The 72089-nt window shown below is 37.1% G+C and overlaps 1 protein-coding gene across 1 annotated transcript; it reads right to left on the reverse strand.

Annotated features, from left to right (window-relative positions):
* Positions 1 to 6716: 6716 nt before the first annotated feature.
* On the reverse strand, positions 6717 to 37321 carry LOC124101556 (uncharacterized). The gene is made up of 6 exons (XM_046457572.1): positions 37244 to 37321; positions 32676 to 32746; positions 28418 to 28514; positions 24793 to 24894; positions 15729 to 15887; positions 6717 to 6854 (listed from the first exon to the last, which is right to left on the reverse strand). Exons 1-6 carry the CDS (start codon positions 37319 to 37321, stop codon positions 6717 to 6719), a joined length of 645 nt encoding a protein of 214 aa, XP_046313528.1.
* Positions 37322 to 72089: the final 34768 nt, after the last annotated feature.

Consider the following 72089-nt stretch of genomic DNA (forward strand, 5'->3'; position numbering starts at 1 on the left):
TTTTGGTTTACTAGGTATCTACTACGAGGTGAGTTCATTTCTCTTCCTGGGGTTCTGTGTCTTTTTATTCCTTTCTTAAACTTCAGTGTATATTATAAGGTTGTAAAACTTAAACTATATTATTATTTTCCGTTGTGATGGTTAGTTTTTCATTGTACTTTGTGGTGCCTGAGTTCTAATGCACTGTAGGTGGAACATCTGTTCAGGTGCCAGTTTACACTGAGATAGTCTCAACTACATTAAGATCCAGTTTTAGGCTTTTGCATCCTGTATATTAGAAATTCAGTTTATGTGCTTTTATTTTATTGCTTGGGTTTATTTTGGGGACTGCTTTGTTTGTTTAGGGTTTTAAGGTATTAGGAATTTTGTAAACAACAAGGACTAAACCCACCATCTACTTACAGTATCTTTGTTGATCCTGATATGTATGAGTTTATTAGGTTTGGGGTTAGTTCAACTTGATACTGTCGAAATGCACAATCTCAGTGAAGAAAATTTATTTGGTCAGTGTGATAACTGTAAATTACCCTAAATTATTCATTAAATGTGATTATTTTTAAACTACTTTTAACAAAGTTGAGAACGTAACATCATTCATTACCAGTCACGTTTAAGCTATTGTGGTTTAGCATAGTCTGAGAAGTTCATGAGTAAAATGATTATAGCATGATAAATATTTCAAAGAGGCCTGAAGGTCCTTTGTATTAGAATTAATCAATTGTTATTGGTGTTGACTGGGATTGTTTTTACATATTCCAAGTTATCTTAGCTACCCTAACATTAAGATGGTGAGAGTTAACAGTTTATTTCATAAGCTTTTGAGTTTTTACTTTTACCTCCTGTAGAAAGACAAGGGCACACATTTGATAGTTACACCAGTCAGCATTTTAATCATGGTCTAGCATGAACATCACCCAAGATTGTTAGCATTCTAATGAGTGTATCAGGTGGCTTACTGAGTGGTGGAAGAGAGGTGGTGTGGGTTGCGATAGCTTTGAGAACATGGGTTAATTTTTGTTTTATCATTCTTTACAGGCAATGTACTTGCCTTCTCTGTATCTTCTGTATCTTGATTCTTTGTACCTTTGGTTTATCACTGATCTTAGTCATCCATTGCATTATAAATGGGTAACCAGTAACTGAAATTGACTTGCTGTTGTCTTGAATTGAGCTGGTTATATATTTGACCTTAGCACCCCTTTAAGATCTCAAGAGAATTTGTGTGGTTATAGCAGCCTCTCATAGATGGACTTAGGTAAAGAATGTGGGACTTGGTGGACTATAATTTAGAGCAGATCCTAACTACTAAATGTTGGTGAGTTTTTACCAGTAAGTCCTGTAAAGGCTGAAAATTGGGATGATGGATGTAACAAGGGAATGGGAAAAGGATTTTAACAAAATTACTGTGCTATTTAAAAATGGTGAATTCTTCAGAGGAATTAGGTGTTCTTGTTACAACAGTCCAAATCTGTTAAAAGTCTTCATTTAAATAAGACAGATAGGCACTAATTCTTTAGTGATAATAGAGGTTATAGGTTTCTGTTTGGGGAAACAACTCCCTTGATGTTGGGAAGAGAATCTACTTCAAGGTTAATTTGTATATATCTTATTTTGTATCAGATAGCTGTATTCCTTTTGCATTCTAGAATTTGAGATCAAGATTATTCTGACCTTTTCAAAATTTATCTTAGAAAAACAAGTGTTGGGATAGAACTTGGTAGGTTGGTTACTGCCAGTACCTAAATGTGACATTTAACATGTCATGGAAACTGCTTTGAATAAATAAACTTGAGACAAGGAATAATGTGTTTGCTTTTTTTTAAATGGATGGCCTTGGATTCCACACCTTCATGTTTTTATAAAATACCAGTAGGAGACTAATGAAGTGGAACCTTACTAAAAAAATTTTTTGGAAGATGACTGATTTTATTACAGTGTAGTTAAGAGGTTGATTAAGGCAGTAAATTAAACTTTGAAATGCTCATAAATTTGTTGTAAATTGCCTCTACATTCATTGATAATATAAAGCATGCTACTACTAATCGATTAGTTTTATGTATTAAGACCTATTGGCATGTCTTTTTTCTTAGAACCTGGTTGACTTGATTTTAAATTACGTGATGTTTTCTGTACCATTTAGCATTTTCAAGACATACTCTTCCCAAGCAAATTCCACTGGAACCAGTGTTTCCATTTCTAGAAGTATAGAGTCTTTATTTGAAGTTTATAGTGGGGTTTCATGGGGTTTTAATTTGCACTAAATTTTCGTTTATGAAAGATTACTTATGTTCAAATTATAATGTAGTAGTGCTTTTTGTCTTACGATTAAACTCTTACAGCACTCATGCATTTTTCGCATTGTCTTTTTTTAAACAAGCTTTCTCTTGGATGAATATCTTGAAATACGTAGGTCTTAGTTTTAGTTGACAGGACAACTACCATAATATTGAAACATAAGAATTTTAAAAGAGATCCTTTTAAGATTTAATTTATGTTGCAAGTTGAAGAGTCACTGAATTTGATATAAGAAAAAGAGCAATTCCTCTTGTCTCCAGAACGTGCATGAGGTGTGATATTGAGAACAGGAGGATTTTGTATGGGGATGTTTAGTCTTTGGCTTTTGCTGGGTTTGCTGTCAAATGTAGTGAGACGACTCAAAGTGTTAGTATGCATTTACTGTTTTCATTTGTTTACAAACCCTTTGGGAAATGGTAAATTAAGCTAGAAGTGTAATAGCAAAAATGTTTATGCTCAAAAGTCTTTAACAGTATTGTTTTGATTATTCCATTTCATTTTGTGTGTTAACAGTGTTTAACAGAATGTGGGTCACCTAGTGTTTGCCTGCCAAGAGAGGTCATCATTATATGTGGGGTCATGGTGCAGTGCCAAGCAGGTCTTCTGCTCCCCAACAAATGACCTCTTTGTGTTTGTAACCAGCTTGTGGTTTGCCTTTTTGTTCTACAAAAAACATCAGAGGCCAGAATTAAACAATGGGTTTCATAAATTCTAGTTTCTGCCATAATTCTACAATGAGATTTCTCTGAGAGACTTTTGATTCTATAATGGGGTAATACAGACTTTCCAAAAAAGTTCCAAATATCTTTTCAGATCTGTTAAAATGTATGGGACTTTCTATTTAGAAGATTTTTAAAATTTTTAAATAAATATAAAATAATTAATGATTGGTTCAGAAATCCACCGTTTGTTTCCAACTGTAAAATTTTATCTTCCTCAAGCATGGATATTAAATGATTGGCATGTTAAAATGCTTTGAGGTTGGTAATTATTAAACCTTATTACAGAGTTTAACATACTTTGAAGCCCCATCCCATAGTGAAGCAGAATTTTTAGGGTTTTGTAGCCCAAATATCCGTATTATTAAGATCTCTAGGTGATTCTGATGTTGAGATAAAAACTCAAAGCTTCCACATTTGTTGCTATTACTATATTACTGTATTTAAGTGAATATGGAAATCAAGAATATGAAAAGGTACTAGATATTAGATGCCTACATGAGATGGGTAGACAATATGAAGAGTAGTATGATATGGCCAGGCTTGTGGGGGTGGGGTATGTTAACTACGATGGGAATGAGTGCTTTTTCTCAAAGCTTGCTGGGCACTCAGATGACTCCCTTTTTTGATTCTGTAGCTTTCCTGACTTAAAAATCTTCAGAAGCTTTGAGAAATCCCATGCTTTTGGTGGCTTGTTTGGAAATGACAAGAGGAGTCAAGGTAGGCTAAAATGGTTCTAGGTTACAGGATAGCTGTGTTGACATTTATAGAGAAAATATGGTAAAACAAGTAGGTTTTGTAAAGAAAGGTGGATGAATATATGGTTGAGTTTGGGAAGTGTGTGCCTGGTATCCAAATGGGAATATCCAGTAGAGATTTGGAAAATAGTTTGATATTCAGAAGAGAGGTTAGAACTGAAGAAGGCAATATGGGAGTGAAGGAAAGCCTCCTGGAGAGGGATGCTGCAGGCCCTGTGAATGAATAGCATGATTGAATTCCAACGTCTATCTATGCACCCCTATCAGCAAGCAATGTTTATTTGTTGACCCACTTTCATCTCACTAAACCAGGGATGCAGGCAAGTTAAAACTTGTGCTTTGATTTTCTCATGTTTAAAATGAAAATGAACCTATTTCAGTGTGGTTGAGAGGATTAAAAAATATCTATACTTAACAGTTATTAGCACATCATAAATGTTAAAAATATCTGTTTTTCACTGCCTTTACCTATTGACGTGAATTCATTTTCTAGTAAGATCCAAATTCAACCCTTTATAACCTGTGAAACCTTCCTGAAGTGACTCAAGCCTGTGTAGATCATATTCCTCAGATGATGATTCTTCCTCTGCCATGCAACCTGCCACAATGCTGCTGTTTTAACGTGTATTTTTGTTGCACTTGCCTTTTAACTGGGATATAAGCTTTCCTTAGGATTAGGGCCATGTCTTATATTTCTGTGTACAGATATTATTCTGTTTTTCAAACATTAGTTATTTTTATATATGTGGTAACTTAGAATAAATCCTAATTGTTAAGACTTGTGCAGAGTAGGGGCTCAACAATATTTGCACAAGTGAATGAAAAATCGGACGGTCTTAGTATGTTTCTTTCATCTCTAGCACAAATAATAGAGGAAGACTGGTAAATGACTGCTTTTCTTATTTCCAGGCAGCTCATAAATCTAAACTCTTTAAAATTTAAGATTGCATATGAAAACAAATATTATGGGACCTCTTGCCTGGAACTAGGATGATAACTTTAAAATATGCTGCAAGTTGAAAAAGAACTTTAAAAAAGCTTACTATTAATTTAGGTGTGGCTTCCTAATATATAAAATGATGGGACAGATAAGGTTATCTTTGAAGTTCATGATTGTCTAGCAGTAATTATGGTAGTACTCAATCAGCATACAAATTATTATTTTGTACATGATTGTAAATTAGAGAAATGTTAAAAGAAAAATAATGGCAACAGGGTGGCTGGGGGCTCAGTGGTAGAGTGCCTGGCATGTGTAAGTCCCTGGGTTCAGCCCCCTAGTACCAAAACAAAAATAATGCAAGTGAAATACATTAATTTCTTCATCCATACTACTATTCAAATCTTATCTTTTCCCTAAAAGAACCTACCAAACTGACAATAAGCAAAGCAGTACTGTTGTATCTGACCCACAAGTAAGAGGTTAGACAGCATATTCTTGAGTTAAACATGAATTTTGTGGCTATATACCATAGTATTTAACAAAATTGCAGCTTTCTAGTTTTGTGACCTTGAATATGTCATTAACTTGGCTGTTTTCTCATGTACAAAGTAAAGATGGTAATATGAACTCATACCATTTATATGTTAGCCTTAGTGTCTTTATAAAACTCAGGATAACCCTCTCCCAAAACACTTAGAACATTGTTATCAGAGTCGATATCCAACCACTTCCCTTTTCCTGTGAAAACTACAGAAACTGCATACAAAGTTTCTAACATTTCAAATCTCTTAAAAATATTTTGTGAATGGAAAATAATATGTAGGAGGAATAAGAAGCTTGGTGGCTATTTAAAATACTGATGTTTGATCATTGCCACAGTTAAAATGATTTATCTTGCAGTCAGGATCTCCTGTTCCTCATGAATCACTAAATGATTTTTAAAACTGGCTTCAGACCTCATATTCCCACTTAGGAAATAGAACTCATCACACCTTATTTGTAATTGTAAAGTTATATATTAAAGCATGGTGATGTAAGGTTACTGAATGGGGGTATATTTTAAAAAACAACAAAGACTAGATTGGTAAGATAGATGGACAGGACTGAGAGAAAATGATACAGTTCACTAGTTTTTGAACCTTACACAAAGAAATGTTTCATCTAAAACAAAGGCTTGGATTTTCATTTCAAATATGTAGAAGAGGTGAACATTTCTGGGCAGTCCTCATGTTTCTAGGGGTATTTTAAGGTCAAGATAATTTCTCTTCAGGTTGAGGGGGACAATTATAAGTATTAACGGTATTAATCAGTCATTTTCCTCTTAGTAGTTAACATGTGAGCGATCACATACCAACAACTATTCAATAAGTATCAATACCATTTTACAGGTGAGGGAAAAAGGGGTACAGGTTAACTTGTCCAAAGCCACATAGATGGTATGTGGCAGAGCTAAGAGTTGAACTTTGGCAGTGTGATTCTCTTTGTTTGTTTTTGCGGGGGTGGGGGTCATCAGGGAATGGGAGGTTGGTACTGGATATTGAACCCAGGAGTACAGAGCTCTACCTCTGAGCTGTATTCTCAGACCTTTTTCTTCTTTTCAGACAGGGTCTTGCTAAGATGTCCAGACTGGGTTCAGATTTGTGATCCTGCCTTAGCCTCTTGAGTAGCTGGGGTTACTGGCCTTCAACTTGAGATTCTCCTGATTCAGTCTCAAATGGCTTGGATTACAAGTGTGCACCACTATGCCCAGCTGAAAATTTAATTAAGCCCCAATGTTCTTAATCTTTACAAAGGAAGAGATGCTAGAGAAGAAGTAGAATGGTGGCAAAGAGCAAACAGTATTACAGAAATGAAAGAAGTACAGAGACAGTCAAGGAGCACCACAGGGACAAGGAAATACTACTACTTTCCTCCAATTCAACTAGAGAAAGATTTTCCTAATTGTTGTAGGACTCTGATTACATATAACAATTTATTGGTACCTGTTGGGGGTGGGGAGAAGTGTCAAGTTGGTATTACATTTGTACTTAAAAGAATGATGATAATTGAAAGGAAAATTGCCATGCTGGTAACTATAATCTTTTTGAAGTATTTCCACCATAGCCTCCTATGAATTTCTCTTGTGTTTTGGAATTCTTTGGCCTGAAATAAAAATAAACACAAATTTAATGTTTTATTTTCATTTCTACATTAATGGGCTCACTCTAATACTTAATGAAAGCTATCTGAAAGAACAGGTTTAGTTTGGTTTTAACCAATTCCAAGAGAGTTATAACAGGACCCTGCAGCTTTTATAAAGTGATGTATCAAGATTCTAGGTGCTTGTATTTAACTGTTATTTTCATTAACTTTATTGACTGTGATTTTGCAGAAGTTCCTAATTCTTTGAGCTTCAGTTTCTTCATCTTCACTTCCTTCATGATTTTAAAGGCCACCATTCCTTACAATCTATTTAAAATTGCTACTCCAGTTCCATTCTAGACATCCTATTTCAATTTTTTACATTCTAGACAATAAGTAAAATTTACGTAGCATTACATAAGGACAAGTACTGTGCAGAAAACAAGTTCCATGGACGCAAGATTTTTAAAAGTCTGTTTGACTCACTGATATATTCCCAGCATGGGACAGTGCAGACATACAGCAGAAGTTCAATGAATAATTGTTAAATGAATGAATTAATCTATAAGATGGGAATGAGACAACCTACCATGCAGAATCACAGACTGAGGATTCACTGAGAAACTGACCACAGTACATCCAGATTGCCATGAATGAGAATCATGCCATTACTACAAGGATTGTTGTTTCTCAAGTAATCAAAGAAGGATTTTTGTTAAGTTTGTTTTGTTTTTTTCTACCAGGGATTGAACCCAGGGTTGCTTAACCACTAAGCCATCTCCCAGGGTCTTACTAAGTTGCTAAATTTGGTCTCAAACTCATGATTCTCCTGCCTCAGCCTTCCAAGCCCCTGGGATTACAGGTGTGCAACACAGCGCCCCCAGCTGCATTTAACTCTTAAATGTTCTCAAATAGTAATTATATTAATAAATCACTTGCTGCTTACATAAATTTTTGCTGTCAGATGAATAAATTATTTGAAACATGTTTCAATTAACTATTATCAGGTTAGTTTTTACTGTCAGTATATATGGTGACTTGCCAAGAGCAAAGTCAATGTAATGATTACAGTGTACCACTCAAATAGCCTCACAATTCTAATGTAAGACAAGTTATGGGATCTTGGGTTTATATACCCAAAATACTATTGGTTATACCTAAGGATGTGGCATATGGAAGCCGGTCTCTGGATGTACTTTTCAGGACGTTAGAATTTACTGAATGCTTTGGAAACAGGTACTACATGTCATTTATTTACATATATTTTTTTACCAATAACCTGCATTACTTACAATAATCTTGTCAGTATTGTTATTTTACAGTCAAAGAAGATGAGGCTCAGAAAAGTTAAGTTATATAGTAAGTGGTGGAGCCAGGATACAAATTTAGAATTACATGACTATACTGCTTGCTTTGAATTTATTTTGTGTGTGTGTGTGTGTTACACACACTGGGACTGACCCTAGGCATGTTCTACCTCTGAGCTACATTACCAGCCCTTTTAGTTTTCATCTTGAGGCAGGGTCTCACTAAGTTGCTGAGTCTGGCCTTCAACTTGAGATTCTCCTACTTCAGTCTCTCAAATAGCTTGGATTACAAGTGTGCACCACTATGCCCAGCTGAAAATTTAGTTAAGGTATAAATGGATTTTATATTCTTAAATAATCTGCTTTCCCTTTTTTTAATGAATATATATAATGCATGTGTATAGTTTGAGAAGTCAGAATTTGACTAATGATAGTTTATTATTCTACCCCCATCCATTCCTAAATCTGTTTCTCAGAAGTAACTACTTTGGGTTTTTATTTTGTTGCTGAATCCCTATTACTTAATATAGTAGTTCTCAACTGAGATGGTGCTCAGTTTTTGCCCTCCAGGAGATATTTGGCAATGTCTGCAGTCATTTTTTATTTCAGATTAGAGGGAGTGTGAACAGCATCTAGTGGAGAGAAGCGAGAATGCTGCTGAGAAAAAGTCCTACAATACACAGGACAATACCCCACCCAAATTGTTCTGAGGTTGAAAAATCCTGTCCTAGAAAGGTATCTGATATATAGTGGGGCTCTAAGTATTTGTTGAATGTATCTCATTTAACTGTTTATTTTCTCCCAGAGTTTTTTTTTTCTGTGCATTTCTAGAAGGTATACACACACACATATTTTTTCATTGTTTCCGATGAAGAAAAACATTTAGCTCTCTTAAAAATGTTTTGATTAGTGTATTCTAATTATATGTTAATGGTGGGGTTCATTGTGATATATATGTATATAATTTACTCCAATTCATTCTCTAGTACTTCCCCTTTCCGTCCCTGCCTCCCTATTCACCATATTTATATTTGGCACTGGGGATTGAACCAGTAATTATACCACTGAGTTATATTCCCTGTCCTTTTTATTTTTAAATTTTAAGACAGGGTCTCACTAAGTTTCCAAGGCTGGCTTAGAACTTGTGATCCTCCTGCCTCAGCCTCCTAAGTAGCTGGGATTACAGGCATGTGCCATTGTGCCTAGTTACATGTATAACTTTTTCACTCATACATTATAATTATATGTAGAAGTCAGATTCATGTGATATATTTATACATGCATATAGTATGATTTAGTAAATTTTGTCCCCCAATTCTTCCCATTTCTCTCCCTTCTTTCCCCCTTGATCCTCTACCACCCCTCTATTGATCTTCCTTCTATTATGTGAGATCTTCCTTTAAAAAAAAAATTCTTTATTCTCTCTAGATTCCTCACATGAGGGAAAACATTTGACTGTTGACTTTTTGAGTCTGCCTTACTATTTTTTTAAAATCTTCTTAGTTGTAGATGGACAGAATATCTTTATTTATTTATTATGTGGTGCTCGGGATCAAACCCAGTGCCTTTCGCATGCGAGGCAAGTGCTCTACCACTGAGCTACAATCCCAGCCCTGAGTCTGCCTTATTTTACTTAGCATCATTTTCTCCAGTTCCATCCATTTACCTGCGAATAATATAATTTCATTCTTTATGGCTGAGTAGAGCTCCACTGTGTGTGTGTGTGTGTATATATATATATACACACACACACACACACATATACAGTACCATTTTCTTTATCGTGTCATCTGTTGATGGACACTTAGGTTTCAAACACCTAGGCTGTTTGAATTGTGCTGCTATAAATATTGGAATTCATGTGTCACTATAGTGTGCTGATTTCTGTTCTTTTGAATAAATACCAAGGAGTGGACTATGTGGGTCATATAGTGGTTCTACTCCTAGTTTTTTTTTTTCCTCATTCTTTTTTTCCCTTTTTATTTGTGCATCATAGTTATACATAATAGTGAGATTTATTGTTACATATTTGTACATACACTCAATATTATCAGTATAATTTGGTCAATTTCATTCCTCAGTACTTCCCCATTTCTAGTCTTTGAGGAAACTTCATACTGATTTTCATAGTGGTTGTACTAACTTATAATCCAAACAACAGTGTACAAGTATCATTTCTACCCAAATCCTCACCAGCATTTATTATTACTTATATTCTTAATGATTACCATTATAACTGGGGTGAGATGAAATCTCAGTGTAGTTTTAAGAAAAGAAAATGAAGACATCAGAGTAATACAAGAAAAATTGTGGGTGGGACTGGAGTACTGGGAATTGAACTCTGGGGACTTGAACACTAAGCCATATCCCTAGCCCATCTTTGTATTTTATTTAGAGAGAGGATCTCACTGAGTTGCTTAGTGCCTTGTTCTTGCTGAGGCTGGCTTTGAACTCATGATCCTCCTGCCTCTGCCTCCAAAGCTACTGGGATTAGAGGTATGGGCCTCCACACTTGGCTTTTTTTTCCCTTTGGCTACCAGGAAGTGAACTCAGGCACTCTACCACTGAGCTACATCCCCAGCCCTATTTTGTATTGTATTTAGAGACAGAGTCAGTCTCTCAGTTGCTTAACACCTTGCCATTGCTGAGGCTGTCTTTGAATGTGAGATCCTACTGCCTCAGCATCATGAGCTGCTGAGATTACAGGTGTGCACCACGGCGCCCAGCTTTATTTTTTGGTGGGGAGGTGGTACTGGGGGGTTGAACCAAGGGCCTCACACATGCTAGGCAAGTGCTGTGCCGATGAGCTACATCCCAGCCCTCAGCATAGTTTTGATTTGCTTTTCTGCAAAGAATTTAACTATTATAATACCCCCAAAACTCTTTTCACAAATATACTTTTTTTTTCCCTTCCCTATTCTTTCTTTCTGTTAAATCAAAACTCTGTAAATATTTGTTAGGCTATAGATTACAAATGACTTCAATGTAAAACTTTTTGGTTTCTTTGGAGTTAAAAAATACAACTATTGTTGATTAGTTATTAATACTTTGGTTTCTCTGAAGCTAATTATATTCCTATTATAGTTAATAATATATCCATAATTAAAATATTGTTTATTAGTTTTTAACATATTCACCATTAATTCATTCCCAAATGCTCCAAAGGAGTGAAATATATCCCTTGTCTGCTCATTCCTGTGTTGGATCCTTTTGCTTTATCTTGAGGAAGTCCCTAACATAAGGCCTTCTGACCTTATGTAATCTGGTTTTGCTGGGCTCCAGATTTCTTATATAGTTTTAATCTTGGAATATTGCTTTTCCAGTATCCTAGGATAATCCTTCTCTGTGTTGAGTCTTTGTTTTTTCAATCTTACATATTTTGCTTTCTTATACCTCTTATTGGTGGAAAATATCTTCCAAAAACTTCCTTAAACTGGTGAGTGGGAGGTATGTTTCTGAGAATTTACATACCTACAAATGTCTTTAATCTACCTTTATTCTGAATTGGTAGTTTGGGTATAGAAATTTAGCTTGAAAAAGAATTTCCAGTAGAATTTTAAAAGCAATTTTCCATTTTTCTTTAGCTTTCAGTATTGCTACTGAGAAATCTGATGCCATTCTAACTGCTGTCTTTGTTTTTGCTTTGCCCCATCTCTGAAAGCCATTAGAATCACTTTTTTCCTTTTTAATACTATATAATTTCAAGATTACATGTCTAGCTATGATCTTGACTTTTGTTCACAGAATCTAGACATTCATATTACTTAGTTCTAGAAATTTTTCTTGTATTACTCTGATGTCTTCATTTTCTTAAAATTTCTGTTATTCATGTTATATTTCTTAGATTGATTCTCTGACTTCATCATCTTTCTCTTTAAGATCTACTTTCTAAGAGAATATCTCAACTTTATATTACAGTAATTGTATATTGAATTTTGAATTTTTAGTACTATTTTAATTTCCAAAAACTTTTTTTTTTTTTTTTTTTGGTACTAGGGATTGAACTTTGGGGCACTCAACCACTGAGCCACATCACTAGGCCTATTTTGAGAGTCTCGGTAAGTTGCTTAGTGCCTCACTGTTGCTGAGGCTGTCTTTGAACTTGAGATCCTCCTGCCTCAGCCTCTTGAGCTGCTGGGATTAGAAGCATGCACCACTGTGCCTGGCTTCAAAACTCTTTTTTATGAGTATTTTTATATAGCTTTATGTTGGCATTTCAGGAATATACTGTCTTCTATTATTTCTTTCAAAATGTTAGAGAATTTTTTAAATGATGCTTCCTTTTGTTCCTGTATTATCTATTTTGTCTAATTCTCCCCCACCCATTTCTTTTGGTCTATTATTATTATTGAGACTTTCCACAAATAACTCATGACTTGTTGATTTACCAAACACTGACTGGGAGCTCCTTGTGAATAAGGTCTGACATTGGTGGACTTCACTGTAGAAATATGGTATGGACCTGACCATTTAATTGGGGATATCCATTGATCTTTTTTCTTGGCTTAGTCTCCTGCATGAATGAAACAGAGCAGGGGAGAGGTTCATGAATAGTCATTGGATTCTTAGTCCATCTGATTTTAGTATGCTGATCACTCTGTTCTCAAGGGCACCTGATGTCTGAGTTCAGAACTTCTTTGGTCTGTTGTCTTTTTTTTTTAGTTGTAGATGGACATAATACTTTATTTTATTTATGTAATTTTATGTGGTGCTGAGGATCGAACCCAGTGCCTCACATGTGCTAAGGCAAGTGCTCTACCACTGAGCTATAGCCCCAGTGAAAGCATCCAGATACAAAAGATCACATATGATTCAATTTGTATGAAAAATCCTCAATTGGTGAATCTATACAGACTGAAAGCAGATTACTGACTGCCAGAGCTGGGAGTTTCTAAGGGATGTGGATGTTCCTTATTTTGGGATGATGAAAATATTTTGGAGCTAGGTAGAGGTGATGGGTGTATAACACTGTAAATGTACTAATTGTCACTCAATTGTGTACTCCAAAATGTTAATTTTAAGTTTTGTGAATTTTAACTCCATTCAAAAAAGATTCTGCCCTGTAGTAAGATTAGATTATATAGCCTTCCTCTTCAAACCTAGTGGCCTCAAAGATTAAGAGAAAATAAACAACAATAGACCAATAGACACAAGAGAGACCCGCCCCCCCCCCCCCCAAAGAGGGAGACTGCATATAGCATTTTTGTACATAGTTTTTCTTCGGGTGGGGGGCGTTTACATTTTGGTACTGGGGATTGAACTCAAGGGTGCTATACCACTAAGCTGTACCCCCCACCCCCCGCCAGCTCTTTTCATTTTTTCAGACAAGGTCTAAATTGCCCAGGCTGGCCTTGAACTTGCAATCCTCCTGACTCAGCCTCCCAGATTGCTAGAAATACAAATGTATACCACTGTGCCCAATTCCAAACTAGTTTTCAAAATATTTTCTAATAGAGAAGTTCAAAGGTATACAAAAGTTGATAGAATGATGTAATGAGAAATATAATGTTGTACCTGAAAGATGTAATAAGACATTGTACTGATCACAAACTATTGTTCTTAGGCACCCATGCTTGATCATGCAATCTTAATTAAGTAACCAAATCTCTGAGAAATCTTGTTTTGCCTCCCCAAGATCAAACCCTAAACTCAGAAAAAAAGGAAACACTTTAGATTTAAATAAATTCTAAAAATAAATATGTATTTACATGCAAAAATAAAGAATGATGTAATGAACATCTATATACCCTATATAGTCAACATTCAGTTTTAGCAATTATCAATTGATGACCAGTTTTATTAAATTTATACTTTGCTTCTCAGTTATTCTGAATAAATTAAGTCATTGTTATACCCACATGCCAGACATATAATTTCTTTTTTTTTTAATTTTTTTATTGTTGGTTGTTCAAAATATTACATAGTTCTTGATATATCATATTTCATACTTTGATTCAAGTGGGTTATGAACTCCCATTTTTACCCCGTATACAAATTGCAGAATCACATCAGTTACACATCCATTGATTTACATATTGCCATACTAGTGTCTGTTGTATTCTGCTGCCTTTCCTATCCTCTACTATCCTCACTCCCCTCCCCTCCCCTCCTCTCTTCTCTCTCTACCCCCTCTACTGTCATTCATTTCTCCCCCTTGTATTATTTTCCCCTTTCCCCTCACTTCCTCTTGTATGAAATTTTGTATAACCCTGAGGGTCTCCTTCCATTTCCATGCAATTTCCCTTCTCTCTCCCTTTCCCTCCCACCTCTCATCCCAGTTTACTGTTAATCTTCTTCTCATGCTCTTCAGCCCTACTCTGTTCTTAGTTACTCTCCTTATATCAAAGAAGACATTTGGCATTTGTTTTTTAGGGATTGGCTAGCTTCACTTAGCATAATCTGCTCTAATGCCATCCATTTCCCTGCAAATTCTATGATTTTGTCATTTTTTAATGCAGAGTAATGCTCCATTGTGTATAAATGCCACATTTTTTTTATCCATTCGTCTATTGAAGGGCATCTAGGTTGGTTCCACAGTCTTGCTATTGTGAATTGTGCTGCTATGAACATCGATGTAGCAGTGTCCCTGTAGCATGCTCTTTTTAGGTCTTTAGGGAATAGACCTAGAAGGGAAATAGCTGGGTCAAATGGTGGTTCCATTCCCAGCTTTCCAAGAAATCTCCATATTGCTTTCCAAATTGGCTGCAACAATTTGCAGTCCCACCAGCAATGTACAAGTGTACCCTTTTCCCCACATCCTCGCCAGCACTTGTTGTTTGACTTCATAATGGCTGCCAATCTTACTGGAGTGAGATGGTATCTTAGGGTGGTTTTGATTTGCATTTCTCTGACTGCTAGAGATGGTGAGCATTTTTTCATGTACTTGTTGATTGATTGTATCCAGACATATAATTTTAATAATAAACATTTTAGTTCAAATCTCTAATAAATAATGTCTTTCTAAAAAACATAGCCACAATACCATTATCATGCCTAAAAATTAATAATTCCTGAATGTTATCTACTATCCAGAATTCCAATATCTAATTATTTTAAAAAATTATAATTTTTCATTTTTACAGTTTATTTGAATTGAAATCTAAATAAGAATCACATTTAATTGATAAATTAAGTCCATTTGTTTATAAGTTCTCCCTCTTTTTTTCCCTTGCAATTTGTTTGTTGACTATTCTGTTTCATAATGTAAAAAATCCTTCTTTTATAGATATAACCACCTCCTAATTAATTTGGTTTTTATTTTTAAATTGTTTTATAATTAATCTTTTAATGTTTTAGTTGCATTCTAAGAATTTTTTTCTACATTTTTTATTTGTACATTGTAGTTGTACATAATGATGGGATTTGTTGTTACGTATTTGTACATGCACACAATATAATTATATGAGTTGGCCAATAACACTCCTACCACTTACTCCCTCCCTTCACATCTTCCCACTCCCTGGCCAAGAATTTTTTGTATAAAACCACAGATTTGTGACAGGATTATTTCATAGCAATTTGTCTTAAAGGCAGTAATCTTATGACCTGGAGCACTGTTTGAACATCAACACAGATGTGAATCACTTACAGTTGTTTGGGGATCATCTGTTCTATTGAAGGAGATACTCAATCTTTCGTCTCTTTCCAAAATTATATCAATACTTTGCATCATAACATTTTTTACATCAGTGACTTGACTCTTGATAGTGGGAATTGTGCTGTCATCTTGATTTTCATTGTATATCATCTATATAGAAGTGAAATATAACACAAATTTTATTTATTTTTTAAATTTATTTTTTTAGTTGTCAATGGATCTTTATTTATTTGGATGTGGTGCTGAGAATTGAACTCAGTGTCTCATACATGCTAGGCAAGTGCTCTACCACTGAGCCACAACCCTAGCCTACAAATTTTATTTTTAAAAATAAAATCCATTATATTATACAAATTGAAACAAAAGTGTCAAAGGCATATCTCACTGTGTAAGGAATCAACTAAACTCAAATTTTCTTTTAGTCTCAGAAAAAAAAAAGTTCAGGAAGTACATTAATGTATTCAATCAGCAGAGGGTTTATTTAATTATTTATTTTCAAAAAATGGACTTTAATACAGAGTGGTATATTTGTTACAGCTGATAACCCTACATTGACACATTACCACCCAGAGTTCTAGTTTATATTAGGTTAATTCTTGGTATTGTACTTCATGTGGGTTTAAACAAATGTATAATGGCAGGTATCCACTATTACAGAATCATACAGAATAGTTTCACTGCCTATAAGATCCTTGTACCTTTTTCTTCATATAGCTCTGACTACCACTGATGTTTCTATTATCTCCAGAGTTTGCTTTTTCAAGAATGTCATATAAAAGTTTTTGTTTTTCAAATAGGGTCTTGATATGTTATCTAGGCTATTCCCAAACTCATGAGCTCAAACAATCCTCTTGGTTTGGTCTCCTGAGAAACTGGGGCAATAAGTGTGTATTACTGTACCCAGCTAAAAAACTGATCCCTCTCCTCCCCTGCACACCCCCCCATCTACTTACCTACCTACCTACCTTCCATCCTTACCCCCTCCCCTCCTTCATTTCCTTTTTCTTTCTTTCCAGTGCTGGGGATTGAATCTAGGACCCCAAGCATGCTAGGCCACCACTTGACCACTGAGCTACATATAATTTGAGTAACAGAGCTCATATTATTTGAACACAGTCTGTAGCCTTTTCAGATTGGTTTCTTTCACTTACTAATACATATTTAAGTTTCCTCCAAGTCTTTTCGTGGCTGTATAGCTCATTTATTTTTAGCAACAATAATATTCCACTGTTTGGATGCATCACTATTTTTTTAAATATTTATTTTTAGTTGTAGTTGAACACAATATCTTTATTTATTTTTATTTATTTTTGTTTGTATGTGGTACTGAGGATCGAACCCGGGCCGCATGCATGCCAGGCGAGCGCGCTACCGCTTGAGCCACATCCCCAGCCCCATATTTTTATTTATTTTTGTGTGGCGCTGAGGATCAAACCCAACCCAGGGCCTCATGTGCTAGGCAAATGCTCTACCACTGAGCCACAACCCCAGCCCTGGATGCATCACTGTTTATCCATTCACCTACCAAAACTTGGTTGCTTCCAAGTTTTGATAATTATAAAGCTGTTGTAAGTATCCATATGTAGGTTTTTGTGTGGACATGTTTTCAACTCATTTGGGCAAATATCAAGGAATATGTTTAGGTTTTTTTGTTTTGTTTTTGGTACTGGGGATTGAACCCAGAGGGCACTTAACCATATCCCCAGCCCTATTTTATTTTTTGAGGCAGGGTTTCACTAAGTTGTTTAGGACCTTGTTAAATTGGTGAAGCTATTTGTATCTAAAGGTAAAAGACCGACCCAGGACAGCTTTAATTAAAGAAGGACAAAGTTGAAAGGCTAACATTACCTGACTTTAAATTTTACTATAAATCTACAACAATCAAAACAGTATGGCATTGGTGGGAATTGAGTTGTGATCCTCTTGCCTCAGCCTCAAAATTCACTGGATACAGGTGTGTGCTACCGCACTGGGATGTATGTTTAGTTTTTTAAGAAACTAATGTATTCCAAATTAGCTGTACCATTTTTCCACTCCCACCAGTAATGGACAAGAGTTACTGTTGTTCCACATCCTAGTCAGCATTTGGTATTGACAGTGTTTTGGATTTTGGCAATTTTAATAGTCGTGTTATGGTATTTCATTGTTGTTTCAATTTACAGTTCCTCAATGATATATGGTATTGAGTATCTTTTCTTATGCCTTTTACAATCTTTTATCTTTTTTGGTGAATACCTGTTGAGATCTTTTTTTCTTTCTCTTTTTTCCTCCCTCTTTTTCTTTCTTCTATGGATTAAACCCAGGAATGTTCTATATCCTTAGTCCTTTTAAAAATTTTTAAATTTTGTATTAGTCTAAGTTGCCCAGGATGTCCTTGGACTTGCAATCCTCATCTTTTGAATCAGCTGGAATTAAAGGTATATACCACTATACCTGGCTTACCCATTTCTTAGTTGGGTTGTTATTGTTGAGTTTTAACAGTTTTTCATATATTTTAGATACCAGTGCTTTATCAGATTTGTCTTTTGCAAATATTTTTTTCTAGTCTAGCTTGTCCTCTCATTCCCTTGAGAGTATATATCAAAGATTCTTTTAATTTTTTAAGTTTTTTAAATGTAGTCCAGCTTATAATTTTTTTAAAATTAATTTTGCCTTGGTGTTTTATTAAGTTATTGTTATACCCAAGGCCATCTAGGTTTTCTCCTATGGTATCCTCTAGGAGTTTCATAGTTCTGTATTTTATGTTTAGGTCTGTGATCCATTTTGAGTGAAGGGCATAAGATCTATCTTGACTCATTATTTGGAATGTGGATGTCTAGTAGTTCCAACACCATTTGTTGAGATAGTAGTTTTTCTCCACTGTATTGCCCTTGCTCTTTTATCAAAGTTCCACTGACCGTATTTATATGGGTCTATTTTGGGGCATTCTATTTGGTCCCATTGTTCTATTTGTCTGTTCTATCACCAATGCCATACCGTTTTGATTGTTGTAGATTTATAGTAAATTTTGAAGTCAGGTAATGTTAGCCTTTCAAATTTGTCCTTCTTTAATTAAAGCTGTTCTGGGTCAGTCTTTTGCCTTTAGATACAAATTTTAGAACCAATTTCTCAACACCCACACAATATCTTTCTGGGATTGGGATTGTGATTGCACTACATTTATAGATCAAGTGGGAAGAACTTGATTGATTTTGAGTCACACTATCCATGAACATGGTATATCCTTCCATTTATTTAGTTTTTCATTGATTTCTTTCATTGGTATTGTTATGGTTTTGCTATGGGGTAACCCCAAAAAACTCATGTGTGAGACAATGTAATAAAGTTTAGAGGTGAAATGATTGGGTTAGAATAGTTTTTTTACCTAATAGGTGCATCAATCCCCTAATAAGAATTAACTGGGTGGTAATTGTAGGCAGGTAGCATGTGGCCAGAGGAGGTGGGTCATTGGGAGCATGCCTTTGGGATACATATTTTATCCCTGGATACTGAAGCTGGCTGGCGTGCTCTCTCCCTCTCTCTCCCCTCCCCCCTCTTTCTCTCTTTCATTCCTGATTTCATGTTTTGAGCTGCGATCTGCCACAGTTTTCTGACATCATGTTCTGCCTCACCCTGTGTCCACAGCAATAGAGTTGGCCATCTATGGACTAATACCTCTGAAATTGTGACACACCCCCCCCCAAATAAACTTTCTTTCCTCTAATTGTTCTTATAAAATCTTTTGGTCACAGCAGTAAAACAGTTGACTAAAACAAGTATTTTGTAGTTTTTCTTCAATAGATCTTACACTTTTATTTCTAGATTTATATCTAAGCATTACATTTTGGAGGGTTGATAATGTAAGTAGCATTATGTTTTTAACTTTAAATTCCACTTATTCATTGCTGGTACACAGAAGACAACTGCCTTTTTTATTCTGTAACATTGTTATAATTGCTTATTAGTTCCAGGAGTTTTTTGACCAATTCTCTTGGATTTCCTACATTGACAATCATGTCATCTACAAAGACAGTTTCATTTATTTCTTTCAAACAGTATACCTTTTATTTCCTTTTATTCATCTTGTTTCATTAGCTAGGATTTTTGGTATTAAGCCTTGGGTTTGATTCCCAACACCACAAACAAACAAACAAACAAACAGATTTAGATTCAAGAAGTACCAGAGTTCAAAACTTCACCCACTGTATGAATAAACCCAGTTTTCTTTATTTCAAAAGTATGTATAAACTTACATTATATACATTACAGACACACACAAAAAATATTCTGGAATATTATGTACCAAATTGTTAAGAGGTTTTAATTCAGATTATAGAGATTTGTATTTCTTTAACATACTTTTATGTTATCTAACATTATTAATAGCTACTACTTTTGCAAAAGAAAATGATATTCAAACTCCCTCCTCAGGGCTGAAACTATAGCTTAGTGGTAGAGCACTTGCTTAGCATGTCCAAGGGCCAGGTTTGATCCCTGGCACGGCAAAAATAAAAATAAATCAACATAAACAAAACAAAATCAAACCCTGTTCTAGGAAAATGATCTTATCCACTTTAAACACACCTTTGATCTTCTTGGTCAGTGAGCCATGTGTCTTTCGATTGCTGTTTTATGAGGGGCTTACCATTTAGATGTAAAAAAGGGAGGGTTCTGAATTGAATTATGTATCACCCCAAACTACACTGAAGTTCTAACTGTGGATACTGATGAATTTGACATTATTTGGAAATAGTATCTTTGTATATACAAGCAAATCAAGACAAATAGCTAATACTTGGTTTTCTTTTAGTTCCTTTTCTCTTCTTTTTTAATAGTTTATTGTAATATAAGAGAAATATCTAAACTCTGTTAAAATAAAGTATTCATCATCTATTCAATGACACTTGGTACATCTATACACATTTTCCCAATTTAAAAACTACATTTTTGGGCCTGTGTACATTTTATTAATTATAAGAAATTTAATGTTTCATAAAAATTTCTATAATTTAAAGCTTGCCAACTTTTTTTACAAATGTAAAATAGAAATTTATTTGATTTAGATGTGTTAATTGCTTAAAATATGTTTAATTTTTTAACATTTTCACATGGTAGCTAGTTTTTAGGCAGCCATGCTAATAATATATTTTGCTTCTGTTTAATATGCAGAATTCCTCAAAATAAAATACATGAATTTCATTATGAAAGCATATAACCTTGGTTATTTAGACTAGCATTCTGTTGAACATACTGCATGATGATCCCCAATAAGTCACATCCCTATATAATCCCTTATTCTTGAATGTGACTTGCTTCTAACCAATAGGAATAAAGGTCACCCCTGTGATTATGTCACGTATATGAAACTTGTTAGACTGGAGTGAGAGCTTCCTCTGCTGGCCTTGAAGAAGCAAGCAGCCATGTTGAGAAAGCAGCCATGGGAATAAACTGCCATCAGTCTCTAGGACATGAAAGTATCCTCTAGCCACCAGCTGGCAGAAATCTCTATCATTATAGGGCCATAGATCTTGACAACCTGAGCAAGCTTGGAAGCCAGTTCTTCCCCAGAGCTTCCAGATAAGAACACAGACTGACACATTGACTGTAGTATTGTGAGACCCTCATCAGAGAACTCAGTTAAGTCTACCTGGATTCCTTATCCATGGAAATCTGAGATAATAAATGGCTGTTGTGTTAGTCTGCTAAGTTTGTTATATACAAATAGGGAACTAATAGAAGTACACTTAAAATATTTTTATTCACATATCAAGGTGGAGGAAATAGTTTAATGAATCCCTAGGTACTCATCACCTAGCTTCAGAAATTATGCATAGTCAATCTTGTTTCATCTATACTGCTACCCCTTACCCAAATATATTATTTTACAGCCAATCTCAGACTTTCTACCATTTTAATCTGGAAATGCTTCAATTTAAATTTCTGAAAGATATGGCTTCATTTTTTTTCTTAAAAACAGAACCACAAATAGCACTATCATTTCTAAAAATGTTTCTTAATATCATTAAATATCTAGCTTGTATATGAATGTTTTATTGGTCCTGGGGATTGAACCTTGCATGTGGTAGGCAAGTGCTCTACCACTGAGCTCTACCCCCGGCTCATATGTAAATGTATAAAAAACAAGTCATTTTTTATAGTCCTTTTGTTGAATAAGGCACAAAACGTACATTTGATTGAAATTTCTCTTAAGTCTCTTTTAGGGGCTGGGGATGTGGCTGAAGTGGTAGCGCGCTTGCCTGGCATGTGTGCGGCCCGGGTTCGATCCTCAGCACCACATACAAAACAAAGATGTTGTGTCCGCCGAAAACTAAAAAATAAATATTAAAAAATTCTCTCTCTCTCTCTCTCTCTCTCTTAAAAAAAGTCTCTATTAATCCATGGATTTTCCTTTCTTTTCCCCTTGAAATTGCTTGCCATGGTCTTTCTTGGTAAGAGAATATCAGTCCTGCTATATACTAATCATTGTGTGACATCAGAAAATACATCACTATCTCTTATTTTAAGGCTAGAAAACAGTGGGTGGATTTGGCATGTGGAGTCTTTTTCATCCATTATGAAGTTCCTCAGAAGCTTTTCACTGATTTTTGGTTGGTTATTAATATTGTCTAGGTCTATCATTTTATTAGGAATTGCAAAATAATATTTTATCACTTCACCATTTACTCGCTGGGATACTTGCATAAAGAAAAACACTTCTCTGCATCAACTGTTTTATTTTTTTTTAATTTTATTTTAGTTGTAGATAGACACAATACCATTTATTTATTTAATGTTGAGGATCAAACTCAATGCCTGACACATGCTAGTCAAGCAGTCTACAACTGAGCCACAACCCAAGCCCTCAACTGTTTTTTTTTTTTTTTTTTTTTTTTTAAGAACAGTTCATACAGGCAAGAATAAGTCCTTGACCCTTTCCTTTATGTTTTTGGAGTAATGGGGTATATTTAGAGTATTTTCCAAAATGCTAGTGAGGGATTTTCCCCCTTTGATAGTATCTAGGAACTGATGAAATTTAACATATTCAATGTGTTACAATCCACTGAATTTAGGTTTTTCCTTCCTTCCTTCCTCCCTCCCTCCCTCCCTCCCTCCTTCCCTTCCATTCTTCCTTTCTTCTTTGATGGTACTGGGAATTGAACCTGGGGTACTGTACCATCAAGCTACATCCCAATCCTTTTTATTTTCTATTTAGAGACAGGGTCTTGCTACCTTGCCCAGGCTGGCCTCGAACTTGCAAATCTCCTGCCTCATCATAGGACCCATTAACAGGGATTAGAGGCATGCACCACAATGCCCAGCTCATTTAATATTGCTTTTGATGCTTGAAGTATTTCATCATTAGCAGTAAGTAGCCTTTTCAAGTTAGTTCCTATCTTTTGACCTGAGCGTCTTTGTGGTAGGTATGACAAAATGTTTCTGGCTTAAATTTTCTGCCCCATATCTGTAATTGAACCTGATTTCTTTTAGTGGAAAATGGTATTTACAGACTAGAACATAAACACTTGGGTGGCTCATGAACATTGAGTTAGTCTTTGCTTTTAGCCTTTTTCAGTGTATAGCTAAGGAACTTAAAAAGAAAAAACAATTTTTTTTTAAACTTGAGATTAGGTTTTACTTAACTTCTTTGATTTTACATTTGTAAATCTTCCTTCTGAGATTCTTGATTCTTAACTCAGATTTTCAAAGTAATATATCTATATCTATATAAACTAAATTCATAATAGCAATGCCAATATTATTACTAACAATGTGACTATTGAAAATAAATAAGTAAATTTGCTTATGTATTTTAAATATTTTTTAAGTTGTCAATGGATCTTATATTTTATTTATTTATATGTGGTGCTGAGGATCAAACATAGAGCCTCACACATGCCAGACAAGCACTCTACCACTGAGTCATAACCCCAGCCCCAGTAAATTTATTTTTAGGTTTTTTTTTCCATTAAGGTATAATTCCATTAGGAATATACAAATTACTGTGTTTTAGAGTCATTTGAAATAAATTTTTACTATCTTTTAAGCCTTTAATCGACATACAGGTATTTTTCATTTTGCTTTAAGTTTTAAAAATTATTTAAAAATTAACAAATGTTTACAATAATATATATACATATATATATATATATATACTCATACACATATATACATGAAATTTACCATTTTAACAATTTTTAAGTGTATAGTTATGTAGCATTAGTACATTTATTATTATATTATTATTATTACTGGGGATTGAACTCAGGGGCATTTGACCACTGAGCCACATCCCTAGCCCTATTTTGTATTTTATTTAGAGACAGAGTCTCACTGAATTGCTTAGCACCTTGCTTTTGCTGAGTCTGGCTTTGTAACTCACAATCCTCCTGCCTCAGCCTCCAAAGCCACTGGGATTACAGGAGTGCACCACAGTGCACGGCTACATTTACATTATTATGCAACTATCATCACCATCCATCTGCTGAACTTTTCATCTTCTCAAAATTAATTTCTATACACATCAGACATTGACTGCTGTTCCCACTCTTTCCATCCCCGCACACCATTCTACCTTCTCTCAAGAATTTGACTACTCTCAGTACAATAAGTGGAAGTATAGAGTATTTGTCCTTTTGTGACTTCTTATCAGTAAGGGTTATTTTTTATATTTTAACTTAATAGTTTTTCATAATTATACAAACATTTACCTGACACCAAAGTCAGATTTAAAATACAAGTTTCATAGGCCTGGATTTACTTTTGTCACTTTAATCCTTTATTTTTCCCCGTTGCCACATGGGTAACCACTTAAGTGTGTTTGGAACATCTTTCCCCTTCCCTTTTATTTTTAAACAGTAAGTAAGGAAATATATATATTTTTTTATTCCCTCTTTCACATATAAGCATGGTAAATACATAATAGTGTATAAATACATACTTTTTCTCGCTTTATTAACTTTACCATAATATCATTCATTATCATTATATATAATTCTTATTCTTCTTTACTGATCTTAAAACTCATTTGTTAGCTATAATAGTAATAATATTTAGGAGTACAATTTGAAGTACATACCATATAGTTTCCTAGTACTTGTTGAAAATCTGCAGCAACTGCATTTGAAGGAGAAAAATAGTCTTGTGACATCAAAGGATTTCTTAGTAAAGTTTCACTAACCTGGGGAAATTAATGGAAATATGTAACTATAGATAATTTTAACTAGAGAATTAAGAGAGCAAACATTCATTTGAAGAAAAGCCTAGCAGAAACTAGAAACTAAGAGACCCAAACATTTCTGGCTTTTTTGTGGCAGGGCATCCTTTTCTACTTTAAGATGCAGTATTTATGAAAACTTAGTTTACCCCAGGCTTATCCTGTGCTGTACCGACTAGAAATTCATTCAATACAACTGCAGAGGTTGCCTTCCTTCTTCAGCAGATTTGAGGACTGGAGGGAAAGAGCAGACATTTAGTTGTGGCAGATAAAGAAAGCTGGGGGCCCATGATACTTCCTAAATAGCACTGTAACTTTCCCCTTTTACCCCTACCTTCAAAATCTACTCAACAGTAACAATGATAACTATACTGTGACTTTCTATTAAACCCTAGTTCCCGGACATTTCAAAAATCTAAAAAAAAAAAAAAAGTCAAAAAATGTATTTAATGTTGCTTTTCTCAGAGGCAGTGGTAAATATTATGTGGTTAGCAATTTGTGTCACCTGGTTTTGGAAAGGTGGTAGAGTGGAATGTTTTGTCATTATGGAGAGATAAGTAAAAAAAAATACGCTATATTCATTTACATGGATAACAGTGTTCAGCAGCTGGAATTTAGCAATTATGTAGGCATAATTGAAGAATAAATTACAATATTTAGCCCTTATAATCTTTTACTTTACAATATGGTTACAGTTTGAGCTGGGTCAATACAAGTTAGTACATTGAACAGATAAAATAAACGCATGATACATGAACCCGACTAGAGAATAACTATTAGTAACTATAGGAAAGCTGAGTTTTCTGTTAATATCTTTAAAAACAATTTTTTTTTTTAGTTTTTTAGATGTAGATAGACACAATATCTTTTTTTTTCTTTCTTTTTTTTTGGGGGGGGGGTACTAGGTATTGAACCCAGGGGATTAAACCCTTTGTGCATATGTTTTGTGCAAATGAGGTAAGCACTCTACACCAACTGAGCTATATCCTCACAATACCTTTATTTTACTTATTTAATTTTTATATGGTGCTGAGGATTGAACCCAGTGCCTCACATGTGCTAGGCAAGCACTCCACCACTGAACCACAACCCCATCCCCATCAGTGTCTTTTATTAAAATACTTGTTCTAGCTAGGCACAGTGATGCACACCTGTAATCCCAGCAGTTTGGGAGACTGAGGCAGAAGGATCTCAAATTCAAAGCCAGTCTCAGCAATGGTAAGGCACTAAGCAACTCAGCAAGTCTTTGTCTCTAAAGAAAATACAAAATAGGGCTGGGGATGTGGCTCAGTGGTTAAGTACCCCTGAGTTCAATCCCTGGTTCCGCCCCGAATCTATAAATAAAAATATATAAATATATATTTTGAATTATATATTTGTAAATAAAATTAAAGTCTATTATTATTTATTATTATTATTATTTACTTATTTAGCAGATCAAACCCAGGATCTTGCACATGCCAGGCAAGTGCTCCAGCTCTAGCATTTGGCAACATCCCCAGCCCATATCATTTACGTTTTTTTTTTTTTTTTTTAAATATTTTTTAGTTCACAATGGACCTCTATTTTATTTATTTTTATGTGGTGCTGAGAATCAAACCCAGTGCCTTACACATGCTAGGCAAGTGCTCTTCTACTGAGATATAACCCCAGCCCAGTATCATTTACTTTTTTTTTTTTTTAGAGAGAGAGAGAGAGAGAGAGAGAGAATTTTAAATTTATTATTTTTTTTCGGCAGACACAACATCTGTTTGTATGTGGTGCTGAGGATCGAGCCCAGGCTGCGCGCATGGCAGGCGAGCGCGCTACCACTTGAGCCACATCCCCAGCCCCAATTTACTTTTAAACATAAGAAACAAACATAAAAATTACTCTGATGATGGTTGAGTTCTAGTCTGTCTCTAGATTACCTTTCCTGAAATCTCCTTCTTTTGATTGGGGATCAAACTTGGGGTGATAGGAACAACAGGTGATACCTCTTGAAGTTAATTAGTCTTTCAGAAATTTATAAGATCTCCTGTATCTATATAAGCATGTAAAAGAAGTACTCTATCTACCATAATTTATATTTGCTGGAAATTCTCAGTTAAAACTTTCCCTAGAGATAATATATCTGGATTTTAAAATTATATATATTTAAAATTTATATATGTTTTACATAAATATATTTAAATATATTTGTAATATATATTTACAAACATGTTTACCTTAAATATGTTATATATAATATGTACATTAATATGTTTATATATTTTAAAATATATACACATATTTTTATTATATTTATGTTGTATATTATATATTTATTATAAATGTATATTAGTGGCATTACATATAACATAAAATATGTATTTATAAATAAATATATCTATATTTCATATATACCTTTATTTCCTATCTATATCTATATATACATGTCTTCCTGGTACTGGGAATTGAACCCAGAGTCTTTGCACATGCTAGGAAAGCAATCTACTACTGAACTACATCCCAAGGCTTTTTTTTTTTTTTTTTTGAGCAGAGGGACTTGGGAATGGATACGGGGTGTTTTACCACTGAGCTACATCACCAGCCCCTTTTATATTATATTTTCAATTTTGAGACAGGGTCTTGCTAAGTTGCCCAGGCTGAACTCAAACTTGTAATACTCCTGCCTCAGCTTCCCAAGTAGCTGAGATTACAGTATGCACCACTATGTTCAGCTTAAAATAATATTCCTTTTTATTTAACTATTAATAGTTGATTTATATATGCTCATAGAAATGTCTTTACAATATTGGTCTCAAAATTTTCTTGTCACTTATTTCCCCATGCATATAATTATTTGCAAATAAAATACATTTCCCACATATGTTAAAATATATTTTAAATATTAAGTATATTAAATATCATTTTAATTTATTTCTCTTTCACTTTCACTCTCTCTCCCTATCCCTTCCTCCCTCCATTTCTCTCTCTTTTTTTTTCTATCTCTCTCTCTCTCTCTTCTTCTTTCTTTTTTGGTACTGGGAATTGAACCCAGGGATGCTTTGTCACTGAAATAAATCCCAGCTCTTTTTTTTTTTTTTTTTTTTTGAGACAAGGTTTCACTAAATTGCTTAGGGCTAACAAAGTTGCTGAGGCTGGCCTTGGACCTGTGATCCTCCTGCCTTAGCCTTCCAAATTATTGTGATTACAGCTCTTTCTTAATTTAAGAAATAAAAAAAAATATTAGGCATGGTGGTTATGAGGTTCCAATAGATCTGAGTAGATGTTTTTTTTGCAGACATCGCTTGAGAGTCAGGGGAAGTATGGAAGCAGTACAAAGATTAGGAAGAGATTATAAGGTCTCTGAAGGTCATTAATGACCATGACTCTGCATATTATAGGATATGAATGATATGCTTTTTGTTAGTGTACTATTACTAAATAAAGTATAAAGTATAAATTATAGACTTTATAATTTTAAAAACTTTCAAGTCCTGTGTTAGTATAAAAAGTTACTTACTTTCTTAAGAAATGCAGATGGTGCCACCTTATCCAAGGCATTGTCTGTAGCACATAAGTAAGTGATTCCGTTGATAAAGAGAGTATGGTAGATATAGCTTTGGAAAGAATGCATTCATTTACAAATATTGAAGGAATTAAGTACCCACATAGAAAATTTAGCTTCATTTTCAAGTTGTCATTAGTGGTATAAAAACTATATAGGTTAAATTTTTATAGTCAGAATAATTGGAAGAGCTTTCATCAGTTTGAAATATTAAAGTAAATAATGTTAAACCAAAAGTGTATTTAAAATGTATTTAAAATTGCATTAATAAATTACACTGAAGATGAAATTAATAACCTGATTATAAGTGTGTGTGTGTGTGTGTGTGTGTGTAAAATGGTTTTGATAGAAGTCAAATTGTAACAATCAAGGTTCTTACAGAATAGAAAATGATATGTTCATTGGTTTTTCCTATTCCTGTATTTTTAGGTAGGCATATTTAATTTTGGCACTTGGCTTTCTAATATGATAGATTAGAATTCTAATATAATAGATTAGAATTTAATGATAGATAAGGATATTCTGGAGAATAGGATGAGTTGGGGAGAGGAGAATTATACTCCTATTATGCCGAAGTGTGCTTATCCTGAGCATTCCAACATCTAGACCTTTCTACCTTCTCAGAGTCATATATTAGGAGGCTAGATGACTCTTGTAAAGTGCCTCCATCATTTATTGCACTTAGATATTAGTCTTTTGAACACTCTATCTCCAAATAGTTAATAGGCAACAGACCTTGTCAAATGTTAAATCATGTTCAGAAACATGTAGAAAGGATAATCCTAGAGGCACAAAATTTAAAGTATATGTCATTTCAACATAAATCCTCATATCATATCATGAATACAATATGCTAAAATATTTTAATGATGATATTGATAAATGTAATCTCCGCCTGGAAAATATTTTTATTCCTAAATTTGGAAGAGTCTGTTGGGGAAGAGTTGCTAATTCTACTATCTACATGAAAGTTATATATGTGATTGGAAAGAGATTGACACTAGATGTGAAAAGGAGAGATATTTTAAATTTATGCCTAGTATGTTACTAGTGAGTAACATTTAGGTACTTTTTTTTTCCAGTATTGGGGACTGAACCCAGTGACACTTTGTCAGTGAGCTACATCATCAGTCCTTTTCATTTTTATTTTGATTGTTCTTTTTTTCCCCCCCATACTGGGGATTAAACCCAATGCCGTGCACATGCTAGGCAAGTGTTCTACCACTGAGTTATATCCTCAGCTAGTTTTTATTTTGAGACAGGGTCTTGCTAAGTTGCCCAGGCTAGACTTGAACTCACGATTCTCCTGCCTTATCCTCCCAAATTGCTGGGATCACAAGCATGTGCCACTGCATCTAAATGAAATTATTTTTTAAAATAATTAAAAAATATATTTTTTAGTTGTCAAATCTACCTTTATTTATTTGTTATTTATTTATATGTGGTGCTGAGGATCAAACCCAGTGCCTCAAACATGCTAGGCAAGCACTCTGCCAACTGAGCCACAATCCTAGTCCCCTGAAACGATTTTTAATATTAAAAAATATGAATACCTGGGGCTGGGGTTATAGCTGAGTGGTATAGCGCTTGCCTAGCATGTGTTAGGCACTGGGTTCAATTCTCAGCACCACATATAAATAAATAAAATAAAGGTTTTCTGACAGCTAAAAAATTATTTTTAAAATGTGAATACTTGACATATAGGATATATGGTTAACTGAAAAAAGCAAGGTGGAAAAAAGTGTGTCTAATATACTATCGACTCTCATTCTCAGATACTACCTAATAAGGGAAGTATGAATGCATATAAGTATTTTATAATATGCTCTTATAGAAAAATACAGAAGAGAAAAAGAATGTATTCCCAAAAACTTATTCAAAAGGGTCACCTATATTCAGCAGAGAGAGAGAGTAGTGTGGAAAGGAATGAAAATGAGACTCTTCGAAGGAACCTTGTTATTTAGACTTGACTCTGGAGCCATATAACAGTTTGCATAATTATAAAATGCTATTAAATCAAACTTTTACAAGGAGTAATTATTAAAGATAAAAACAAAATAAAAAATGACTTTGTATATTAATGTTTATTTTATATATATTTAAAATATATTTTTTAAAATATATTTTATTATATTTTAAATATATAATTAAAATAAATATTAATATATAGAGTCATTTTTCATTTTTTTATCTTTAATATATATCTTTATATATAAATATATATATAATAACATTAATATACATAGGCATAAAACATTTAAGGCAAAACATATAACGTTTGAAAACATATATTATATATAACAAATATATTTAAATATATTTATATAAAGCAAGGGATGATGGTGGCTTGGTTACTATTTGGAAAGGAAGGGCAACAGAATTTGCTAATGGATTTGAGTGTAAAAGCGATAAAAGTCAAGGATAACAAGATTGCAGACCCGAGGAACTAGAAAGGTAGGATGTGAAGACTGAAGGGTTAGACATCTGAACTTTGTGGAACAGGCAGTTGGAAAATAAGTCTGGAGTTCAGGAAAGAGGCCCCAGAGTAAGACTCAAATTTGAATATACAGTATGGGTAAGCAAATAACCAATAGGAAGGTATCTGTTTCTAAAATCATTTCACCTAATTATTTCAGTGAAAACACAACTAGATCATCATTTTGCAAACACCAATAAACTAATGGCTCTACGACCTAGTAATGAGTAAGGTTGGTTGCTAACATCTCCAAAGGAGATATAAATAAGATAATTAAGCACCATCTGATAGAAAAAACTCATACAGTCTTGCCAAAGGGATTGGACTCTAGACTCTGGATCAGTTACTTGGAATATGGTGAAATGCATTTTGGGTACTCAATCAGCAAACCTAGAATGTGGGAAATTTTGTAGATTCTTTAACAGTAAACTGTAACAAAATGAAAGGAGTGGAGAGGGAGAGTACAGATTCAAAGGAACTCAAAAGACATATTAAAAATGGGTAGGATTGGGCTTTCATCTGAGGATGCATATTTGGGTGCCGAGGCAATAAACAAACAGGAAAGCAAATATTATAGGAGTTCAGATAGCGGTCCATTTGGGGGAAAGAGAAGAAGCAATAAATGGGACACCAGAGCACAAGATGGGGAGTTTTTGGGGGTTGCTGGCAGGGTTTTATTTTTTTGGCTTAGGTAGCAATTGCTATTGGACAGAATCCCTTATAATACTTCAAAAAGCTATACATTTCATTTATCTTTTTTTTTTAGATGGGGCTTCTCTAAGTTGTCCAGGCTGGTATGGAACTCTTGTTTATTATTGTTTACTCTTGTTTATTATTCCCATTCGTGATTTTATACTTTTACATGTAGAAGTTCTCCTTTTCTTCAGGTTTAATCAAGTCCTCCTGCTTCAGCCTCCTGGTTAGCTAAGACTATAAGCATGTACGATCACACCCAGTTTTTTTTTTTTTTTCCAGACTGTTTTACTTTAAAAAAAAAAAAGGTTAAAGCTTATTCTTTAAAAAAAAATATGAAGGGACTAAACAAAAGCTCTTTTCCCCTACCTGTTCCTTTTCTAGCAAGTGTTTTCATCATTGGTTTAAGATCATCACATGTAATATCCCAAGAAAAGCTTAAGAGTTGTGGCTACTATTCGTGGTGTTATTAAAGTGATTTTAATAGAAGTTTCCTTTTTTTTTAAATTAATGAAATGCTTTGGGTATACCAAAAAGATGGAGAATAAGATAATGGAACACTTTTAGGCCCACTTCTCAGTTAAAATGATACAATTAGTATCTCCTTCAAATCCTTCCTCAATTTCATTCTTTTCCCTTCTCTTTAAAGAGGTAACAATCCCTCCCTCTCTCTCTCGCTTTCTGGTACTGGGGATTGAACCCAAGGGGCACTTTACCACTGAGCTACATCCCCAGTCCATTTTCTTTTTTATTTTGAGATAGGGTATCACTAAGTTGCTGAGTCTGGCCTGGAACTTGTGATTCTCCTCCCTCAGCATCACAAGTCACTGGTATTATAGGTGTGCACCACCACACCTGGCTAGAGGTGACTAGTGTCTTGAAGTTGGTGTTTATTATTCCCATTCATATTTTATACTTTTACATGTAGTTCTCCTTTTCTGCAGATTTAATCAAGTGTATGTGCAACTGTTATTTTTTTTTTCATTCATCATTGGAATCATTAGTTGGTAATTGTTAAATGGACTTCATTAGGACACTCCTTACCTTCCCATTTGAATTATGGTCTTTGTTTCACCTCTAAGAAGCACAAGTCTAAGGACTTTTGCTGCTGCTTCCTAAAAATAAATAGTCAGCATTTACTTTATGAACATTATTGTATTTTCATTATTTTCCTCCTAAATTTTACAAATGTTATGATTAGTTAATTAAGGAAAAACTTTTTCCTAGAAGAACTAATGGGTATTATTCATAAAGTATGGTAAGAGGCAAGAAGTCATAAAATATTCATATGAATTTGGAAGAAAATACTAAACTTAATAAATATACACATAATTTATATATGCACATATAAGTGTGCAAATGTAGGTTTCCCTAGATAATTTTATTTTTACAGTCAAATGTTATATATGGCTTCAAGGCTAGAAAGCACAGAAAGCACTAGCTGATTAAACATCTTTTTAGTGAATACTAGTCCAGTATAATTAAAAGGTTAATGGATTATATATTCAGCTCTTATTCTCTGAATACCCTTAGCAATACCTTCTATCTTTTTCCAAATAAAAATTTATATTTACTACTCATTTATCTTTTTTTTTTATTTTTCTTTTTTTGGGGGGGGGGTACTGGGGATTGAACTCAGTGGAACTCAACCAATAAGCCACATCCCCAGCCCCTTTTTGTATTTTATTTAGAGACAGGGTCTCACTGAATTGCTTAACACCTTGCCATTGCCGAGGCTGGCTTTGATCTCATGATCCTCCTGCCTCAGCCTCCCGAGCTGCTGGGATTACAGTCATGTACCACTGTCATTTATCTTTTTAAAAAACTAAATAACTGCCAAGAACTTTTATTCCTGTTCCATGTAAGGATCATTCATTGGGGAAAAAATGTGCAAGTTACTACACTTATCCAGAATACTTTACATATATAGTCTTTTATTTGGAGTCTCATTAATTTACTTTAGAAGCATAAAAGGAATGTGAACATTATCTAAGAAGTTTTGGATAGCTCTACTCCTATTTTTGCAAAATGATATTTTAAAACTTTATGAAAGGGTAAAGCTTATTGTAGAAAATAAAACTCAAAAACTCTTGATATTGTCTAAAACATCAAGGCTGTATTTTCTAGGAAATGATTTCCTAAGAAACTTGGAACATTAAAGGCATACGTAAACTTCCTTTTATTCTGTTATTAGAATTGGAAAATATTCCTCTATCTTCCCCCAATGTTACATTTGGAGAATATAAACACTGCTATTGTAGCAAAAACCAAAACAAATGACAACATGGGGCAGTAGAAAATGTGACAAGGTGGGTTCAAGGTGTATTTCTGGAATTCACATGCTGCAGACTCAGGGACTTGTCTGGCCTGTTTCTTTGTGGAAAGAATGAAGAGAGCAGGCAGATGATCTTTAGGATCTTGGTCAGCTCTAGAACCCTGTAACTGCAGTTGACTGGATCTTGTGATTAAGTGTAAGTATTGATATTTTTCAAAAAAGTAATATTTTTTTATTTTTTGCAGTTCTGGGAATGGAACACAGGCCCATAAGCATGCTAGGCAAGCATCCTACCATTAAACTACATCCCCAACCCCCCCAAATATAAAGTTTTTGTGACAATCCTTGACATCTTTCTCCCACTTCTCAACCTGATGTGTTCCTTAAAGCTCCTTGCCATCCTTTCCTCTTCCCTGGTCAGCTTTCTGCACTGCAGTAATTCCACACCTCAACTGCAATTGTAGACAACCCTGCTCTCTTCTAAATTCTTACCTTCCTGCCTGCTTCTGAAAGTCTTTAAATACCTCTCTCCCTCCTTAATAAATGTCTTTGAGAATACAACCAAAGTACAATAAATAAATCCAGGAATCAATAAGTGGGATGCCATCAAATTAAAAAAACTTCTGCACAGCAAAGGAAACAATTAAAAGAGTGAAGAGAAAGCTACAAAATGGGGGAAAAAATCTGTACCATCTGTTCCTATGACAGGGGTTTAATATCCAGAATACATAAAGAACTCAAAATATTCAATGCCAAAACCCAGTAACCCAATCAATAAATGGGCAAAAGAATTAAACAGAAATTTCTCAAAAGAAGAAATACAAACAGCCAACAGATACATGAAAAAATGTTCAACATCTCTAGCAATCAGGGAAATGCAAACCAAAAGTACACTAAGATTTCATCTCACTCCAGTCAGAATGGCAATTATTAAGAACGTGAATAGTAATAAATGCTGGCAAGGATGTGGGGAAAGGTATACTCATACATTTTTGGTGGGACTGTAAATTAGTACAACCAATAGGGAAAGCAGTGTGGAGATTCCTCAAAAAATTTGAGATGGAACCACAGTATAACTCAGTTATTGCACTCCTTGGTATTTATACAAAAGAACTAAAATCAGCATATTATAATAATACATCAACTTTAATATTTATAGCAGCACAATTCACAATAGCCAAATTGTGTAATCAGCCCAGATGCCTGTCTCTAGATGAATGGATCAAGAAAATGTGGTACATATATACAATAGAGTTTTTCTCAGCCATAAAGAAGAATGAAAATGGCATTTGCCAGTAAATGGAAGGAAATGCAGAAAATCGTGCTAAGTGAAATAAGCCAGAAAACCAAGAGTTGAATCTTTCCTCTTGTATGTGAAAGCTAGAGCAAAATGAGGGAAATAAGGAGTGAGGGATGATACAAGATATCATAAAGATACAGGGAAGATGAGAGGAGTAGAAGAAGGAGAATGAGAGGGAGGAGGAAAAGAAGGGGAAAGGGAACAAAATATGGAATGAGTTTAACAAAATCATGTTTTATATATATATAATACATATTATATATAATATGTATTATATATATACACATATATATAAATGTATCAAAGGGAATTTCACCTTTATGTATATTTAGAAAATACCAATCAAAAATTATTCAGTCTCTCGCGAGACTGAGACAGGAGAATCATAAGTTCAAAGCCAGCCTCAGCAATGGCGAGGTGCTAAGCAACTCGGTGAGACCCTGTCTCTAAAGAAAATACAAAATAGGGCTAGGGATGTGGCTCAGTGGTTGAGTGCTCCTGAATTCAATCCCCAGTACAAAAAAAAAAAAGTTGTGAATGGAAGATCAATAGAGTAGAGGAAGGAGAATAGGGGGAGGAAGGAGGGAAGGAAAAGAAGGAGAATAGGGATTGAAATCAAATTCCTTGCATGTATTATTTTTGTCAAAATGAACCCAAATACTATGTATAATTATAATGCTCTAATTTTTTTAAAAAAAGCATGTTGAGAATCTATGAATCACAGCATTGTATACTGGGAAGACAGATATGAAGACAGTCCCTGTCTTGAAGTTCAATGGCAGAGGTAGGTAAATAAGAGAAAATTCCGTTCAGCCTAAGTAGTTTGGTAGTTAGGATTGTCAATTAGTCTGGGCTAGAGAAGCCTTCAAGAAGGAGTTAAGAAACATCTCAAAAGCACAGAAGAGCTTATATTGTCTCAAAGTGGAGGAAAGTGGTCTCTCCATAGAGGGAGCAGGAGAGAGGAAAGGAGACTTTGATGAGATTGGAGAACAGCAGGAAGTTCAGGATAGAGAACAGGAACATCCAGAAAAGGGAAGGAGGCAGTCATGGAAAAACTCTTCCATTCAGGGAGGACTCTGACTGCCAAATGAAGGAGTATCAGCTTTATTCTGAATATAATCAAGGAAGCATCAAATGATTTGAAGCATCACGTTTGCTTTTAGGAAGGATCACTTGAGCAGCAATGTGAGTTTTGAGGAGGACCAGGCTCTGAATTCTGAGAGGTTAGTTAGGAGGCGTTTTCAGCAAGCTTGGGTGAGAAGTTATCAGAGCCTGGATGAAGACATGGTTAAAAAAAAAAAAAAAAGATGGATTCAAGATATACTCGGGACAAAGAACTGATACTTGATACTACCGGCCAATCAGGGCCTCATCTCCAGCCCCTACGCATTGGGAACCTGTGCTCTAGCTACACTGGGTTTCTTGGGGATCCCCAAACACCATGCTATTCCCTCTGCAGGGTGTTCTCATCCCTCTGCTCTATACCAGGACAGGACTAATTCTTATAAGGCTTACCAGCTAAGCAGCCTAACCTGTAGCCTAATCATCTTCTCTGTAGCCAGCACACAGACAGCCATCCTGAGTGCTACAGGAACAATCACATCCTACCTCCACTGAAATACCTTTTACACTCTTAAGACATAAAGGTTAAATAAGGATTCCAGGGCCAACCTCATGTTCATTTTTATCTATGCATCCCTCACATTCTTTACTCCGGAATTTGGCAACTACAATATGTTCACTAAATGTGTGCTTAATTGCAGGTCATTTCTCTACAAGGGAAAGAAAATCTTTAAGGTCTACTTAATCGGACAATGGTACAAATAATGGTTAATAATGGTACAATGGTGCCAAACGCGGCACATGCAGTGACAACCACAACCTCTGCGGGGCGCACTTACAGCTCCCGCCCGGGAGTCCTGGCCTCTTGCGCCCCCAGAGTTCTGGGCCCTCCCGCCGCGCCGCGTCCTGAGGAAAGGGCTCCACAGCCGTTAGCCTCCAGGAGCGAACCCGGCGGAAGCGCGGACCTGCAGGTACCTGATAGGAGCCTCCAGTCAAGGCCAGCTCCGCTAGGACGGCTCGGCCATTAGCAATGCAGCTGTAGGTAATCGTCATAATGGGAGGGCCAGTGAAGGATAAGATCCAGCCGGTCGTAACTGCCCGCTAAGGCTTTGGGGCGGGGCTCCCTGAGGAGGCGGTGCCTGCGCAGGCGCATGGGGTGATTGATTGGCAGGGAGGGAGGCTGGACAATCTGTGGACTGAGCTGAGGCGGGTGCGAGACCTTTTCCAGGTTTCTGGAAAAACCTGTTGTGTTGTGGGCGAAGCCTTCGTGGTGGTCTTTAAAATCACTTATTGGGTGCCTGCGCCTGTAGTCCCAGCGACTAGGGAGGCAGAGGCAGGACTATTCCAAATTCGAGGTCAGCCTCGGTAATTTAGTGAGACTCTGTCTCACAAAATAAATAAGACCTGGGATGTGTTCAGTAGTAAAGAGTCCCTGGGGTCAATCCCTTCTAGAAACAAAATAAGAACAAAAATTCCGACAACTAAACAATTAATTTTACTTCAAAAGCCTTACTTTTGATTAATTTGCAGTCTAAGATATGGAAAAGTAAACCATGTTTTTTGTTTGTTTTCGGTACTGGGGATTGAACCCAGAAGCGCTTAACCACTGAGCCACATCCCTTGCCCTTTTTAGTTTTTATTTTGAAACAAGGTTTTGCTAGTTGCTTAGAGCCTTGCTAAATTGCTGAGGCTGGCTTTGAACTTGCGATCCTCCTTCCTCAGCTCCCAAGTAGCTGAGATTACAGGCTTGTGCCACCACACCTGGCTCATTCATTAATTCAAGAAACATTGGTTGAACTCCTGTACTGCACTGACATAGACTACATAGGTTCCCGAGTATGCAAAGATGAAGACCCTGACTTCGAGGAGTTTATATTCTAGTAATCGTTAGAGGAACATGCAGACAAATTCCACTCTCCAGCCATATGTGTGTTCTGTGATAGAAACACAGTATTGCAGGACTGAGGTGGAGGCTGCTAACATTCTTTGAGAGAGCAGCAGAGTCACTGCCCAACGTAGTGGATGAGTGGGTTTTCTCTAGGTGGGGAGGAAAGAGGAAATCTAAGCAGAGCCTTTTGTAAAGGCTCGAAGGAAGGCTGGTGGGTTTTGGGAATGGGTATAAGTCATGATGGAGGCAGAGAAAAGGTGTATGGGAGAGTTGGTAGGAGATGGCGGTCCTAGCAGTGGTAGAATGACCTTTGTTACACTATACCTTGGGTGCCTTGACAAGTTATAAACTTTCAAGTTATCAGCTTAAGATAACATGATTTCATCGGCAAGATATTGTGGTAGAGTAGAAAGAGCATAGCCTTCAAAATAAGATGAACTTGGATTCAAGTGTATGAATTGCCATTTACTCTGTGCCTTTACTGTGACTTAACCTTTCTGAGATCCAGTGTCCTAATCTATAAAATGGGAACAGTTGTCAAGTTTAAGTGAATCGTACAAACACTATTGCATTCCTGATTGTGATGGGTACATTAATGAGAATTACTTTCTTGATCCTAGTAATATAACCTTAAAGGAAAGACAGTGTCCTTCTGGAATGCCTGACAGGAAGTGGACTTGACAAGACAGCTACAAAACTGGTCTGAATGGTAGGTCCTGTTGAATCATGTGTCCTCCTCTATAAAGGAAATTTTGAATCTCATCAGTTTAGGGGTATTGTCTGTTATAGGTAAGGTGACCCAATAAAAACACTGGTCATATTGGAAAATGAAGTATGAGGTAATGCTTTGGTATACTATATTAAAATAATTTGAATAAACTTGGCCACATTGCAGTGACCTTCTGTTGAGAGCCACAGCCAAAGGGGCCCCAGCAAACTTCCAGCTGCCAGCAAACTTCCAGCTGCTGGCTGATGATTGGCTCACAGCGGCCCTAGCAACATCTAGCTGATTGGCTCCTCGGCCCCAGCAACATCTAGCTGATTGGCTCCTCTGCGGTGATGCTCATTGGGCTGTTTCCCTGCCCTTTCAGACCACGGAGCTGCTCATTGGGGGACTTTTTTGGCTCCGCCCACGTGACCCAGCCAATCGGCCTCAAGACCAGGAGGATTGTGGGAGGTGGGGAGAAGCTTGTGTGGGAGAGAGAGGCTTGTGGAAAGCCGGTGGTGGCAGTTGAGGCTCTGAGGGTTTTTCCTGAGAGGCTGTTTTGTTTGTCGTGTGTGGTTCTAAAAATAAAGTTAGTTTCTTTTGACAAGTGGCTCCTGATTGTGCCCAGCCAGACTGCGGCATTTGGTGGCTCGCACGGGGAGCGACTGAGGGTAAGTGAAACTGCTCGCCCCTGAGGGCAGGGCGAGAGGATGGGTAGCCATTTTAAGATTCCTCTTTTATTTTGCTTCACTTTTGTTTTAAGTTGCCTGTCCCTGGAGATGAGTGAGACGGAAGAAAAACCGCTCACATCTGAGGAAAAACTATTTACGTCTGAGGAACAGATAGGGAGAAAGGACGGATGCACATGTCAGGAGGATAGAAAGGCTATAATGACTTTTTGTTGTTCCCTTTTTATTTCATTCTGTCTCGGTTTTGTTTGGCGTCATCTTGTTGGGTTGTATTATAGTAGAAATACGGGATCAGAAATTAGTAAAAAACAAACTGAAAGAGTTTTAAGTAAATTGTTAGAGGAAGGAGGCATCTCAGTAAAATCAAGAACAATCAGGGCATACGTTGATACAATACAAAAATGTAGCCCATGGCTTTTTAAGGAGGAGTTGTTAAATATATCACAATGGAACCATCATGGTGAAGATTTAAAAAGAATAGAAAAGAAAAGCCCAGGGACTCTGCCAGATGGCGCATTGCCATTGTGGACGTTCATATCTTGTTTGCTTAGTCCAAAGCCTTCAGTTCAGACAATGGTAGAGGAAGGAGAAGACATAATGATTCAAGTAAAAGAGAAGGTCTCTCAAGTTAGTCAGACAGAGGAAAAGATTCAAGTAAAAGAGAAGGCCTCTCAAGCTAGTCAGACAGAGAAAGAAAGTGTAAAACAGAAAAAGCCATCAGGGGGAAAGTTACAGCAGGAGACTGCTACTAACACCTTTCTATCACCAGAGGGTGTAAGTGTCCAACCAACAGCACCACCTCTACAGGAGACTGCTACTAACACCTTTCTATCACCAGAGGGCGTAAGTGTCCAACCAACAGCGCCACCTCCATATGCTGGGAGGCCCCCAACCCCCGCAGTTGATAGTTGGGATCCTGAGACAAGATCTCAAATATTAACATGCCCTGTATTTGAGGCAGGAGGGCAGCGATTTTACCAAGTTTTAAATTTCAAAACAGTGAAGCAGCTAAAAGAGGCTGTAACAACCTATGGTCCTCAAGCACCCTTCACTGTAAGCATGGTCGAATCCATTAACAACTTGAACATGATGCCAGCAGATTGGGCTAATATGTGTAAAGCTGTGCTAAATGGAGGACAATGCCTGTTATGGAAGGTTGCCAATGAGGAATTTTGCAAGGAGACGGCTAGGCGAAATGCAGCAGCTGGTTATCCTCAGAGAAATCTAGATATGTTGTTAGGAAAGGGACCTTATGAGGATCAGCAGCAACAAATTGCATATGATCCTGGCGTATACGCACAAATTGCTGCAGATGCAATTAAGGCATGGAAGACTTTACAAGGACATGGAGGTTTACAAGGTCAATTATCTAAGGTAATACAAGGAGCTAATGAACCTTATGCTGAATTTGTAGATAGGCTTATTCAAACAGCTACCAGAGTTTTTGGGAATACAGAACAAGCAATGCCATTACTAAAACACCTGGCTTATGAGCAAGCGAATCGTTGGTGCAGAGATATCATTAGACCATGGAAACATGAAGATTTAAACACATATATTAAATTATGTAGAGACATTAATGAACAAGAGCAAGTCGTGGCAGCTGCAGTAAAACAGGATTTAGATGCCAGAGACATTAATGAACAAGGGCAAATTGTGGCAGCTGCAGTAAAACAGGCTTTAGATGCCAGGCCAAGAACATGCTACAATTGTGAACAAACAGGACATTTTAAAAGGAATTGCCCCATTGGAGGAGGGTTTAACAAAACTAGGTATCAAAGGAGTAGAATACCAGGTATTTGCCCACGATGCCGTAGAGGGAGACATTGGGCTAATGAATGCCGTTCTCAAACCACCATAGAGGGTACTCCATTATCAAAAAACGAACAAGGACCAGGTGTTTATCCACGATATCGTGAAGAAAGGCATCGGGCTCCATTGCCAAAAAATGGACAGGGGGGCCCAATGCTCCGGGGCCCAAAACCACAAATATACGGAGCAGTGGAGGAACCCAGCAACCCCATCAGGGTAGTGCCCAGGACACATTGTCCATCAGATCCCTCATCAGACAAACCAGAGGGAGCACAGGGTTGGACATCTGCGCCTCCGCCAGAGCAGTACTAACTCCAGAGATGGGAGTTCAAATCATTCCCACAGGGGTGAAAGGACCTCTTCCCAAAGGAACAGTAGGCTTATTATTGGGACGCAGCTCTTCTACTCTAAAAGGACTTATGATGAGTCCTGGGGTAATTGATCCCGATTATGAAGGTGAAATAAAAATTATAGCCAGTTCTCCAAAGGGTATATCAGTAATTTCACCAGGAGATAGAATAGCACAGTTACTAATAATACCCAGCCTACATGATAAATTTTCCAGTCGTACTGTAGAAAGAGGTTCCAAGGGATTAGGCTCCACAGGTGTAGATTGGGCTATGCTTTCTTTAAATTTAGATTCTCGCCCCATGCTAAAACTAAATATTCAAGGACATGAATTTAATGGGCTACTGGATACAGGTGCAGACCTTAGCATCATCTCTCGTCAAGAATGGCCAAAACATTGGCCATTACAACAAGCCACTCAAACGCTTCGAGGCCTAGGAGTGGCGACTAATCCCCATAGAAGTGCAATGGTATTAGATTGGAAGGATCCTGAAGGATGTGAAGGAACTATACAGCCATATGTATTGGATCATCTTCCCGTAAATTTATGGGGACGAGATGTCCTAGATCAATTAGGTTTGACATTAACAAATAACATCAACCAAAATGCACCCACTATTATGACTAGACAAGGTTTTAGGAAAGGAAAAAGATTAGAAAAACAAGAACAAGGTATAGCAGCACCAATACAAATAGATCAAGGAAGAGACAGACATGGGTTGGATTTTCAGAAAGGGCCACTGAGACAATAAAAATTACTTGGAAATCAGAAAGACCAGTATGGGTTCCTCAGTGGCCCCTGACTAAAGAAAAGATACAAGCAGCCCATGACCTGGTCAAACAACAATTAGCAGAAGGACATATACAACCTTCTGTATCTCCCCATAATACTCCCATTTTTGTCATCAAAAAGAAATCTGGTAAATGGAGATTATTGCAAGATTTAAGAGCCATTAATAATGAGATGGTTATTATGGGACCTGCTCAATCAGGGATTCCTCAGTTGTCTGCTTTGCCAAAAACCTGGTATGTTTTAGTTATAGATATTAAAGATTGTTTTTTTTCAATTCCAATTCATCCTGAGGATAGTCCACGTTTTGCATTTACTATCCCTGCACTGAATCATGAAGGTCCTGATCAGAGATATGAATGGAAAGTACTCCCTCAAGGGATGGCTAACAGCCCAACTATGTGTCAAATTTATGTTAACAAAGTAATCCAGCCACTTAGAAATCAAAATCCTGAACTACAAATATTTCACTATATGGATGATGTATTATTAGCACACAAAGATAAAAACATATTGCTAGAATGTTATGCCACACTTACAAACTTATTAAAAAATTATAATCTAGAGATAGCAATAGATAAAGTACAATTAAATTTTCCAATTAATTATTTAGGAGTTCTATTATCCTCAACCATGGTCCGTCCACCAAAAATTCAAATACGAGTAGATCAACTCAAATCACTTAATGACTTTCAAAAGTTATTAGGAGACATAAATTGGATAAGGCCTTATTTAGGTATACCAACAGGAGAGTTGGGACCTTTATTTGATATCCTAAAAGGTCCATCAGATCCAAATTCACCCCGAATGTTAACGCCTGAAGCAAGAAAGGCATTAAAAATCATTGAAACATATATGGAAAATATGCATTTGGATAGAATTGATATAAGTTTGCCTTTATTATTTATTGTACTACCAACAAAAAATATTCCTACAGGAGTATTTTGGCAAGAAGGTCCATTATTATGGATACATTTATCTTATTCTCCTAACACTATTCTTACTAGGTATCCTGAGGCTGTAGGACAATTAATACTCAAAGGAATAAAAGCAGCAAAGGGAGTGTTTGGAATTTCTCCCAATAAAATTATTACTCCATATACTATGAATCAAATTGATGAGTTAGCTAATGAGTTAAATACTTGGGCAATAATCATGTGCAAATCTAATGTTTCATTTGATAACCACTTACCATCTAATCCTTTATTGTCTTTTTGGTCATTGCATCCTGTAATTTTTCCAAAAATGACAAGAAAAACACCTATCATGAATGCTCCAAATATATTCACTGATGGGTCAAATAATGGTACAGCAGCAGTAGTTACCCCTGATCAAACTTTTACATTTTTAGTACCCAAGCAATCAGCTCAAAAGGTAGAGCTTAATGCAGTTTTACAAGCTTTTGTGATGTTTAAAGATTCTGTATTTAATTTATTTTCTGATAGTCAGTATGTAGTTAATGCTATAGTATCTCTTGAAGATGCTGGTAGGATTTCCCCTTCTTCTACTGTTTTCTCTTTGCTTTCCACTATACAAAGTCTAATCTGGGACAGAAAAGATCCATTCTTTATAGGACATATCAGGGCACATACAGGATTGCCTGGAGCCCTTAGTTTGGGCAATGATTTAGCAGATAAAACTACACATGACATACATATTTTCTCTACACTAGAAGAAGCTATAAATTTTCATAAAAAGTTCCATGTCAATGCTAATACTTTACAAAAGCGTTTTAAAATAACTAAGGAACAAGCTAGACAAATAATAAAACAATGTCAAAATTGTGTGGCCTTTTTACCACAAGTTAATCTTGGAGTCAATCCTAGAGGATTGATACCTAACCATATTTGGCAGATGGACGTCACACACTTGCCAAAATTTGGAAAATTAAAATATTTGCATGTTACAGTTGATACTTCTTCTGGATTTTTGATGGGCTCCCTTCATGCCGGAGAAAAAACTAAAGATGTTATAGCTCATTGCTTACAAAATTTTGCCACTGTGGATGTTCCAAAACAGTTAAAAACAGATAATGCCCCTGGTTATACTTCTACCTCTTTTAAACAATTTTGCTCAACATTTGGCATTACTCATATAACAGGAATCCCATACAATCCACAGGGACAAGGCATAGTTGAAAGAGCTCATCAAACTATTAAAATGTACTTATTAAAGCAAAAAGAAAGAATTGGGAAGGGGTATATATTCCCCAAAGATAAACTTAAAATAACCTTTTTTACTCTAAACTTTTTAAATTTGGATTCATCAGGACTTAGTGCTGCGGAAAGGCATATGTGTCCAAAAAATGTACATAAGCCCAAGGTACTTTGGAAGGATATTCTAACAGGACAATGGAAAGGTCCTGACCCAGTAATTGTCTGGAGTCGGGGGTCTGTTTGTGTGTTTCCACAGGGAGAACAGCAGCCGATTTGGATTCCAGAAAGATTAACTAAAGCGATTTCTACAGACCAAAAAGAAGATGATTTGGCTCAAATCCATAACAACTGATATCCAAAACTCCAGTTTGGCTATTCTTACATCTGCAACAGAACCAGGATGCTTTTTTCAATATCTATTTTATTATTGCCCTTTGCCATATCATGAAGTTCTATTTTGTTTTTTGAGCTCATACAGACCTAGGTTAATGTTTTGCTGATCAGTTCTATTTTTTTGACTATAGAGTTTTTAAACATTGCAATGGAGATTTCACCTGTAAAAAGTTATAAGGCCTTTACTATAATGTTATGTGTTGTATGTATTATATTATGTGTGCACACTTGTGTTTTGTGTTATATGTTTGAATGTATGTATGTCCATATATCATATAAGATGAGCGCTCATGATAAAATGGATCCAAATATTTTTTTTTCACGTGATTTATATGGTTTAATTTAAATTGGGTAAACAACTGTTGAGGATTGTTTTAATATGTAAACAAAAAAGAAGGTTAACAGATCTGTTTGTTTACTTTCACCTTTCCTTTTCATTATATTTAATAATTCTCTTAAAGATAATGTAAATTGTTAAGAAAATTGTTTTCTTTTAGTGCCTTCTGTAATGTTACATAATTTTTTCTTTAGCCATTATTGCCAGAATTCCTATCTTCATCCCAGTGCCGGTGAAGACAATGTAAATTGTTAAGAAAATTGTTTTCTTTTAGTGCCTTCTGTAATGTTACATAATTTTTTCTTTAGCCATTATTGCCAGAATTCCTATCTTCATCCCAGTGCTGGTGAAGTCAAAGATAAAACCAATCTACAGCTTCTACAATAGCCATCACTGAACTGCTTGCAGAACTTGCCTGGACACATTGTGAGCTCACCTGTATGCATTGTGAACTATCTGTTGGTACAGCAAATTGTGGTAGTGCTGGAGTATTTTTGCTGATGGTGTCACCGGTGGTACAATTTTTCAAAGGAGCCCTCAATTGGCTTAATGTCATGGCATTTTGCATCCTCCTCTACTAGTGATGGTCTAAAATTTGGGGGCCAACAGAGGTGAGGCAAAGAACCTCACCCCCCCACAGGTGCAAAGGCCTATCCACAAGTATGGCTGTATGCTGGACCGGTAGTCAGTGACGGGTATGATCCAATTGCAGTGGTACCAACCTAAGACAGGAGGCTGACGCCTAGAGGTCAGTTCATCCGATGACGGGTAAGGACCATATGTTGAATTGGACTGCCTAACAGGCACGGTCCCTAAGCCACATGCTTGTTGTTTAAACAGAGAGGGGGAGATGTTGAGAGCCACAGCCAGAGGGGCCCCAGCAAACTTCCAGCTGCCAGCAAACTTCCAGCTGCTGGCTGATGATTGGCTCACAGCGGCCCCAGCAACATCTAGCTGATTGGCTCCTCGGCCCCAGCAACATCTAGCTGATTGGCTCCTCTGCGGTGATGCTCATTGGGCTGTTTCCCTGCCCTTTCAGACCACGGAGCTGCTCATTGGGGGACTTTTTTGGCTCCGCCCACGTGACCCAGCCAATCGGCCTCAAGAGCAGGAGGATTGTGGGAGGTGGGGAGAAGCTTGTGTGGGAGAGAGAGGCTTGTGGAAAGCTGGTGGTGGCAGTTGAGGCTCTGAGGGTTTTTCCTGAGAGGCTGTTTTGTTTGGCGTGTGTGGTTCTAAAAATAAAGTTAGTTTCTTTTGATAAGTGGCTCCTGATTGTGCCCAGCCAGACTGCGGCAACCTTCTTTTTAGTGAATAGTAGAATTGAAAGCTATTGGACAAAAAAACCACGAGCTGTAGTTAATAACAAAAGCATCTGATAGTTGGAGAGATATACATGGGATCTTCACTACTTTGGTGTCACCTTATATTATGAAAACAATCCTGTGAAGCATGTATATTGGGTTTACTTGGCAGAACCCACATATGCAGGACCACAGTAATATGAAATTTAATTTATAATACAAATTTTCCTTACTTTTAAGCTCTTTCTCTTCTCCCTGCTTAGCTTTCAGCACAGTGGTCATTCCACACCTTTAATCCTCTCCTCCAATTGCATATTGTTCCATCTTTTTCATTTTCCTACCTTCCTGCCTGCCATACTCCATTTGATACCTGTGACTTCCTCTAGCCAATACCAGCTTCCCAAGGTTGATTCTGGATTTTCTCCTTCCCTACTTTCTCCAGGGTGGCATCTCTGTGGGGAGAAGGATCTTCTGATATCTGACCTTCATCCTTGTAAGGTGGCATCTGCTGCTAATGTTTTCTGTCTCTGGTCATCAAATCACACCCTCCATTTGGAACCTCAAGGCCTCCTTACGTGCTCTCTCAGCCACTTTTGCGGCTCTCTCAGGATAAGGAAAACTTTCCACTGCTCCCTCCTGCCATTCTGAGGCCCTGGTGGTCTCATACTATGCTGCCACCTCTCCTGTCTGCTATGTCACTTGGTTGTCATATGAGGAGCTATTCTTGGACCTTACCTCATAGGGAAGCAAGTCCTTGGGTCCTGCTTACTGTGAGTCTTCTCATCACTGCAACCTTCTCCCCTCGCTTCCTAGAGGGACCTTGGTAGCTAATGGAGTGCTTCCTTCTGACTTTGCCTTCCTCCTGCATGTGGAAATTCTAGAGAGTCATAGTAGGGAACCTTGAACCAACCTAGACCTTCTTCCCAACTGATGCCATGAACATTGGCTTCTGCTGGCTCAGACCTTTTCTTTCCACATACTCTCTTGGGACTTTCAAAAATCTGTTTTTAAAAGCTAAGAATTTTCTTCATCTTCTCTTCCTCCTCTGTTTGTCTCTCTCCCATATCCATTTTCTTTTTTTTTTCTCTATTTCTGTGTAAAAGGGAAAACAGAATAAAAAAAAAACAAAGGAGGACATTTAAAATGTCACAAGTATTTCCACCATTCCCTTGATAATTTGTCAAAATCTTGAGGATGGAACCGAAAGAAAGGTGGGAAGTAGGATTCCTGAGAAGGAGAAGCTGATTTCTTCTTTCTTAGTGTGTTTTTGTGCTTTATTATTACTTTTGCTGACTAACAGAGCATTGCTTTGGATAGTTCAGCTTCTCTGAAGGAAGGTCACTAATTTTTGAATCATGTGACTTCTTAGATCACTAGAGTTTATAAATACTTCATCAACTGCGGACCTTAAAGCACCCTCTTATTCAGGATGATTCTTACAAAGTAGCAAAATATTCCTGTGACTGTTCTTTTTTCTTATTGTCATTCAAAATGGAAATATATATATATATATATATATATATATATATATATTTTTTTTTTTTTTTTTTTTTTTTTTTTTTTGGGGGGTGGGGTGGGGTACTGGGATTGAATTCAGGGGCACTCAACCATGGAGCCACATCCCTGCCCTATTTTGTATTTTATTTAGAGACAGGGTCTAATGAGTCACTTAGTGCCTCACCTTTCCTGAGGCTGGTTTTGAACTGGCGATCCTCCAGCCTCAGCCTCCCGAGCCACTGGGATCACGGCGTGTGCCACTGTGCCTTACTCAAAATGGAAATATGTTTTTACATTTTTTCTTATTTGTGTGATCACTGTAAAAATTTGAGAGTAAAATCTTATCTGTTTATTATCGCATAAAATAACCCCTGCCAGTAATCTATGTTTATGCTTCTTTTTATATATTTTGTTTAATACATATTCTTATGAAACCTATTTTTTAATTTTGTTCCTTAAATTAATAGTATGTTGTTTTCTTTGACCATCATGTATATTTCAGATGTTTTCCTTTTAAGTTTATCATTTGATTTTCCTTTTTTCTTTTGATGTCTATTCTTTTGAAGAAGTTTTTGTTTCTTGCATAGTCAAACATGTCAATCTGTTTTATTATGATGTTGGACTTTAGTTTTCTACTAGGCAAGGCTTCTTTTCTTATCCTCGTTTAAAAACATTTATTTTTCTTCAATTACTTTTGTCTTTGTTTTACTATTTAAATCTTTAACCCATTTGGAATTTGTTTTTGTGACTCTGGTTAGGTAGGAATTTGTGTCTTCATAAATGGACAGTGAATTGTTTCATTTCATATCACTTATGAAGTACTCTATTCTCTTCCTGCTAATTTGAAATGCCACTATTACCATAACTAAATGCCTCCATATGCCTTGTTCATTGCATTTTAAAGTTGACTTATATGTCTGTCTGTGCTGATATCACAGTGATTCAGTGATTGTAACTCAGATTGCTTTAAAACGAACAGATTAGAGAGAAAAAATATACAATAGAGTCTTCCTAGCTAGGAATATGTTTGTCTTTCTATTTATTCTTCATACAGTCTTTCTGTTAAAGCCCTATAAGTCTTTTCATGAGGACTTGACAAGTTTTTGTTATGTTTATTCCGGGTTATTGTGACTGCTCTTATTAATGGAATTTGTTCCCTATTGTTTTTTAAACTGGCTTATTTTGCATGTGGCCCCTGCTCCATTACCTTATACTTTCCTTAAGTCTGGGGCTTCCCATAGAGTGCATAGGACTTTCCTCAATGTGAACATGACACAAGATATTGCTGTTGATTGTTATATTAAGCTTCTCTCCCACTCTCAGCAACCAGAACCTCATGTAAAGATGGTATGTGGCACCAGGATGATTCAAGGTAGTATAGTGGGAAGGGACCAAAGTGACTTTGGAGTTAAGCTGTCCTGGATTTGAACTCTGACATTGTTATGTAAATGTGGCATCTCTAAACTTCGATTTGTTCTTTAGGTGGATCTCTGAATCTAATTCATAAAACAGCTAAAGTGTATAAAGTATAAAACATATTGTGATGGGCCTCCAGTGGGTGTTCCTGAATGGATGGCTGTTGTGATCATTATGAGTTTGTATTGTCATGTAACCAAATATATCTAATTATAAGCACATTTAAGAAAGCCTGGCCTGGCCCTGTGTGAGGTGCCTCTTTATACATGTTATACATTTAGTGAACATATTTGAATTATAACTTAAGGCATATGTTACAGAAATTTCCTAAAAGTATACATTCTGAGAGATGTTATATGTCAGTTTCTTCTCTCTAGCTTGTAAAGTTCCTGTGAGCCGAGACCAAAGATTGATCTTTTTTTCCCCCTAGTACCTCACGCAATTGTAGACACAATTTAGCTGACTGCATTTCATAGAATGAAGTACAATAACTTATTCAATAACTTATTTAACAATTCCCTTCCTATCTCCATTTCTTTTCTTTTCTCTTTTTTGTTAATGCAGAAGGAAAGAATTCTCATCTTTGCTAGGAAGCTTAGCTAAATTTAAGAGAGGTGTGTAGGCATTACACTGTAGTTGATTTTAAATCTGATTGCTAAGTTGGAGCCAGCAGAGGGAGCACAGAGCACAGCTTTGAAGGAGAGCAAACTAGCTGTGCTGAGGAGGAATCAAAAAGGCCACTCAAGACTTTTACAGAGGAAAGAAATGAGATCTGGGAAGAAAGTCATTTGTCATCTTCATTCTCATCTGCTGTGTTCTCTTTTGTAAAATATTCAGGCTCAAACAGGCCTGTTCTAGTCTTTTCTTTTGTTCCTTGCTCTGCAGCTTTCTTCTTCCTTTGTTCAGTTACACAAGAAGGTCCACAAGTACCATCTTGTTCCTTGTGCTTCTCTTGACCCAGCTAGTTACATAACTCATATTCAGGGGATAAATATTGTAAGGTCACAGAAACATATGCAGGAACCCAGGGACCTTGATTCTCCATCCCACTTGGGGTCCTGAAGGGTAAGAGAAACGGCTGAAATTAGTTCTTCTGGCATGAGGAATTAAGGCAAACGATTTGGATGAAATGTGTCATAGGAGTGGGATTTCTGGACAATGGAGGGAATGCCACTTTCTGCTTTATTTCTTTCAAAGGAGATTGTTTTCTAAAGTCTCTTCTTGATTTTCATTCCCATTGAGGGACTTGTGGAAAGACGTGTAGATTGGTGAAGGAAGGCATTTCATAATCTTGAGTGGGGCTTTTAAAAATCTCTTGTGTCCCTCACAAACCTTTCCCCTACACAAGATTTTGATATCATTTTTATTAACTCCTGTATTTGAGGATCTCTTGAATAGAGAACCTCTACTGTGAGTAGGAATGATTGCATCTGTATTGGAGGAGAAAAAAAAAAGTTGTAAACCATTGTTCTATGGGTTGAGATTAATATTCTTGGTTGTTCAAGATTTGCCATTGTCTTCCTATCTGCAACCTTCTCCTCTCCACATTAGCTACCATCATAGCAATCTAGTCTGCTAAATTATCTGAGGTTGTATTATGCTAATTATAGACTGGAAAATTTCATTTATATAATCTTTCCCATATTCTCCTAATTCCACTTCCATCCAGTTTAAGTCTCACTTTCTCCTGTAACCCACACCTACACCTACACTTATTGTTTTTACATTATTGGTTTCAGCCATTAATTGCATTCAGCCAATTCTTAGTTAACAAATTTGTTGAGTTTCAAAAATTTATAAGTTAGTGGTTTGGAATGGAGAGCACATTTCTCTGTAGAAGAATTGTAGCTGAGTAAAGGTACATTTGATTAAAAAAAGATAGAAAACAATCTCCAGTAATTAAAATAAATCAGTAATTCTAGTGAGCAAACAAAACAGGAAATCAATAAGACTAAATTAGCTTACTCTCATTTATCTTGGTGCTGGTGTTTAAGGAAAAGAAGGTTTAATTAAATGAGGATGAAGTGGTGTAAGAAATTTTTGCATATTCTGAATGGGCCTTATGGGGCAATTTCACAGAAAACACTGACTCTCAGTATGTCTTCATTACCTCACAATTCTAGGTTTCTGTTTCTATGATATTGGTGTCTTGCTAACAATGCCTTTGTACTTTGCCATTATTTGGATTTGGGGCAAGGACGCTTGAAAAGGTTTATGGGAGAATGTCAGCAAAAATGGAGGTATAAGGAGGTCTATAAAACTGCCCCTCCATAAGAGCAATGAAAACCTGTCAGAAGATCTCAGAATTAACATTTTTGGAACTCTAGAAATTAACCAAAGGTTTGCAGTAAGCTGGGGATTTTTGATTAAAGAAAAATGGCTAAATATTTATAAGAATATTGAAAACTATGCCATTTGACTTTCTCTATTCCTGCTTACCACTTTTAGCCATGAAATAGCCTTAAAAAACAATAATCCGTATTGCAGAGCAGATTGATAACCACTGCAGAGAGCAGAATGGTTCTGGAACTCTTTCAAAACCTCGTTCTTAAAGAACAGTTTTGGTCTGATCTACTTGATGGTTCCCTGGAAAACCCCACTTACAAGGCTGATTTAAAGCTCATTCTCCTCCACAGAGGGACATTGTCAAAAAGAATTATCGGCAAGTGTTTTAACTTTGTAGATATGTGAGATCTCTGTGATGGTTAAGTGTTGGGTAAACAATAGACTAACTGATTAGGAGGAGCATAAGATGTCTGGAGAGGCTCTAGTAATCCAGAAGGCCATGTACGTGGAAGGGCTGTCAGCATGCTGAGGAAAGAACTAAGAAGGCCCTAAGCTCTCACTTATGGTTTATCTTGAGATTATATGCAAGCAGGAAATGAATGCTAAAGTGGAGTTATAAACTTTTGGTGTTTTAAAGGCATGTACTAACACTTATACAAAATCACTCAGCAAAGTCTGGGAGGCTTACTAGTTATAGGTATTTAAGAAATTCAGTAGCTCATCAATAAACTATCCAAGTGGAGACACGAACATGACAGAAATACAGACTTTACAGAATTATTTCAGAAAAGTCACTAAACAAACAAATAATCAGATAGACAGCAACAAATCATGCATATGGAGTGGGGATCTGAGGGCAAAAGTTACTACCTTCTGTTATTTTAAATGTCCAGTTTTTTTAAGAGAGAGAGAGAGAGAGAGAATTTTTTTTTTGTAGATGGACACAATACAATGCCTTTATTTTTATGTGGTGCTGAGAATCGAACCCGGGTCCTGCCTGTGCTAGGCGAGCGCTTTACCGCTGAGCCACAGTTTCAGCCCCTAAATGTCCAGTTTTTAACAACAAAAAATATGATTCATATATGGAAACAAAATTTTTCATTCAAGCAAAGAAAAGCAATCAATAGAAACTATACCTAAGGATCCAAGATGTTGGCTTCACTAGACAAAGACTTTAAAATCGGCTATTTAAGACATGTCCTGTAAAGGTCGGGTGAGCGTCAGAGGAAGAGACCACCAAGAGACTGTCTCATGCAACAGCAAGGGGTTTATTGGGGGTCCAGCATGCTGGGGCTCAGAGCTCACTTGAATAGAGCAAAGAGCCCTGAGAACAGTTTAAGCAGAGCTTATATACTTTCCTTGGAGAGGGCAGGGAGGGAAGTTCATTGATGGGTCAGGGCAAGTGGGCGGTTTGCGTGCAACCTGGTAAGGGAATACATTCTGCAGTTTGGCAGTTGGGGACAGCACATTCTGGGAACAAGATTAGCAAACAGTTCTCAAGATTATAAACCTTTCATTCCCCACTTCTTCTTCTGGTTACTTTTAATCATAAAAGTGATCATTGGGGGGTGTCACATTCTATGTCTGCTAGTGGGGTATATTGTTATCTGATTACCATAAGTTTGACTTGTCCAATTTGAGCTTGGAGAAAGGAAACTACACGGTTGAGCAAACAGGGTCCTACAGTTAGCAATAATATGAGGATTATTAAAGGACCGGCCAGGGCTGATAAAAGCGTAGTTAACCAGGGGGACTGTGTGAACCAAGACTCATACCACCCTTTTTGGGTTTCTCTCTCTCTTTGACGCTCTTAAAGGCGTCTTCTTAATTTACTCATAGATTCTTTTACAACTCCAGTATGGTCGGCATAAAAACATTTTTCCCTCAATGCAGCACAAAGGCTTTCTTCTCTCATGAAGAGGAGGTCCAACCCTCGCCTGTTCTGTAAAACAACTTCAGAGAGAGAGGTTAAAGATTCCTGCAAAGCTGTGATGGAGGTTTCTAATATCTTTAAGTTTTGGTCTATTGCTGCTTCTAATTGGGTCATTTGTTGTGTCCCATGGACCAGGGCAGTGGTTCTTGTGTCCACCCCTGCAGCAACTCCTATTCCTAATAGGATGGCTAAAGTGAGGGATACAGGTTCCCGGCGGAACCAGGTTGTATGCCCCCTTATTTGATCTTTAAATGAACCTGCGTCATGATAGAGCACTCTGGGAAACATCTGCACCATTACATAATTAATTACATCTGTTGACCATTTTACGAAAACATAAACAATGTTGAAGTATATAGAATTATACTGTTGTAGGGACGGACAAGGCAAGGCACCTAAGATAGTACCGAAGACAGGGAAATAGTCCCATTTGGTTGTAACTGGATTCAGAGGGCATTGCTTCTGCTGTAATCAATTAATCCCCTGAACCCCAAGTTTAGGTAGTTTCAGAATTTTGTACCCAACATGTAAGGGAAGGGGCTCAGAAGTTCACAGTCTGCAGAAGTTTATAAAAAGCAGTTTTTGTTTCTGTTTTTTTCCTCTGTTCTGGGCAAGTTAACTTTTCAAGGACACCTGGGAGGGGGAGAGCTTTTTCTTCCCTTTTTTTTTTCTTCCTGCCAGCTGTTACCATGGAGCCCAGTTGGTAACTTCTTTATCTTAGAAATGTAGCCATCTCTGTGAAGCCCCAGCTCAAGGCCAGAGGCCTTGTTTATATATTTTGTGAAAAACTAGTAAGGGGGTGTCTAGCTTAGGAGTGCTGATTTTTCCAGCCAGTGGACAAGTAGAACAGGGCAACATGAAAAGAGGAAGTTTATCTATACTGAACTCTTTTATAGGGACTCTTTTGCTGAAAGTCCTAAAGTCAGCCATGGTGAAGACTTCTGGAGAAGGTCAGTTAAGACTTTTCTGTGGGCCTGGTACAGAGGGGGAAGATGGGGAAGGTGGGGCTGAGAGCAGCTCCATGGATCTGAGAATGAGGAAGGAGAGATGTAAAAGAATAATGGGAAAGGGGTTTGGGATTTTCCTAGCAACAAAAACTTGAGTAGTAGAACTGGTAGAGCAGAGGGGAAGACGGGAGTGAGTATCCCAAAAAGCCTGTGAGGGACTTTAAATTCTTAGTAACCTGTTTTCAGTGATGACAAAGCAACTTTAAAGACCATTTTCATTACATCTTGGATAGGGGTCTGAGGGCTCTCCTCAGCTGGTTTGAGCTTTGGGTTAGCTGGTAAGAGGACCTGGTGGGACCCAGTGTGGGCACTGACAGGAGAAGAGAGGAGTGAATGGGTGGAGGGGTACCTCAGTACCTGCTACCTCAGCAAGGGGGCAATGGTCTGAGAACCGGCGGAGGTTTGGGTTCCATCAGGTAGGCCCTGTATGTTCACATCCTTATGACTTACAGAAGAAGTCGGTTTTTCCCCCACACAGCCATGACTGTGGCTTTGATAGTCCGCCAGGCAAACATAGTAATCTAGGTTAGCCAACCTGCATCTGGCTCGAGTGTCCCTACATCCATAATGTTTGTTTTCATTATCTATGGTACAGAAGGGATTTAATGGAATTTTAGTGGGATCCTCTTCATCAGGGATATCCCAATAGGAAAGACCTATAGCCAGCTGACAAATGTCTGGGTGGAGAGATGGTCATCAGGTCCCTAAGGGGGCTGTATGTGAGATAGACCATACTTCTTGTCCAGTAGGATTTGTGATTAGCCATTGTTGCTGAACGGGCTGATGAGGGTTAGGACTATTGGTGGTCAAGGGGAGAGTCTATAGCCCTATCCACATGGTGAATACGCAATTTGAAAGGGTTACCAGTTTTTTTCCAGTTTCTAGCCAGAGTCTGGACAGGGCGCAGGCTTGAGATGAGAGGCATGGATCCAGGAAGTGATTCCATCTACCTTTACCGCTGTAGGTGTTATAAGTAGCACCTGGTATGGTCCTTTCCAACGGGGTTCCAGGGATGACACCTGATATCGTCTTACGTAGACGAAGTCTTCCATTTGATATCGGTGTGGAGTCCTTTCGTCCCCAGGTTGGTAGGCAGTGGCCAGCTGTTTCCATAGGTATCGCTGGGTTCTTTCAAGAGCTTTAAGTCTGTCAAGCAAGGGGGTGTGAAAGGAATCATTAGGTCTTAGAGTTGGGGTTAGGTCCCTTACTGGAGGAGAGGCACCATAGAGAATTTCATAGGGGGTGAGGTTACACAAAGAAACAGAGGGAGTATTTCTTGCATGAAACAGTGCATAAGGCAGGAGCATAGTCCAATCTTTTATGCCGGTCTCTAAGCTTAATTTCGTTAAGGTCTCTTTAATGGTTCTATTCATTTTTTCTACCTGTCCTGAGCTCTGGGGTCTATAAGCATAATGTAACTTCTAATTAATCTCCAGGGTCCTGGTTAACCCCTGACTTACCTGGGCCATGAATGCCGTCCATTATCAGACCCTATTACCTTAGGCAGGCCGTATCTTGGAAAAATATCTTTCAGGATCTTTTTGACCACCATTTGCGTCGTTTCTTTTTTTTGTGGGGAAGGCTTCAATCCATCCTGAAAATGTATCTACAAAGATTAGGAGATATTTAAGTCCATACCTTGCTGGCTTAATTTCAGTAAAGTCCATTTCCCAGAATTATTTTGGTCTGGTTCCTCGTAGGTGCTTTCCTGCAGGAAGCTTGGAAGGGTAAGCATTAACCAATTGACAGACCCGATAGGCTTTTGTTACCCATTCAGCTATTTCTTTTCGCTGTGAGTCGGTTAGTGGAAAACTCTGTTCTTGATCTTTCAGGAATGCCTGCAGTTTCTTTGAACCAAGGTGAGTGAATTGATGTACATTTTTAACGTAGTGTAGGGCTTTCTGAAATTGCAGGCTGGGCTCAGTAAAGTCGAGGAGTTCAGTGTCAGTGTCCTTATGTTCCCCCGGTGTGGAAAGTGTTAACATGGTTACTCCGTTTAGGGCTGCCAATTTAGCCTCTTCATTTGCCCTCTTGTTAGATGGGGGTGGTATCTTCACAACGGTTTGTTTTCTGGGCTCAGTGAGCCATCGTTTACCGCCCCTAAGGGCATAGTCCAGGAAGATTACTTCTTGCTGGCAAATTTGGGCCTTTTTGGCAGAAGCTCTATACCCGAGTTGAGCAAGCTTGGATAATAGTGCTTGGGTCCCAGACTCACAGTTTTCCTTGGTGTCGGCTGCCAGTAGCAGGTCATCCACATATTGAAGCAGGGTGACTTCGGGGTGCGTAATTCTGAAGTTGTTGAGATCTCTGTGGAGGGCTTCATCAAAGAGAGTGGGGGAGTTTTTGAACCCCTGTGGGAGTCTGGTCCAGGTTAGTTGATCAGATGTTCCGGTTTCTGGGTTTACCCATTCGAAAGCAAACAGCAACTGACTATCTTTATGCAGAGGCAAGCAAAAGAAAGCATCTTTTAAGTCCAGAACAGTATACCATTTTCGTTCAGGGTTCAGAGTGCTAAGCAGATTGTATGGATTAGGTACCGTGGGGTGAATGTCCTGCACTCTGTTGTTGATCTCTCTTAGGTCTTGAATGGGGCGATAGTCCCCAGTTCCTGGCTTTTTTACTGGTGGCAGGGGAGTGTTCCAGGCCGATTGACAGGGCCTTAAGACCCCTAAGGCCAGATATTTCTGAATATGGGGCCCTATCCCATCTTTAGCTTCTTTGCTCAGAGGATATTGTTTGACATTAATTGGGGAGGCTGAGGTTTTTAACTCCACTGTTATTGGAGGTTGTTTTATGGCTAGGCTTAACCCAGCAGTTTTTGCCCAGGCATCTGGGTAATCTGTTATCCATTTCTGGGGTAGCTTGCCTGTTTGATCAGTCTTGGGGGGTGTGAAGAGTTGATGTTCATCTTCTATTGACATAGTTAAAGCCATGACTATAGGAATTTTTACTGAAGGATTTAGAAATTTCATTTGGGGGCCTTCAGGGTTAAAAGTTATTTTGGCTCGGAGCTTGGTGAGAAGATTTCTGCCCATCAATGGGGCTGCGCATTCTGGGATCACTAGGAAGGAGTGATGGACTTTTCTTTTCCCCAGGTCCACGGTCCTCTTAGTTGTCCAAGCCCGATATTTACTGCTGTTAGCCCCTTGAACTAGAGACCTTTTATTTGATAGAGGGCCCAATGGGGCCTTAAGGACTGAGTATATTGCCCCTGTATACACTTCAAAGTTTACTGGGGTTCCCTCAACTTCAAAAGTTACCCTGAGCTCGGGGAGGGGATCCGAGCCTCGATTTTCTTAGTCATCCTCCAGAGTCAGAATGGCTGGCTGGCATGGCTGTCTCTTTCTAGGGCACTCTTTGGCTCAGTGTCCTTTTTCTTTACAGTAGGCACATTGATCTGAGGCCAGGGGTGGCCTTTGGCATGGGCCCAGGTATTTCTTCCTGTCTCCCTGTTTCTTAATTTCTGGCCTATTTGTTGTTGTGACCAGGACCTTAGTCAATGTTTTAGTCTGTCTTTTGCTTCTCTCATCCTCCCTTTGCTCCCTTTCTTTCTCCCTCCTTTGTTCCTTCTCTTCCTCAGTTTCTCTCTTACAATATACTTTCTCGGCTTCTCTGACTAAATCTCTCAAAGTCATATCTTGTAATCCATCTAAGCATTGTAACTTTCTTTTAATATCCAGGGCAGCTTGCCCAATAAAGGCCATCGTGACAGATGCCTTTTGATCCTCTGCCTGAGGATCGAAAGGAGTATATCTCCTATATGCCTCCATAATTCTCTCTAGAAACATAGAGGGAGATTCATCAGGCCCTTGAATAATCTCTCTTACCTTGGCCAAATTTGTTGGTCGCCTAGCGGCCACTCAGAGACCTGCTAGTAGAGCCCGGCGATAAGTGGACAGATGCTCCCTACCTTCAAAGGTGTTGGGGTCCCAGTTGGGTTGGTTCAAGGGGAAGTTGTGTCGGTCGCCCATCTGGTCCGAGGATATTTTTTTTCTAGCTTCCAGGAGGATTCTCTTTTGTTCCCCTGTCATGAAGAAAGTCCCTAGGAGTTGTTAGCAGTCATCCCAAGTAGGCTGGTGTGAAAACGCCGGCGAGTTCTTTGAGTTCTTTTAGCCGGGCCAGTTTCCTCCAGGGGAGGAGGGGCTGTGTGTGCCATGGGGGAGTCATCTGGAGGGCGCTGGGCTGGCTTAGCTTCCTCCAATGGTGGAGAGGCTGAGTCAGCAGCAGGGGAATCACTTAGAGGGTGTTGGGGGTTGGGGGATGAGGGCAGGGGATAAGGAGGGGGAGGAGAGTCCAGTAGAGTCAAATCTTGAGACTCAGGGAGAACATTGGGTGGTGGAGGAGGAGGAGCAGAGGGTTTGAGAGATAGAATCGTGGGGGAAGGAGTAGGAGCGGGGGCAGGGACAAGGAAAGGCTTCACCCATGGAGGAGGAGATTTGCAGAGGTCCTGCCAAGTTAAGATATACGGCTGTTGATCTGGATGGCTATGTGGCCCTGGCTGAAAGACAATATCTCTGACTTTTTGAATTAGTGGGAAGTAGAAAGATCCTTCTGGGGGCCATTCGACTCCAAAGGTGGGCCATTCTGAGGCACAGAGAGTCTGCCAGGTCTGGCGTTTTACTGAAAAAGAAAGATTCTGAGCCCTTAAGTGGACTTTGGTCCAGTGATCAAGAGTCAGGGACAGAGGCGTTAAAGTGCTCTGTCCCATAATGAAAGATACACAAACAGTGAAAGCAACGACACACGACACAGACAAGACAAAACAATAAAGACAGGCAATGGACGTCCAACACTGAGACCAGGACTGAATAGCCAGCAAAACCCGATGGGCTGGCAATACCGAATCCGAAACAAAATATCACCGAGTCGAGGAGACTATTGTTCCTCAATTTCCCGAGTCCTCTGGGGCATCCCCCAGGGACGTGGCCTGTGGCTCTGTGACACGTCTGTCAGCCACCGTCGGAGAGAGCTCACGCTCTTCACTGACAGCCATTTTGCCAAGCCCTAACCTGAAACCTAAAACCTGAAACCTAAAACCTGAAACCAGAAACCAGAAACCAGAAAGAGGCGCCTTATTTACCCCGAGAGGAGCCCGTTGGGGGTCTTTCGTTCGCCGCTGCCAAATCTTGGTGGAACCTCCATATGTAAAGGTCGGGCGAGCGTCGGAGGAAGAGACCACCAAGAGACTGTCTCATGCAACAGCAAGGGGTTTATTGGGGGTCCAGCATCCTGGGGCTCAGAGCTCACTTGAATAGAGCAAAGAGCCCCGAGAACAGTTTAAGCAGAGCTTATATACTTTCCTTGGAGAGGGCAGGGAGGGAAGTTCATTGACGGGTTTGGGCGAGTGGGCGGTTTACATGCAACCTGGTAAGGGAATACATTCTGCAGTTTGGCAGTTGGGGACAGCACATTCTGGGAACAAGATTAGCAAACAGTTCTCAAGATTATTAACCTTTCAGTCCAAAGAGCTAAATCAAACATTGTCTAAAGAATTAATGTGTGATAGAGAATAAAAGAAATTATGAAAATGTCTATTATGAATATCATAAATAGGAAATTATGAAACAAATAAAAATTTCTGAGTTTAAGATATAAATACTAAAACAGAAAAAAAAACACTAGAAAAGCAGGCAGGGAAGAAGAATCAGGAAACTTGAATACAAACATGTCAATAGTATCCAGTCTGGGGAACAAAAAAGAAAAAAAAAATAAAACAACAAAGGATTGCAGAAGAATGAACAGAACTTCAGAAATCAATGGTATACTCTAAAATGTACCAACAAAAATATAATGAGAGTAACAGAGAAGAAGAAAGAGGGTAGAAATAATGGTTGAAAACTTCACAAAGTTGATGAAAAACTTTAAAATCCCAATGACATTCTTCATAGAACTACAAAAAGCAATCATGAAATTCATTTGGAAAAAATAAGAGATTCAGAATAGACAATTCTTAGAAGAGTGAAGCAGGAGGCATCACAATACTAGATCTTAAACTATACTACAGAGCAATGGTAACAAAAGCTGCATGGTATTGGCACCAAAATAGACATGTAGACCAATGATACAAAATAGAAGATACAGGGACAAGCCCACATAAATATGGTAATCTCCTACTAGACAAAGGTGCCAAAAACATATATTGGAGAAAACATAGCCTATTCAGCAAATGATGCTGGATAAACTGGAAATCCATATGTAGTAAAATGAACTTAAATGTCTGTCTATCATCTTGCACAAAAATCAACTCAAAGTAGATCGAAGATGTAGGCACTAGAACAGATACTCTGCACCTAATAGAAGAAAAAAGCAGGCCCAAATCTTCTTCATGTAGGTTTAGGTCCTGACTTCCTTAACAAGACTCCTAAAGTACAAGAAATAAATGTAAGAATTAATAAATGGGATGGATTCAAATTTAAAAGCTTCTTCTCAGCAAAGGAAACAATAACATGAAGAGAGAGGCTACAGAATGGGAGAAAATCTTTACACATATACCTCAGAGCACTAATCTCCAGGATATATAAAGAACTCAAAAAACCAAAAAAAAAAAAAAAAAAAAACCAAAAAACCCCAAATAGCCAAATCAATAAATGGGCTAAGGATCTGAATAGACATTCCACGGAAGAAGGAATACAATCAATCAACAAACATATGAAAAAATGTTCATCAACTCAGGCAATTAGAGAAATGCAAATCAAAACTACTCTAAGATGTCATCTCACTCTAGTCAGAATGGCAATTATCAAGAATATAAGCAATAAAAAGTGTTGACAAGGATGTGGGGGAAAAGGCACACACATATGTTGCTGGTGGGACTGCAAATTGGGGCAAACTATGGAAAGCAGTATGGAAATTCCTCAGAAAACTTGGAATGGATCCACCATTTGACCCTAGCTATCCCACTCCTTGATTTATATAAAAAGGACTTAAAATCAGCATACTACAATGATGCAGCCACATTAATATTTATAGCAGTTCAATTCACAATAGCTAAGCTATGGAGCCAAACTAGGTGCCCTTCAACAGATGAAAGGGAAAAAATGTGGTCCATATACACAATGAAATATTACTCAGCCTTAAAGAAAAATGAAATTATGGCATTTGCAGATAAATGGATGGAACTAGAGAATATCATGCTAAGTGAAATAATCCAATCCCAAAAAGCTAAAGGCCAAATGTTGTCTCTGATAAGCAGATCAGAGATAGTCATTATTAATGTCTCATTAATAATGAGACAGTCATTATTACCCTATATACATATATGATTACACTGCTGGTGTGACTCTGCACCATATACAGCCAGAGGAATGAGAAGTTGTGCTCCATTTGTGTACCTCTGTTAAAATGCATTCTACTATCATGTATAACTAATTAAACATGGATCTATAGAAAATCAGTGAAACATGGGATGTACCCATCTGAGGAGAAACAGCAGGGCTTTTACACTGGGCAGGTTTTGTGAATTGTACACAAATGGTAGAGAGGCATTTCTTAGCTCTGTCTCATTTAATATGGGCTTAATACATTTCACTGGAATTTAAAGAGAGCAAGAGTGAGAGAGAGCAAGATAACTGACCCATGTGAAGACATAGTATAAACTGTCAAAAGACAGGGGAGAATCTTGAAAATAGCAAGAGAAAACAGACTCATTATATATGTGGTATCTTCACCTACATGAATGGCTGATTTTTCATTAGTAATCATGGAAGCCAGCAGGCAATTGGATGTCATATTCAAAGTGCTGAAAGAAAAATTAGTCAACCAAGAATTTTGTACTGACAAAATAATTCTTCAAAAATGAAAGAACTATTAAGATATTTTGAAATGAACAAGAACTATAAGATTGCTAGTAGGTCTTCCCTACAGGAAATATTTAAAAAATAAAAATGAAAACCAGCATAGTGATGAATTTCACTAGAAGAACAAAGGATAATTAAGTCTGAATTAAGCATTATAAATAAAATGTCAGGAAATAAAAATCATCTCACTATAATAACATTGAATAAAACAGTCTAAATTCCTTAATCAAAAAACATAGACTGGCATATTGGATTGGAAAACAAGACCCAACAATATGTTGTTTGCAAGATACTTACCTTACAGACAAAGACATACACAGACTGAAGGTAAAAAGATGGGGAAAGATACTTTACAAGAGCATAGCCATGATATGGTAGCTAAGAGCAAGCAGGGTTAGCTGCTCATGTATCAGAAAAAGTGGACTTTAAGCCAGAATTAATCAGAAGAGACAAAGAAGGTCACTGCATATTGGTTAAAGAATCATCCAACAACAATATATAATGACTGTAAATATTTATGCACCAGTGGTTCATCTATGTACATAAAATAAACCATTCTCAATATAAAGAATCAAATAGACCATACTACTACAATACTGGGTGATTTCAACACATTATTCTTACTACTAGATAGGTCATCCAGGCATACACTAAGTAAAGATTCTTCAGAACTAAAACAAAAACAAAAACAAAACAATACTATTAATCAATGGACCTAACAAACATCTACAGAATATCTTATCCATAGACAACTGAGTTCACTTTCTTCTCAACAGCACATAAAACATTATCTAAAATACATCACATTTTGGATCACAAAGCAAATCTTAGCAAATACAAAAAATAGAGATAATTCCTTGTATACTATCAGATCATAATGGAATGAAACTAGAAATCAATGACAAGATAAAAAACAAAAAGTTCTCTAATACCTGAGATTCAATAATATTCTCTTGAATGATAAGTGGATAGGAAATCATGGGAGAAATAAAAATTCTTAGAAACAAAATAGAATAGTAATATAACCTATCAACATTTCTGGGACACTGTGAAGGCTGTTATAAGAGGAAAGTTTATAGCCCCGAGTTTCTACATTAATAAAAGAAAGATACCAAATAAATAATCTAACATTGTACCTCAAGGACCTAGAAAGAAGAAGAACAAACTATCACCAAAATCACTAGAAGACAAGAAATAATTAAAATCAGAGTCAAAAATCAATGAAATTGAGAATAAAACACAATACAAAGGACCAATGAAACAAAGAGTTGGGTTTTGGAAAAGATAAACAAGATGGATAAACCCTCAGCCAAACTAACCAAAAGAGGGAGAAGACCCAAGTTAACAAAATAAGAGTTGAAAAAGGAAATATCACCACAAGTACTACTGGAATCCAGAGGATCATTAGAAACTATTTTGAAAATTTATATCTAATAAGCTAGAAAATCTTGACAATATTGACAAATTCCTAGAGACATATGACCTACCCCAAATGAACCATGAAGATAGAGAAAACTTAAGCAGATCAATATCAAGTAATGGAATTGAAATAACTATCAAAAGACTTCCATTCAAGAAAAGCCCAGGACTGAGTGAATTCTCAGATGAGTTTTACCAGGCCATTAAAGAATAATTAATACCATCCCTCTCAAATTAGTCCATGAAATAGAGAAGGAGAAAACACTGCCAAATTCATTCCATGAAGCCATTATCACCCTAATATCAAAACCAGACAAAGACACATCAAGGAAAGAAAACTTCAGGCCAATATCCTCAAGGAACATAGATGCAAAAAGTATTTAACAAAGTATTGACAAACTTACAAAAATGAATTAAAAAGATAGTGCATCATGATTAAGTGGGGTTCATCCCAGGGATGCACAGTTGGTTCAACATATGCAAATCAATAAATTTAATTTACCACATAAATAGAGCTAAGAACAATAATCACATGAAAAAGTACTTTGCAGAAAAAGCATTTGACAAAGTACAATTACCATTCATGTTTAAACCCCTAGAGAAACTAGGGATAGAAGGAACTTATCTCAACATTGTAAAGGCTACATGTGACAAACCCAAGACCAACATTATCCTGAATGGATAAAAACTGAAAACATTTCCTTTAAAAATGGGAACAAGACAAGGATGCTCACTTTTGCCACTACTATTTGACATAGCCAGAGCAATCAGGCAAGAGAAGGAAATTAAAGGGCCATAAATAGGAAAAGAAGTCAAAATATCTCTGCTGATGTCATAATCTTTATTTAGAAAACCCAAAAACCTCCACCAGAAGATTTCTAGAGCTGATAAACAAATTTAGTAAAGTAGCAGGATACAAGATCAACCTGCATAAATGGCATTCTTATACTCTAATAATGAATGTGCTGAAAAAGAAATTAAGAAAACTGTGCCATTCACAATAACCTAAAAAAATGAGGAAAAGCGAAGGACCTCAAAAATGAAAACAATAGACACTGAAGAAAAAAAATTAAACAGGATCTTAGAAGATGGGAATACCTCCCATGTTTTTAGATTGGCAAAACTAATAGTGTCAAAAAATGATCATACTACCAAAAACATTATACAGATTCAATGCAATCCACATCAAAATACCAATGACATTCTTCACAGAAACAGAAAACAATAACAGTTCTAAAATTTATTTGGAAGAATAAAAGACCCAGAATAGCCAAAGCAATCCTGATCAAGAAGATCAATGCTGGAGGCATCACAATACCAGACCTCAAATTATACTACAAAGCTATTCTAACAAAAGCAGCATGGTATTGACACCAAAACAGACACAGACCAATGGAATAGAATAGAATAGAATAGAATAGACAGAGACAAACCCATATAGATACAGTTATATGATACTATACAATGATGCCAAAAACGTATGTTGGAGAAAAGATAGCCTTTTTAAGAAATGGTGCTGGGAAAACTGGTTATCCATATGCAGAATAATAAAATGACCTCTGTCTCTCATTCTGAATAAAAGTCATCTCAAAGCAGATCAAAGACCTAGGAATTATGTCAGAAACTCAGCAACTGCTAGAGGAAAACATAGGTTCAACACTCCAACATATTGGCCCAGGCATCTTAACATGACTCCTAAAGCCCAAATATAAAATTAAGAATCAATAAGTGAAATGGCATCAAATTAAGATGTTTCTGCAAAACAATAGGAAATGAGCATGAGGAGACAGCCTAAGAAATGGGAGTGGATCTTTGCTACCTGTTCCTCTGATAGGGGATTAATATCTAGAGTGTATAAAGAACAGAAAAAATTAACACCAAAAGAAAAAATAATCCAATCAATAAATGGTCAAAAAACTAAACAGACATTTCTCGGGCTGGGGTTGTGGCTCAGCGGTAGAGTGCTTGCTTAGCATGTGCAAGGCCCTGGGCTCAATCTTCAGCACCACATAAAAACAAATAATCAAAATAAAGGTATCGTGTACAACTAAAAAATAAATATTAAAAAAAACTAAACAGACATTTCTCAAAACACACAAATGGACAACAAATATATGAAAAAATGTTCAACATCTGTAGCAATCAGGGAAATATTAATCAAAACTATACTAACATATCATCTCATTCTGGCCAGAAGGCAATTATCAGGAAATCTAATAATAATATTTGTATTCTTCCCTGTGGACCCTTCTCTCTCTCTCTCTCTCTCTCTCTCTCTCCTTCCTGGCTGACATGAGCTGAGCAGTATCCCTCCACCACTACCCTTGCACCATGATGTTCTACCTCATCTTGGTCTGAGAGCAATGAAGTCAGCCAATCAGGGATTGAATCTCTGAAACCATGATCAAAATAAACTTTTACTTTTCTAAGTTGTTCTTATCAGGTGTTTCAGAAAGCCGAGTAACACAATTCCAACAGAATAGATAGCAGCCTGGAGTCCTGGAAGCAGGGCCACTTGAAACCATGGGAGAATCTTGCCTAGAAGAGTTTTGGAGATAAGATTACTACCTCATTGGGTCCTTGGTGTAAGACTGTTGCTCCAAATCTGGAATGTGGAACCTCTGTCCCAATGAATCTAGAAGGTGGGATCTCCTCCCTAGTGGGTCTAGAAGGCAGGACCACTACTCCAGTGGGTCCTAGAGGTGATATTGCCACCCTAGAATGTTCAGAAGGCAGAGCATGGAGCCAAATAACCCAATATATGATTATTGAATCTTAAAATCTCATGGAGTTTGCCTTGCTACTAAATTTTCAACTTATTTGGGACCTAGTACCCCTTCTTTCTTTCCTGTTTATCCCTTTGTGGAGTGGGAATATTTATCCTATTTTTGTTCCAACATAGGATTTTTTTTTTCCAGTACTGGGTATTGAACCTGGGGTGATGTGTTGTGGAGTGACATCCCCAGCCCTATTTGTATTAATTTTATTTTGAGAAGTCTCACTAAGTTGAAGACTAGCTTCAAATTTGTGATCCCCCTGCCTTAGTCTTCCAAGTTGTTGGGATTACAGGTGTGTGCCACCACATTGGGCCCACTATTATATTTTGAAAGCATATAACTTGTTGGGTGTTATGGTTTGGATATGGAATATTCCTCCCAAAGGGCATGCATTAAAATCATGATCTCCAATGCAGCATGGTTCAGAAGTTAACCATTTAGATAATGGTTAAGGCTCTGACTTCATTAGTAGAGAAATCCATTTTCTGAATTAATCCTCTGATAGCTAAATGGACTGCTGGGTGCTAACTGTAGGCAGGTGAGGTATAACTGGGGGAAGTAGGTCACTGGGGGCATGGCCTTGGGCACTACATCTGTCCCTGGTCCCTTCCTTTCTCCCTGATTTCCAATTGCCATGAGCTGAGAAGCTTTCCTCCACCATACCCTTTCTCCATGTTCTGCCTCATCTCAGGCCCAGAAGCCAGCTGATCACAGACTGAGACCTTTGAAACCATGAACTTAAAACAAAGTTTTCCTTCTTTAAGTTGCTCTTGTCAGGTATTTTGGTCACAGTGAAGAATATAAAAACAAGAGAAAATTAACGAAACTAAATATTGGCTCTTTGAAAAAACCAACAAAATTGAATGAAAAATCAATTGACAGGAGGGTGAATAATTATTTATATGTTGGGGAAAATGGACTCAAATCTGCTACTAAATCTCAGATGTGAGTTTTAGGATTTCCTTTAAATTTGAGGATTTCCTAGGTTTCAAGTTACTTATCTTTAGAGTTGAAGGAGTTGACGTGGATGCAATAAATTTATTTCAACAGATATACTATATGTAAGGTCTTCACATTAATATATTATATAATTAATATGATATAATTCACATTAATATGATATAATTCTTGTACCAGTTGTGAATTATTCTGTGTTTCGAATTGATCTAAGCCAGTTGGCCATTATCAGTGGCAGATTCTTTCAGTAAATATTAGTACCTGTTATATTTTATATGTCCCCCAAAAGCACATTTATTTGCAATGCAAGAATTTTCAAAAGAGAAATGATTAAATTATCAGGTATAATCTAATCAGTGAGTTAATCTACTAAAATGGATTAACTGGGTGGTAACTGTAGACAGATAGAGTGTGACTAGAGGAGATAGGACACTGGGGGCATGACTTTAAGGTTTATATTTTGTCCCTGGTGAGCAGAGCCTTCTCTGTTTCCTATGGCCATATCCAGCTCTATTTTCTTCCATCATACCTTTTGCCATGATGTTCTGCCTCACCTTAGGCCCAGAGCTCTGAAATCAGATGTCTGTGGACTGAGACCTCTGAAATTATGAGCCAAAATAAAATTTTCCTTTTTTAATTGGTCTTTTCAGGACTTTGGTCATAGTGACAAAAATCTTACTAAAATAGTACTTCTGAAAATTAGAAGTGGTAGAGGTTATAGTTTCTTTGCCACAACCTTGCTACCTAGAGGTATTTTATGGTGAAAGTAAACATCAAAATTAAATTCCGTCTCAAGTACAAACATTTATTGTCTAGAAACACAAAAACAATTATATAGTATAACTAGTTCCTGTAAACTCAGTGAAGTCATTCTTTCATCTTGGGTGCCCAAACAGAATTTGCATGAAAGGTTCACTTGAAGGCCAATGCAAAAATATTGTGAGGGCAAGGTCAGCTAGCCTTCCAGTTGAATGAGGCAACCAAATTCTTTGTTTTGATATTGTGTGTGTGTGTGGGGGGTGTGTGTGTGGTTCCTATGGTTTTTGAATGTATTTTTATTTCTGGTTCAGCTCTGAAGGTGTTAAGCTGCTGGTTTCACCTGATTACATACCCTGTTCATTGAAAGATAGAGTGTTTGTACTATGCTAAGCTAACCATACATCATGATGAGCACACATCTCACCATTGAGATATGTCTAATCTTACTGTATCAGCTCTACTGCCACAACAATGCTACATAATAAATAATCAGAAAGCCTTAGAGGTATAAGAAAGGTATTGCTCATGTGCCTGGATTCATTGGAAGGCCCATTTGTGACTCAGGTTACCTAGGCTGCATTTGCCTACAGGTTGGGTTTTAGCTTGCTGTTGGCTGCACTTTTGAGGTAGTTTAGCTCTGCTCCATGTACCTGTCATAGTATCTAGGGCATCTTCTCCTGGTGAGAACAAGAGCAAATCAAGGGCAAGATAATTTCAATCTGAGTTACTTCTTTCTAGTCTTCTCCAGATGTTACATCTGCTAACCTCCCATTGGTCAAAATAAATTGCATGACTGTGCCAGAGGCAAGGGGTGGGGCAAACATACTCTAAAGTATGAAGGTACTAGTGCAATCACTGTATTATATTTCCCTGAAATGTTGCCTGTTTTTGTTTTTCTGCTTTTGAAGTAGACATAGAATCACAAAAACCCAAGATAAAAGCAGTGAAAAGCATATTGCTTTCATAGTTTATGTTCTGATGTTGTGAATTAATACTTGGCATGATTTCCTATGTCAGAAAACAGCTGTAGCCTTTATTCTAGTCATTGGTGTCCATGCAGCAAACGTTTACTTGCTATTATACATTCTAAGATCAGCAGTGTTATTTCTGTTCAGGTGCCATAGTTTGAATGATACTAGATACTTTTTTATATGGCTTATCTTTTGATATGTCCCATCTTCTTTTAGTCCTATTGGGACTCTTCAGACTAGTCTGAAGTTAATAACTCTTCACTAACCTGTGAAGTTGGAGAATGGAACTAGAAAAAGCTGAACATTGTGTCATATAAATTAATTTTTGTATTGTCCACTTGGTGGTAGGATTGTTTTTAAAAAGCAATGTGCAGAGTAATGCTAATCTCATGAATTCTTAGCCATGAGAAAAATGCAGCATATGTTTTAAAGAGGTATTCCCCTAAACTGTTGTTTTTATTGAAGTATAAAATAGAATGTAATTCAAGGTTGGTATGTTTATATAGTAGTAGGTTTTTTTCCCCCTTCTAAGGAGGAATAATAATTCCACTGCCTAATAAATCATTTGAAGCTATTGGCTTACTGGTTAGAGTTTAGTGCTCAGAAACATAGATTTTTGAGATTGTCTTAAGTTAGGTAATCTTAGCATCATCAAATTGTCTTCTTTCTTCTTTTTTTTTTTAAATTTAGAAAAGTCCTTATATGAAATAACTCTCATTTCAAAATGTTATCTAAGTTCTTCCTACTCAAGTGTGCTCTGTTGATCAGCACTACTGCATCACTTTGGAGCCTGTTAAAAAAGATTAAAAATCTTTGCCCTTACCCCATCTACTAAATCATACTATAGCTTCACAAGGGTAATCCCCAAGTGGTTTGGAGATGAATGTTTCTTGTACATATAACTGTACATAGACATTTACTTCTGAATACTTCTAAAATACACCAAATGATCAGAGACATTATATGCCTTAACAATTAAAAAGATAATTAACTTTCAGGGGAAAGGTTGTATATCCACCTGGAGTTCTTGCCAAAATCAAAGGTGACTTTCTAGCCGGGTGTGGTAGTGCATGTTTGTAATCCCAGCATCTTGAGAAGCTGAGGTAGGAGGATTGTGAGTTTAAAGTGAGCCTTAGCGGAAGCAAGGTGCTAATCAACTCAGACCCTGTCTCTAAAGAAAATACAAAATAGGGCTGGGCATGTGGCTCAGTGGTTGAGAGCCCCTGAGTTTAATACCTGATACAAAAAAAAAAAAAAAGATTTTCTTCTTTAGGCTTAGTGATCTTTAAATATTTGTGCTTGCATGCCTTCTCCAAGCATTTGGAAACAAACAAGCAAGCAAGCAAACAGCAATATATTCCCCATAGATTTTTAACTTGATGTCTAAAATTTCTTCTCATAAATAAATAATTGTGAAAGAGTCAATTTCTGCCCTACTATAAATATTACCATTTTTGGATTATAATAGTTAAAGAGGGAAGTTGTAAAATCTACAGGATGGACCATTCTGTGTTTTTATAATTCTTTTTAAAAAATATTTATTTCTTTTTAGCTGTACACAGTACCTTTGTTTTTTTTATTTATTTATTTTTTATGTGGTGCCGAGGATCGAACCCAGGGCCTTGCACGTGCTAGGCGAGCACTCTACTGCTGAGCCACAACCCCAGACCCTTTATAATTCTTTTTGGTAAGAAATAACTTGGTGAGGAGAGATCAAAGACGGAAAATTAGAAGTCAGGATTCACTTTCTAGTTGCTCTGAGCTCAGGATTCAAGAAACAAGAATACTGCTTCTCAGGTGGGTGACAGAGAGAATTCACTGAAATTCAATATCAGGCAATCAGAGAATCATAGAGACCCAGAAACTTGAGTGCTTTGAACAGAGTACATTGGTGCCAAGTTGGTGAACTGGCAGCAGCATTAGTTCGCCACAGAAAGAGGTACAATACAACAGGGAGATAGAAACACTATAGGAAACTTTGTTGAACAGAAAACTAGTCTGAATTTAGCTGAATTGGAAGCTACACAGCAAACTTGTATTTGTAAAGTTCTCCATGTTTCTCAATTGGCAAATGGAGAGCTGAGGCAGGAGACATCTTCAAGAGGCCACACTACAGCTTGCTGCTGTAGGAACCTGGGAGATAATAGCAAATATTGCCATACTGTCCCAGCAAACATGTATCATGTGGCCTGGGTCCTTCATGGAATGTGATTGAAATGGTCAGAGAGGATTGTGCCCAGGGAAATTCAGACTGGGGATACAGAGGGGAGTGTAGCTTCCTTTTCCTGTGAGTCTGGTGGCTCACAGGAGGAGCAGAAGAAGGTCCAGAAATGAAACAGATCACCATGATTTCACATACGAGACAATACAAGAAGATTCAAAGGAGAAATGATTGGGTATTAATCCAATCAGTGATTTAATCCCCTGATAGGAATTAACTGAGTTGTAACTAAAGTGGTAGGGTGTGACTGGAGGAGATGGAAATTAGGGCATGGCTTTGGGTATATGTTTGTATCTGGAGAGTGGAGTCTCTCTGTTTTTTGTTTTTTTAAGGATAGTAAGATTTTTTTATTCATTATAATA

The sequence above is a fragment of the Marmota monax genome, unplaced genomic scaffold (genome assembly GCF_021218885.2).
Source record: "Marmota monax isolate L192 unplaced genomic scaffold, Marmota_monax_Labrador192_F-V1.1 WCK01_AAM20220418_F8-fsc00128, whole genome shotgun sequence".
In the NCBI taxonomy this organism is placed as follows: Eukaryota; Metazoa; Chordata; class Mammalia; order Rodentia; family Sciuridae; genus Marmota; species Marmota monax.

Coding starts and splice junctions, on each gene's coding strand:
- LOC124101556 (XM_046457572.1), bottom strand. CDS start 37,321: ATGACGATTACCTACAGCTGCATTGCTAATGGCCGAGCCGTCCTAGCG. Junction 28,515..32,675: donor ACCATAATTCAAATGGGAAG/GTAAGGAGTGTC, acceptor TTCTTTCCAAAG/CTATATCTACCATACTCTCT. Junction 24,895..28,417: donor CATCTGCATTTCTTAAGAAA/GTAAGTAACTTT, acceptor TAATTTCCCCAG/GTTAGTGAAACTTTACTAAG.